Source organism: Scaptodrosophila lebanonensis, unplaced genomic scaffold, assembly GCF_003285725.1.
Source record: "Scaptodrosophila lebanonensis strain 11010-0011.00,11010-0021.00 unplaced genomic scaffold, SlebRS2 tig00000072-arrow-pilon, whole genome shotgun sequence".
NCBI classification, from domain to species: Eukaryota; Metazoa; Arthropoda; class Insecta; order Diptera; family Drosophilidae; genus Scaptodrosophila; species Scaptodrosophila lebanonensis.
This window is the reverse complement of record NW_022060558.1, coordinates 2,027,716-2,092,137: the sequence shown is the minus strand read 5'-3', so window position 1 is coordinate 2,092,137 and position 64,422 is coordinate 2,027,716. Positions and strand designations below refer to the sequence as shown.

At 38.6% G+C, this 64,422-nt stretch overlaps 1 protein-coding gene across 1 annotated transcript; it reads right to left on the bottom strand.

The window, feature by feature from the left end:
* Nucleotides 1–3,917: 3,917 nt before the first annotated feature.
* Nucleotides 3,918–60,763, bottom strand: LOC115625086 (acetylcholine receptor subunit alpha-like 1). Its single transcript, XM_030519982.1, has 8 exons — nt 60,572–60,763; nt 39,292–39,336; nt 36,878–36,987; nt 12,590–12,770; nt 9,438–9,898; nt 8,595–8,806; nt 5,272–5,573; nt 3,918–4,477 (listed from the first exon to the last, which is right to left on the bottom strand). Exons 1-8 carry the CDS (start codon nt 60,761–60,763, stop codon nt 4,271–4,273), a joined length of 1,710 nt encoding a protein of 569 aa, XP_030375842.1. The 3' UTR covers nt 3,918–4,270.
* Between the last annotated feature and the right edge of the window lie 3,659 nt (nt 60,764–64,422).

Below are 64,422 nucleotides of genomic sequence, written 5' to 3'. Positions count from 1 at the left end.
TTTTGCTATTTAAATACTGGTTTTAGCTTATTTAAATTTGATTCGGTTACGGTGTGCTGTTGGTTTTGTATTCAACTGTTGTTGTTGATAGTGTTGTTGTTGTTGTTGATAGTGTTGTTGTTGTTGTTGATTTTGTGTGCACCAGCAACGTGTGAATCCTTTTCGTTTGTGCAATTTGCACAATTTGTTATTAACACTTGACGGCGTGGCACCGACAACGACGCATGCCGCATATTGCATATGTCTGGGCTAAAGTGCTTGACTTCCGTCTTCGCTCTTCTATCGCACACTCATTCATTCTCACACATACATGTACACGCAAACATACACGCAAACACACACGCTGACACACAGGCATGCACATGCAATGTCGCCGCCAGCTGTTGTATGCACAAATTTGCTTTAATTTACACAGACAAATTTATACAAATAGCTGGCACATAACAATGCAAACAGTGGTACGTACGCTGTAGGAAACGGAGAAGTCAAATGAATTATCTATCACGATCCATCTTGACAGACTAGGTGACCAGGAGAGGTACCAAACACACTATATGTACTATATTCATTTAGAAGAACTTATCATTGCAATAAACGAATAAGAAAGTCTCAACACAACTGTTTTTCAGCAGAAACGGAAATATACAAGTATGTCCATTATTGTTAACAGTTGCTTTATTCAATGATTCTGTTTAGAGAGGGGAAGAACTAAGAAAGCTTCCTTAAGCCATTGTGCGGTCTAGAATAGAAGAATAAGGAAGTGACTGCTTCTTGAAAGTATAAAACCAGAAAACTCTGAAGTTAAACAAAACATTAGCATTTCTCTTTACAAATAATTAAGTAAATATTATTCTACAATTAAAAAAAAAAAAATGTTTCCATGCATAAATTGTGTCGGATAAATCGTTTCTGAACCACTGCACCTGTACTTGCACTTCCTCTCTCATTCTCTTTCCGGCTTTCTCTCTTTGTGCATCCGTCTCACGCACAGGCTCACTCACTCGTTGGCTTGTAAAACTATTTTAATTAATTCGCATTCACAAATGTTGAATATTTTCGATTAGGAATTTTAATTAAACTTTTGCCACCTCGCACGCACTGATCCCCAAGCGTTTCAGCCTCTTCCCACCAAACTACAACAGTGGCAACAATAATAAGCACAACACTACATACATACTTATATTTCGGTAGAGTGCAAAAATCTTGGCAACCCCTCAGCTGGATCCACAGGGCTGGCTGAGACGGGGAGCCACCGCCATCGCGCGGTATTTCTCGCCCAATAGTTGTTGCTGGGACTTGTCGGTAGTTTTTGTTTGCCTTTGGCTCACTGGCGGTCCCAAAAAGTTGTGCGAATTTGCATGTTTTTCGCTTTTTATTAACTGAAAGCGGGCACATACTCACAAATACTATATATGTATGCACATACAAATTGCATGCATTCCACATTTAATTTGTTTCGTGCCTTCAGCGCTACAGCCCTGCCTGTGGTCGCCTAGTTTTTGTTGTTTTCGCGTTGCAAAAGTTATTAAAATCAATTAAAAATAAAAAGAGCGAGAACACACAAAAAGCCTTGAGTAGAAGTACGAAAACGGGGCTGGAAATTGAATAGTGTCTTTTCTCAATTATGTTAATAGTAGAAATGTTTAATTGCTTTGACTTTGACAGTCAGCGAATATAATTAGTTTTGCTGAAACTTAATTAATTAAGAAGGTTTCAAATGACAACTGTTTTGAGAGTCGTATGAAATTCGTTATCAGATGCTGGCAATTACTGAGAACAATCAAAAAATAAAAATATTGTGCACATCACAAGTGACTTGCACTTTTATTTTAGCCTAATTATATTATATGCCCACTTAAATGGAATGAAAATATGGAATGCAATTTTCATTATTGAATTAATCAGAATTCGATAGTTAAGTAGATGTCAGCTTTCCCGAAAACAGGTGAAGAGCTAAATAAAGTAACTCATTACATTTTCCAAGCTAACAGTTATGTTGACTACTTAATTAAGAGTATTTTCTCTTTACAGGAGTTAATCGGAGATTTTATCAGTGACCAGCAGTGGGAATTGGGGAAATATTCTTTCTACTACTTCTCTTACATAAACAAACAATAATTATGCAAAGAGTAAGAATAAGCTATAAGAGAATTAGAAAACACCAATAAGAATATGCATAAGCTCACTAAAGAGCATCATGACTAACGACTCTAAGCTTGTAAATAGTCTCGTTTCCGTTCTAATGTTAAACACGAATTTGGAGTTTGGGGCCACGGCATAGTCATTTTTCCATATTTCACACTTAGTAATCAATCAGCTCCTTTCTACTGTCTCACATATTACATTTCTCATAACATTTGTATGAAATGCTAAGCTTAAGCTATACATCCAGATTAGTCCCCTTAAACGTAATATGTATGTCTGTTTAAGTAAATGAGAACCCAGATACCATCAAGGGCGTAGGCAGGTGAAAAATTTTGCATATAAAGTTGACCACACGTTCATTATTATGATGCACTATTTCGCCTTAAAGCTGCCCTTTCGTAAAAGCGAAGGGTAGCTTGAAATAGACATAATCAAAATATCTACATACCAAATAATTTTCTTTAAAGCCCATAAATAACACTAATTTAAATGTCATCCACCAGACGCATTCAGACACACACACTCGCATACAAAGTGGCATTATGTGTCAACAATTTGGCACCCAATGAAATCTGTAATTGTTCGGCAATGAAATAAATACAAAATTTGTTTTCGCACATTGTATGGTTGAGCTTTGCGGTGCCAGCACGTATAAATGCTAATAAAAATGTTGCGAGATTTTTAGCAAATTCGATGCATTTAATTGGACAAATTACACAAACGAAACATTGGCCATTTAATATTATTGGCTAAGAAATTTGTGTGATTTTTGTTTCAAGTGGTTATTGTTTGTTACTTGTAGTGTTTTCAATTGGAACTTTTTTGGGATTTCGTGGGAATTATCTAATTGTATACTATGTATATAAATGTATACATACAAGTATATGCTTATTATTATTATATTTCTGGTGTGTTTGTGTGTGTGTGTGAGTGTTTATATATATTTGGTTTATTTTTAGTAAAAATGTGTGGGTTTTTTTTGGAGATTTGTTTTAAAAATTTGATGTATGTTTATCAACATTTAACTAAATTTATTTCAGAATTTCGCGCTTTCTTTGTCCAAGGTGCGTTACCGCAATTTTTCTTGGCATCCTTATTTAATATTCATTTACTTAATACTTGCTTTAGCTTAAACTAATTACGACTTAGGTGCTAATTTAATTTACCACATAATTAAGTTACTTATTCGTACACATAGACATAACTAATGCTAAAATAGTTTGAATGCTGCGCAAGATGCAATTTGTGTCTGTCTTTGCGTTGCATTTTGCCTAAAACTGATGTGAAAAATATATGTATATGCACAAATAAAAAGCAATTAAAATTGATTTCGTTCGCATTATTGCAATAAACGAACGCACACGCTTACACTCACACTCAGAGCACACATACTCGTACACATGAACACATGCAGTCATTTTTTTGAATTTAAAATGCCATTTAAAACACTTTTTGTGTATTTGTGTTTTCTTCGAAATTTTACAACTAAAAATCAACAAGGAACTTTTTGGCGCTCAAAAATACAATATAATGTTACAAAAACTACACACGCTTTATACAACACTGGCCGCATTCTATTTCCCTGCAGCCATGTACGCCATTTTCGACATCATACTCGTTAGCTTATATGCAAAAACTTACTCACTAACTTGCTGCTGGCAAAATCAGGCCTTGCCAGAAACTCGTACATACTCGCACATAATGTACATATACAACGTACATACATACATACATATGTAATTCATTAGTTGGCTTTCTCGAATACTCCAACACTTCCAACTCATGTCTTTCATTATGTTACATACATATTTTGATCAACTGCTCCAAAAACGTGCACTTTCGCATTTGTTTATTTCGCAATGTTCGCTTCGCTACGTACTCACAATGGACTCCATGATGCAATAGCCGTGGTCGTCTCGTTTACGTTTCCGTTTCCGTTTGAGGCGTTGCCAACACTACTGCCATTGCTAATGTCTGTGGTAGTGTTGGTGTTGTATAACGCCGACGACATGCTCATGGTGTTACTCACTGTATATTATCCACGATCATCGTCACGTGCGGCGAACAGGGTTCGCAGCGAGCTGATGATTAAGTTCCACCAGCCAGCTGCGAACCCAAGTGGTCGCTATAAGGAGTTCTCGCTGCCCATCTTAAGCAGTTCGAATTTCTTTTTGGCAATTTTCGAATATAGTATATCAATCGGCTGCGACTGATCGTACAAACTGGGCGCTTGCAAAATAATAAGCGCTGTGCCGACCACGCAAGCGATTGCGAAAATCCAAAGAAACAAACGATCCAACACCATTGCTACGTACTTCCAATCCTCCTCGACCTGTAAATGAAAACAAGAAAATTGTTGTTAAAAAAATGTTTCCAAATTAGTTTAGTGGACTTTTCTAATCGATAATCTACGTTGCCAATATCTTTAGAAAATCTCATAAAATCAATTGGCAAATCTGTTTCAATTTTGTGGTCGGCGCAAACAATTTAAGCCAAAAGTTGGAAGCAAACATTGCTGATTCAATCCGATGGCAACATCGCCACCATGATTGGCAAACATACACATTCACATCACACAGAGCCACACGTAAACTGTTCCAACCACATGCAGCGAACCATTTGTGCACAAACAACTCAATCACTCAACTCAACGTGACGATGATGCAGTTGTTGGTAAAGCTAAAGCTAAATCTGAAGCTGAAGCTGCTGATGCGCCATGTTTGCAGGAGGGGAATTGCCTTCCCGGCCCCTTACATCACCTTCAACTCAACTCTCAATGCCATCACTATTTTCGTTTACAATTTTTGATTAGAGAAAACCCCAGCAACGAGCTTTCAATGTGAGCTGACGGGTTGGCTAATGCGGGTTATCAAGAGCAGACGCACGCAAACAGGACGGACATAGTCAGACAGGCTGGTTGGCTGAAAGAGTGAAAGGCTGGCTGGGTGGAAACGGAAGGCCGAGGAAGGCAAACAAAGATTGCAGCTGATTTGAGCAATGTCAGAAATTGAAACATTTTCCCACGCATTTCCTACGTCTGCGCTTTGCTGGTGGGGGCTTTTTGGCGAAATTGCATTTCCAATGGAAAATTAATTACATTTTTCACTTTCCATGCTAATTACTTACGCTCTCAAACTTGTCCTTGTTCTTCACATGCTGTGCTATGAAACGTGAGCCTTCAATGGTTTTCTCCATTTCCCGCGCATATGGCTTCTCAAATGTGGGACTGAGATCGGCAGCAGCGGCGGCTGCTGCGGCAGCTGCAGGACAACAGCCCGGACTTAGGTCACCATTGAGACCCGATGGACTGAAGAGATCATCGTCGGCGCCCGGTAGTGGCAGTGAGGAGGGAAGCGGTGGTTCACTAAAGCAATGAGCGGCTATTCCGCCAGCTGCGGCCAAATCAAAGCGATGCGAGGCAGGAAGTGCTGCAATTATAGAGATCAGGGGAAGCAATTAGAATTAGGATGTCAATCTATTGAATCTCACAATTTGTAAGCAATTGTTTAATTTAATATGTGCAGACTTAATAAAAAATACGAAAACATTTATTACAGTCCCTGTACTCTAAAGAATAGAGTGAATATTTAATCTACTTTTCTCACATATGTATAGTACATGACTTTTTTGTATTTGCAATAATAAGTTTCAGAATTAAACCAAAAATTTAAATAGTTTCAATATTAAATGCTAAAGTCGTGTTTTTCTTCGTGAATGTAAAAGTTGTATTTTTTCATGGACTTGTTGGTAATAATTTTCTGTTCATTTTATTTGTTTATTTGAATATTATAGTGCGGGGGCTCAAATAAAATTCTCCAACACATACTATATGTTATTGTAATACTGAATGATTTATTTTGCAGATGAGGTATCTATATATATTTTTTTTTTTTGTCAGAACCACCAAACGAATCGTTCTACATATATTCGACTGTATCACCGGGAGGATTTCTAAACATTTGGTGGGATTCTAGTATTTTCTCGGATGCTTGCTTACCTACCCTGTTAGCAACTTTTATTCCAAAATCACAACGAAGAAGGATGTTATAATCGGTTAATCTGACAGTAGCTGTGATTTAAATGCACATAAACATAAGTATATGTCTGTATTTTGGTAACTCTAACATTGCACTTGCTTTCTTTTATTATGTTTTAAAAATTTTCAAAGCTAGAGTTGGAAAACTAATGTGGGAAGTCGCACATATGTTACTCACTTATTTTATAAACTTTAGAAAAGTTTCAAATTTAAAAACCTATGTCTAAAGGATTTATTATAATGTTGTACTGAATTGCTTTTCTTCAATGTATTTGTTATATGCAGTTGTGTGGTGAAAGACGAATATATAATTCTAACTAAGCAATTTAGAATCGTGAATGAAAATAGAACAATATTAGCTTGTTTGTAAAGGGAGAAGGTTTAAGATACATATTCACAAAGAATTTAACCATCTCATACTGGTGGAGCAAGGATTTATATTATTTTGTCTAATTACAGATATTGTTGAAGCTATGGCCCATCAGAAATACAAGTATGCACCCTTACCAACGTTAGGCAAATAAAGTTGTTAACAAGTTGTATTTTACTGCTCAACTGTGCTGTTCATTTGTGTGAAAATGCAATTTGTAACTTTTTTATTGTGACTTGTCTTTGACCCAAAGACGATGGTAACCCAAGGCATGCCCCAAAGGAAGTGCCGGCGTTGGCAACAACTGCTGCAGAAACAATAAGGCAACTCAATGAATAGTTTTCTGCATTTTCGTTTCCTTTCTCTTTTTTTTTATTTGACTGGACATTTGCTTTTGCAACGTTTTTATGCGCATGAAGAGTAACTACAAGAAGACAAGCGGAAGAAAGGAAAAATAAAATGCTTAATTTTTATTCAGATTTTTTTCTATTGTCCTGAACACAAGTTTGAGGGGGCGCTGCGAGACTCCAATGCTCCAATCAGACAGACCGGGCCAGTCGCGCGTACTTCAACGACAGGCTTCTCAAAGTTAAATTTGGATTTATTTTCCTCCTTCAGCAATTGAATTGTAGCTGTTTGAGTGGCTTTGCTTGTCGTGTGCGTAATGTGGGGAGATTAGAAAAGTTGCAGGCATTTCGAGAGATTTAAGGTGTGCTTAAAGCTGTTTAAAAACACTGACATTTCAGGTGAGTTGGTAAAGAGAGAAGAGTCAATCGAAATCGTGTTAGTTATAATTCATGGAACTTGGCTTACAATTCAATTGGATTGTAATCGACTGCTACTTTTCGATTAAGACTGCTACATTGTAAAATTAAAGAATAATCAATCATTGGGAATCTTCCATGGAAAGCCATTTAAAGCATTAGCATTATAGTCATTTATAAAATGCATATATATATATTCTACCAATTAATCGCTCATATATATGAGTTTTTATTTTTGTATACAAAGTTTCGATAGTTGCAAGATTATAAAAATATGTTTAAATAATATACGATTATAAATATTATATATGCAGATAAGATAAGAATCTATTTTATTCATTTTTTATTCACCCAATGAGCTTTATTAAGGAGTTTATTAAGCTTCAGAAATGTTTGTATAGTAATGACATAATTTAAGGGATAGAATTCAATTTGTTTATATTTCAGACAAAAAGGCGAGTTTAGGCATTTGTTAAGCTACTTCATAAATAAAATTAATCAACTTTCAGAAAGTCGTCACAGCGACAAAGCAATATTTTAGGACTTAAAACAGTTAATAACACTTGGTTCCTGTGGCACGGATGGGAGGGCGGCGGTTATTGTCGCTGTTGGCTCTCAAACTTTTCAGTTGCTGCCGCTGTTGCAAAATGCAAGTTGGCTTGCTGTCTGCTTCTGCCGCTTCACTGCCTGTTAATTGCCATAAATTATTTGCAAACTCGCCCCTGGCAGCGTGTATAAAATGCATATAATTTTAATGTTGTTGCGCATATTTAAAACGGAATATAAACTAGCATATATATAGTATGCGTATTTGTATATATGGATATTTTGAAAACTTATATATATATGTAGTAGCAGTCAGTAGTCGGCTAATGCGCCCGCTAAAGCAAGTTGAAAACATGCATAAATTACTGCTGCAACAATAATAACACCAGCAACAGCAGTAGCAGCAACAGCGACAGCAGGAGAGCCCCCCAAAGCCGAACTTTTGCAGCAGTCGTTGCAGAAACTTTCTAAAGTACATCGCCAAAAGAAAAAAAGAAAATGGTTTAAAAATAGAATGCAACAACAAAGCAATGAAACTTTGCTTGTTTTGTGCAGATTTCTGTTGACTATAACTAAGATGCATACAATTGGAACTGTGCGCCTTTTGTATAGAATTCTGTAAATCGGATTTCGAAGGGACGTGAGCGCGTGCCCTTGCTTTTCGCAAATTGTTTTTGATTTCATTAGATGTGGCAAGGCAAGTTGGTATGGCAACTGGTTGGAAGGGACTTACCTGGTATGCCATAGTCACCACTGAAGCGCTTTGTGTCATAGTTGACAAACTTGTCCACATCTGGTGGCAAATGGAACACGTCGGTGAGCACTTCAGGCGGCTGGTCGTCTTCGGGCTCCTCCTTTTTGGGCCGCTCTATGCAGAGCAGCTTCGGCAGGATTTGAATGAAGATGCGTTGTACCCACGGTGCCATGCGATGCGTGACAGGTGATCTGCGAAGCAATACATTTCAAATCACATTTATTGCTTTGGGCAGCCATTCAGAGTGCAAAGTTAGACTCCTCCAATTTGAAATACCATACTATATTGATATAAATACCGCTTAACATAAGTCTATATATTTTAATTTAAAAAGAATTTCCTTTAAGAGTTGCAAACTTTAACAGCTTTTATAAATGAATAAATAAAAATTAAGAAATCCAAATACAAAACAAAGAAACCCGTTTCCATGTTTGTATAAGGTTTTAGGTTTCAAAAGTTGTTTCTTTAGGTCAAAAATTTTAAATTATTTTTGCATTAAGTAAATCAAGTTGCTCAGTATAAGTCTTAGCTGCACGCTTTGTCTATTTTTAATTTATTTGTGGTGTGTTTATCTCTTGAAATTTGTATTTTTTCGATCATGTTTGCTTGACACAACTTTGGTAATATTAGGCATTTTTATTGTTAAGCTCCTGCTACTGTTATTTAAACGAGTTAAAATATATTTCAAATAATACACACAGTTTTGGTGTCCCTCTATGAAATACTATAGCTATTGGAACTATTGGTCTTATTTCTTGAGCGAGATAATGATTGTGAGGACCTTATAAAACCTGAAGACTATATTGAACTATTTGAACTTACCGAAAGTTGACGTTGAGCACAGCAATGGTGACCACAACCGACAGCGTTACAAGCATCATGGTAAAAAGCAGATACTTGCCCAATAGCGGCACCGTCAGCGATGTGGGCGGTATAATTTCGGCGAGAAGCAGAAAAAACACAGTCAACGAGAGCAAAATGCTAATACAGAGAGAGATCTTTTCGCCCGAATCGCTGGGCAAATAGAAAACGAGCACGGACAGAAACGAAATTCCCACGCAGGGTATGATCAGATTGACGGTGTAGAAGAGTGTCTTTCGTCGCAGCGTCAGATTGAAGACAATATCGAGATACGGCTCCTCGCAACAGCTGTAGAATTTCTCGTTTCGCACAGCAGGTACGCGCATGATATCCCATTCGACGGAGATATAGTAGTCCTGCAAATCGATGCCCACCTCAATGTTGTCCGAGTCGGCGGTCTGCTTCAAATGCCGCAAGTCAACCTGAAAGATAAAGATAGAGTGGGGATGGAGTGTGTAAGTTATTGGCTTTTGGCATTGATAGTCAAAGGAGTCACGTCCCTGGCAGTCAGACAGTTTTAGGTTCGTTTTATGGCAAATAGCGGCAACAGCTGCTGCACAGTTTGTTTTAAAGTTTTTGATTTATTGCACGCTGTCTTACTGCTTCTGCAAAACGTTTGTAACAACACCTGCTTGCTGGCTGTCAAGACAAATACACGCATTCAGTTGTACATTTTCCTACATCTATACAATTGAACCCACTCATATCGCTATTTGTGTTGATTTGTTGGCTCATTTCATTTGCTTACGCGCTCACCTTCACCCACTCCCACTTCTTCAGGTTCATCAGCGTGAACATCATTTGCCCTGATGTTCGACGTTGTTGTGGCAGCTGAACGAATTTGCTATGAAAATGGCAAGTGATGGGAAATCGCACCTTTGACAAATGCTGACACTCGTCAATTGGCAAAAGAATGGTTATTTCTATTGCCATTTCATGTGCTCCAGCTTAAATTGGCGTCAGTGTTCGTTTTCTTTCACGTACTCGCGAATGTAAATGACATTCACGTTCTAGCTTTTATTTCATTTCCATTTCACTTCACTAGCTGCATTTTGCCATGTTCAACTTCTACTTGTGTTGTTGTATTGTGTGTTGAGAATTTATAATGAAATATGAGTATTCGCCGTTAACTAATATTCGACTTCTACTGGTAACAACAACCTCATCAACGCAGGGGCCCGTTCACGAATAAAACAGTTTAATCCAACTCACATGAAAAATTTCTTAAGCATTGCCAGGCTCTAGTTGAGTTTTTCAAAATGCATTGTATTTTGTTGCATATTATTGATATTTAGATTCACAAACTGAGCGTTTTCACACATAGAGTAATCCTATTACTATATACTTCTTATCGAGCTGTAATGTTCTTTTGAGAACATTGGTGGAACCAACTGGAACAGGACGAGTTATATTGAGCTTAGTGAATTATTCAGAATGGTTTTTATCCTTTAGCTGTTGCAGCGACCTTCTTAAGAAGTTCATCTTATGCACTTTCTCTTAATATGTTTAAGCAAATAGATTTAGTAAAGTGATAACTTGCTGTCAATGAACAAGATACAGGTACAGTGACAAATATTATTTTAAATGTACTGAAATGCAAGCTTGGTAAGTAATTTTAGCTTTATCTATTGCTTCATATATTGAATCCAATTTTCTCAGAGCAGAGTATTAAAAAGAAAGGCTATGCAACACAGGCTGTGCCACCATTATTACCTCGTTCTATATTTACGCTTATATTGTCGAATGGTCAAGGAAAGCAAAGAAATCAGCCGACAACAATTTTCATATATGGACAAAAGCAAACGGGCCAGCGTTATGTGCATGACGCGTATGTAGTATGTACTATATACACATATTACATACAAACTTTGATTCCCACATATGTGCGTTCTCATGTGTGTGCTTCAGAGTGCATGAAGTCGAAATCAATGAAGCATGTTGAACCTTTCGAAGCGTAAATGTGCCTTGTTTCCAAAGAAAAACAAAATTTATACGTTTATATAAGTAAATGATAAAATGTCTTGTCATTTTTTTTCATGCCATTGTAGACGGCAGCGGCAGGAGCCACATAATGAACACAACTTGACTTCATGAGCCATCTAGCGGCTGCTGACGCAACAGTTGTGCAGGAGGCAGCCCGCCATTTTGAATTTGTGCGTTCGCTCCATTTTGTCTTGTTTTTTGTTTTGTTTGGGGATTGACAAACGAGCCCAAAAAGTTTTGAAGGGCGCGGCTGCTTCATTAAACGCAGCTGCTGGCTGTTATCTCTTATACAGCTGCACAGACGTTGCATGTGTGCGTGTGTGAGTGTGGGTGTGTGTGTGTGTGTAAGACATGTGATTTATCACACAAAGGAAGCGAGCAAACGTGTCAAGTGTACAAAAATACAATAAACATTAACAACAGTATTGAAATAAATATAACTGCCAAGGCGCGGCAACAAAACAACAACAACAACCACATAAGAGAGGACTACAACAACAACAATATCTGAAGTTTGCCACGCCCCCAGCGCAGCTTCATTGCAGAAAGTTTGATTGCCAAAAACTCACAATCAATTGCTAGCTTGAATTGTTTTTACTTTTCTCAGTTGTTTTATGTCTTTTTCCAGACCCCAACCACGCCCATACCAAACGGCCCACTGTCATTTTTTATGTATTACATGTTTAAATAGTAATTTTTTCGCACACGCACACACATGGAGATGCTACAGAGGGGCAGGAAAAGAAGCCAGGAAGGAATGTTGCACGTGCAGACTTCACTGTCCACACCCCCCTTTCCGATGCCCCTCAACTGCGCTGTCATTGGATTTTGTGATTTAATGCTTTTATAATCGAGTAAAGTAGCGTTTGATTAGCAGTCAGTCAATCAGCCAACCACTGAGTCCTTTAGTATTGATGGATGGCTCGGTACTTGGTTGGCTGGTTGACTAGCTGTGTGGGACAGCCGCGTAATCTGAGCGGCGTTCCTACCAGCAGGCGCAGCAACAGAAGCACGAGCAGCTGAGGCGTGTCACTGATTGACAGACGGCTCGTGGTTTGCTACTCGAAAGGCCCCCGATAAGTCCTCAGTACAGGAGTCAGAATGTGGTTACATGTTGTTGTTATACTTACCATATATCCATCGTATGTCCACGAACCGAATTTCATGAAGCATGTTTGCTCATCGAATGGAAAATATTCCACATCAATTTCGCAAAAGGATTTATAAATGGCAGGAGGTTTCCAGACCACTTTGCCCGTATGATGCAGAATTGCTTTAGTCATTATTGTCACTTCATAGTTGCCATCAGCGCTGAAAAGTAAACAAATAATCAGCATTCAATATAATTAGGTTCAACATCAATAAAAATATAAAGAGTTGATGAACTCTTGTGACACATAAAGGATTCAAAAGTTGAATTATATATAGAGTATGTTGTTATGGATGGAAATGAACAGGGCGGTATTTTATGAATTCTTTTGAATTTCTTTTCAGTTTTTGTAAGGCAGTTCTACCAAAAGTTGTTTTTTGCGAGCCCCTACTATAATAATATAATATAATTTTTGATTTCCTTAACAACACTAATGACTCACATAAAGAAGTCTACTACTAGCGTACACGAGCTGTGTTTTCATAGATTTTTTTGTCTCTTAGTCTCTTTCTCTCAGAGCTTTGTAGATTTCATATTTCTTTGCTTATGTTTCATTATTTATATCTAAATGATCCAAGATAACCAAGATCGCATAGTTTGAAACTTATTTAATATATGTCTAAGGAAATAATTTCTGCTAGAGCTTTAAAGCTTAACTACAATATCCTTATACTTTTAAACTAACCACATATTTTTTTACACCCATGAAAACCCACTGTAAGCGATACTTATGAGCACACACACACTTGGATAGGCCACCAAAACCACATTACCATTACCGGCGGCCATATTAGCCAACAACCATAAATCTCAGCTCAACATTACGTTTGTGCGTCTCTCTTTCTTTCTGCCTCGCTCTGCCTATCTCAGCACGGAAACGCTCAGCTATTCATGCTTTTCTGAGACCCACAAAGGCATAGAAATCGTACAATATTCCCAAAGTGCTTGGTGCTCTGGCTTTGTTTTCTTTAATTAAATGAATGTTGTTGACAACTTTATTATCAGCTGAACTTTGTGAACTCGGCAAGCGCCCACGCTCCTACTCTCACTCCCATTTTATCCCAGTGGCCACACCCATAGCTTCTGCCCAAAGTGGCAGCCACAACCACTTTAATTCTATTATTGTATGTTACTGACTGCTCCTATTTCTGCTTCAGCTACAGCTTCAGCTTCATCTTCAGCTCCTTTCAGGCTTTCATATAGTATACATGACTCTTTTTCAACTGCTGTTGGCTTTTAGTTTTTAGCATGACGCTGACGACAACTGCGTTGAAATCAAAAGAAGTGAAATAAAATTTCATTATCTTTCATTAGATTTATAAAAATAAAAATGGCGTGCAGGAAACAGCAGCAAGGGGCAAAGCATCGCACATAGAAACAGAGTCAGCAAAAAGTTGTGCTCGCGATTGGCCGGTTTAGTCCTGCGTCCTGCGGTCGTCATTGGGTTCGGGTCGGCAGTGGTTTTATACCTACAACGTACGAAACTTTTAGCCAGATACAAAGATGGCGCACTGCGAGTACGAAAGTACTGAGATTAACGCGCTGATAGCCGCGACAGGCGCCGCTGGCATGACCACGACGACGATGGCAACGAGAACTCTACAGACGACACTCATACGCCGCATTGGCCAGTCAGCTTGTACATCGTTTGTGCACTGAGAAATTGTATGATCCACACTCAAGAATTGAGTTCATGTTACGGTCGTGCCTCAATAAAGGCCTATCCAAGCGAAGTACGTACTTACTGAGCTTAGCTACATATTTATTGAAATACACAAATCTGTCTTATCTGACCACGATTCAACATGAAAAGGCTAAGTAAACAAGTAAACATCGTTGATACAAAATTCTACAGAAAAACTATATTCAACGCAGTTCATTCGTCTTGTATTATTACGTCAAATGCCAAATGAGCATTTGTATAATAAGAAATGGAAAATTTAGTGGCCTAAGATCTTTGGATTATCTGAGAGCTTAAACTTTTAAAACTGGAAACGAAACAATAATTACATATGTGTGGTAATATTTAGTAGCACACGTTTTTCTAAGTGTACGCATGTGGGTATATGTGTGTGTGTGTGACAATTCGAGTCGCCCCGCAGGATTACCGTAAAGATAATGGCTGCAATTGTGGTGACCACCGAGCTTTGGTTTGGTTTTTTTTTTGCTCTGGTTATAAACTTTTGTGCTGTTTTCTCTTTTGCCCGCTGCTGTGGAATGCCGTCGGCCATTTTAAATGGTTTTTAGCCATTAATGGTTTGCTCGTAGTTGCCGTCATCGCCATCTCTGTTTTTGTTGTAATAACATTTTAAAATGCTTTGCTCTTGGATTTAGATTTAGTATATGTACATAAGTATGTAAGTGTACAAGTATAGAAGAATGTATAGATGTATGCATGTATTTGAGTGTCTGGTAGCGCCGATGGCGTCGACCGAAGGACGTTTCGCTACTAATGGACTGCAAACCAAGGCAAGGCATTTAAAGGCGAAGGGAGGCGAGAAAAGGCGGAAAAGATGTGAATGTAAATGGCAGTGGGCCGCACAAAGTAAAGTACGAGTAGAAAAAGAGGAACAACATTAGAAGCAATTTTTGCATTTTAAAATGAATTCGTAATTAGAAACTAAAATGTATTTTTAATTAGTTCAGTAATTTTTTATAGTTAGATCTGAAGCATTTGGTGCGCTTGTACACTTTGCCTGCGCACGCCAATTTTGAGTACGGACATAAAATGATGAGTTTAAAAGTAGTTAAAATGCTAAAGCCTGGCATAAAGCCACAAAATTGGCAGTTGCCTTAATGCGTTCTGTACTGTGTATGTGTGGGTGTGTGTACTTGAAAAAAAATTGTAGCTCAGCAAATGGTGCCAGTGGCAAGTTGGCTGAAGTTTGAAGGAAAGGCATTCAACCAGACTAACTGAATGAGATGGAAGTAATTTGAGTATGTTAGAAAGATAAAATTGCAGTGCCTGAAGGCATGATTTCTTCGAAATACAACGAACGAAAAGCCATAGCACTTTACGTACAAGTATACACACTTATTTTTAGTGTATAATGCTTATAATGAAGTGATTCACACAGTTCGAATTCCCAGCTTCACTAATTGTCTGCTTATATCTTTTCGACATTAGAGGAGGCGATGGTATAAGAATCACGGCAGCTGGAAAAACTTAATATATAGATTAAAAAAAATCTGTCTAAAAAAACACAAGAGCGCTTAAATCTAATACACTATTAAAAGTGTTTGCGGAACTTCATGGATTACTTGATTTATCAGTACTAAGGCTGTTGCTAAACAACTAATTTTATATATATGTAATTTCGTAGTATAATTCATATAATATGTTTAACTTAAACGCAATTAGTGAGCACTGCATTGTCTAAACAGCCTAACTAGTTGTATTACGCTTCTAATCCACATGTGTACGTACATTGAAATATGGCACTCGAAAGTCAAACCTCCATTACGATGCTAGCAGCTTCAGAGCGACTTTAATGTCTTGGATCAACATTTAAATTAATTGCTGGAATTAAGCAGCATCAGCAACACACATGTAGTGGTATAACGATAGCGGAGACATTGTATACCCTGAGTTCAAAGATTATACGACTATATTGATTTAAAACGTGAAGATGTTGCGTTGTTGAAGATTAAATGCCTTCCAGATAATATATAGAATTTATTTTATTTATCTTTTGTATACCCTGGTAATCCGTTCTAGCAATTTCTTCTGGTTATTGTTATACTCGACGAAATAAGTTTTATCTATCAAAAGTTAAGTTTAGTTAGTGAAATAAATTTATAAAAATGTTTAATTCATTAATTAATAAATTTTTTTTTTTTTTTTTTTTTGAGTATATAAAAGTTTGCACCCATTCCCGAAAGTTTATGAAAAACACACTAAATTTGATAGTTATTTAAAATTATTCTACTAATAGGAACCAAATTTTTGTATTGTCAACAATTCGGAACGATTTGATGCTTTCTGGCTGAATTGATATCATTTTAGATTTTTATTTCCTTACCTAACGAAACCTGCCTCTACAATCAATCAGAAACTATAAAGCAAAGGGTATCCCAAAGTTGAGCATGATCAAGTGTAGTATTTTCTCAAATTTCATGCTTGTTGTTGTTGTTATTGCTGGAAAAAACTTTTGACAGAGAGAAACAAAAGTAGCTGCCTGACATTTGAAGGGCTTACATACGGTTTTTGTTGAATTTTATGTTTCAGTTTTGAACCCCCACAACCCTGGTAGCTGTCAAAGTGACTAGTCGACTTTTTATTGTGCGCTCCGTGAAAAATTGTAATAAATTCCTCTTTTTCAATTATTTCGCGTATAGTGCGTTAAAAAAAAAAAAAAACCACCCGGAAACCTAGTTTCACCTTGGCTTTTTGGCAATCGTTTAGTATCCTTATTTTCTTGGATTCCAATCAACAATTAATCTGCTGTATGGGGCTGCTCTGCTGACGTATACACGTCATCGGAGCAGAGACAGCCCAGAATTTTTCTTCTTTGCTTGTTTTGCAAGTCATCTTATCTCACGTAAATGAATGCTGATGAAGACTCGGCCGCTCTCGGAGCAGCTGAGGAAGTAGTCAATAAGCTGCCGAAGTACGTGGAGATGAGAAAAATTTCTGGTAAATCACCTTCGGAGCTGAGAGCAAAAATAACCAAGGACTTGCATATGTCAATGGGAAAACCATACTTAAAGCCGTCAATCTCAACCAGTAACTGGATTGCCTCAACCACTTGTACATCGACTACAAGTACCCTAACATTTTCTGTGGTGAACTCTCAATCAATGTATACTACAGTAGCGACATCAAATGGCAGTTTGTGCTCCACACCCGCCGTTGTGAGTACACCGGCTTCAATGACAAACTTAGTTGCAAATCCAACTCTGGACAAATTTTGCTCGTTTCAAATGCCAGTACCCGGTATTAATAGGAAGCGGAAAGGAGCCGTCGAGTCACTAAAATCGGCTCAAAAAAATAAGCCAACTCCTGTCAATACAACCCAGGGACAACGAACTGCGTCCTCCTCTCCGCCAGCGCTTCAAAATAATAGATTTGCAGCCCTTTCGGAAGAAGCTGATTCCATTATGGAAATGGAAGAGCCAGATTCCGAAGATCCATCGAGCCAGCAAAATGAAGCCAGCCGTTTCCAGCAGGGAAGTAGTATTCCTAAGCCTCCTGCTATATGTGTGCCACAAGTCAACAAATTGGATAAGCTGGAGGTGGCGCTCAATTCTGCTGTCTCCCCTAACGATTACGACATACGCACATCGAAATCTGGGATCTCGCGTATTTATACGAAGAATTCGAATGCGTTTCGTGCAATAATCAAATTATTGTCCAATCAAAATTGTCAATTCTGGCACCACCAGTTGAAGGAGAACAAACCCTGCAGATTGGTGCTCAGAGATATTCATCCCAATGTACCCAGGCAATTAATAGAGCGCACCTTTACCGACAAGGGCTTTACAGTTTTGAATATATATTGCCCCAGAAAACCGGACTGGCGTAACATTCAAATTAATGAGGAGGATGGTGAGGACATAAATAATGTTAAAACAAGACAAAATATGTTTTACGTTAACCTCCAGAACGCACCCAACGTTGCTGAGGCACTAAAAATAACTCAAATTGGTAGACACAGGGTTACAATATCAAAGGCCAAACAGAGTAAAGAGCTGGTACAATGCTTCAGATGCCAAGATTTCGGGCACACGAGGAACTATTGCCTTAAAAAGCCGGTTTGCGGTAAATGCTCGGGGGACCATGATACTGGCTCAAAATCATGTAACCTGAATGATAATGGGGAATTTATATGCGCTAATTGCGGCGAAGACCACATGTCGAGCTTCAGAGGCTGCAAGGTAAGAATTGATCTAGCCAAAAAACTTAAGCCAGCTGTGAGGTTGCCGAAAGATGGACTAGTTATCGGTAGCAATAGGAGTTACCCAAATAACCAAGGCACTAAAGTACAGTTTATCTCAAACTCTACTGTTAAGAGTGGCTTCTCTTATGCTGATGCAGCTAGGCCAATTGGAGAAAAACGTACCAGCGCGCCAACAAACCAAAACTCGCCCCGATCACACAGTTCCGCCGAAGATTGGCATCTAAACAACAAATTTAGTATGCTGGAAAAGGCGATTTTAGATCTAAACGCAAGAATGGATCAAATGTATAAGCTCATACAGGAAAATATGGATTCCAATAGAGCCTTCCGTGACTTGGTACAAAAACTAATATCCAAATGTTAAATCCGCTGTTAAAAATCGGATTATGGAACGCACGGGGCCTGGTCAAAAACAATGATGAACTCAGGCTTTTCCTAAGTTCAAACTCGATCGATATCATGTTAATAACCGAAACGCATATGCGTCCTGGCTTGAACGCATATTTGCCAGGATACGACCAGTACTACGCTAATCATCCTAGTGGCACCGCTAAAAGTGGTTCTGCAGTCATCATTAGATCAAGTATCGCTCATTCACAGAATGAGCCAATTCTAAAAACAAGCATCCAAGCGGCCAGCGTAACTATACCGACGAATGGTGGAAGCATCAAAGTCTCCTCCCTATATCTTCCTCCCAATGAAGCTTGGTGCAGGGCCGACTTTGATCTATTGCTTGCAACCTTAGGAGATAAGTTTATTGTAGGCGGTGATTTTAATGCAAAACACCAATGGTGGGGTAATTCCAGATCTTGCAGGCGAGGAAGGTGTTTGCAAGAGGCCATAGCTAGTACTACTTGCCAAGTTCTTGCTACTGGAGAGCCAACTTTCTACTCTTACAACACACGACTTAACCCCTCTGCACTAGACTTCTTTATTGTCAACAGGATTGCCCTAAACAGACTCACCGTTGAAACAAAATATGAGCTCGCATCGGATCACCTTCCAGTAGTAGCGACGCTACATCATGCACCGCAATATAATCCCAAGAGGGAATATATTCTACCACCTGGCTCCCGTATTGATGTTTTTAAAGCCGATCTCGAAAGAAGAATTAACCTGAACGTCGAAATTAACAGCCCAGAGGATATCGAAGACGCGATATCAATCCTCATGAAGAACATTTCACTGGCTGCGTCTTCTGCTGCACCGAAAACTTTACGCTTGCCAACCCAACATAGTCAAGCTAGTCTACCACCAACGGCTGCTGCGCTCTTAAGCCTGAAAAGAAGAGTCAGGAAAGAATATGCAAGAACTGGAGATACTCGCATTCATCAAATCTACAAAAGACTGTCCAATCGACTGCAAAAAGAGCTTGCTAAAATCAGACAAGGCAGAATTGATGACATATTGGAAAGTGCTGGTCCAGATGCATCATTTAATTACTCGCTCTGGAAGCTTACGAGGCGATTTAAGAGGCTGGTCATCCCTAAGACTCCAATTAAGGATCCTACAGGTGGATGGAGCTACTCCAGTCAGCAGAAAGCTGAAATCTTTGCAAACAGCCTAGAGGAAAGATTTAAGCCTTTTGACTTTACAACAGCAGATAGGCGAAGGGTAGTCGAGCTTAGGCTGGAGATGCCATTCCAAATGGCCTTGCCTGCAAGCCCAGTTACACTTCAAGAAGTGGTACAGCAGATAAAAAATCTAAAGGTAAAAAAAGCGCCTGGAGAAGACCTTTTAGACAACAGGACGCTGAAACTGCTCCCCACAAGGGCTCTGCTGTATATTGTCTTGCTCATGAATAACATACTCAGGCTGAGGCACTTTCCAAACTGCTGGAAAATGGCGCTAATTACGATGATTCCAAAGCCAGAGAAACAGCATACTGAAGTAGATGGATATAGGCCGATTAGTCTGCTACCTGCCCTCGGGAAGATGATGGAACGCGTGATTCTGGACCGGATTCTCCAGCTCGAAGCCGTGACGCGCAGAATTCCAAAATGGCAATTTGGTTTTCGAAGAAGTCACGGAACACCGGAACAGCTCCACCGTGTGGTCAACTTCGCCCTGGAAGCCATGGAGCAAAAGATGTACTCAGTGGCTGTGTTTATGGATATTAAACAAGCTTTTGATAGAGTGTGGCATGATGGTCTCCTCTGCAAATTGAAAGGCATGCTAACTCCTCAATTGTTTCAACTCATCGAAAGCTTTCTAAGGGACAGAAGCTTCAGAGTTGCTGTTGATGGAGTGAAATCCACGAGGCGCTCAATTTGTGCAGGGGTGCCCCAAGGCAGTGTTCTCGGTCCTACCCTGTATACATTATTTACTGCTGATATGCCTGCACCGCAAGAGATCATTGGAGTAGACGAGGATGACGCACTAATAGCTACTTACGCAGACGACACTGCGGTGCTTACCAGAAGCAGAGATATCGATGTAGCTTCGGAAGCCTTACAGCAGTATGTAAGTAGTTTCGAGAAGTGGGCTCTGAATTGGAACATTGGTATCAACGCCAGCAAGTGTGCGAATGTCACATTTACAACAAGGCCGTCGTCATGCGGAGATATCACAATGTTGGGGTCCACGCTCAGTCATACAAATTCGCACAAATATCTTGGTGTAATTCTGGACAGAAGACTCAACTTCAGCAAGCATACAACAATGGTGAAGCGATCGGTCATGGCGAAAGCCGGAAAGATGGCATGGCTGCTTGCACCATGCAACAAGCTGTCCCTGCACAGTAAGGTGACAGTATACAAGTCCATATTAAGTCCAATATGGAAGTATGCGCTACCAATTTATGGCATTGCCGCTGCTTCAAACCTAAACAAAATAAGAGTTGCGCAAGCTAAAATACTTAGAAAAATATGCAACGCTCCCTGGTATATGCGCACTAGGGACATCGAAAGAGACTTATGTGTCCCCAAGGTTGGCGATGTCATTCAAATGCACGCAAGCAATTACGAGAAGCGACTCGGCAGTCACCCCAACGCACTAGCGAGGCGGCTCCTGTCCAAACCTAAGAAGAGAAGACTGAAGAAGTGCCATCCAAAGGATCTCCCCACAAGAGCCCTTGTATAAAATACATAGTATATATCATAAAATATAATCATTTTTCATGTAAAACATTGTAAATATTGTATATATGTACATAGATATAAGTGCGTCCTATAGATGCTTACTATAGACAACTTTTGTATTCCCTAACTTTCAACTAGCTTAAGCTGCCATATTGGTAGTAGAAAACTAGTTTAATAAATTGTATATATGTAAAAAAAAAAAAAAAAAAAAGTTTTGAACCCCGAGAAGTAAAATTGCGAACACTAATTACGGGTATACTCGGTAGAGCAACGAGTGAAATGAAATGCATGTTGGTATATTTAGTCTATTTTTTTGTCCAACCTTTTCGTGTTGTTGTTGCTACTGCCGTTTTTGCTTTGGTCTCCCAGGGCGATGCTTGCTGGTTGTTGATAATTTGCACTTTTGAGTGCTGATTGTACAAATTGCAATTAAAAATTGACGCACACACATACAAATACATACATTCATGGGCAATGAGAAGGACTGAGATGAGAGTATGCAATAGCGCAATGCAAATGCATAATGTAAATGTAACCGTGTTGAAAGCCAAGCGTGCCACAAACAATTAGAAAAACAAGCTAGCTACCAGCACGTGTAATAAATTACAACTTTTCACGCTTGTTACAATTGCCACACACACACACACTGAAACACATGCATATGTACAATTATTTTGTAGGCTACCATGGCCAAATGCCTCACTGAATGCCAATAAAACGCGTCTGCGTTTGAATGTGTGTGTGTGTATGTGTAAGTGTGCGTGCAACCAGCAAAGCCAACGCGCGCGGTTAAGTGCCTCCCGCACACGCAGGTATTTGTGGTCGGTAGCCTACTGTTTTAGCTGCTTTTGTTGCTGTTGCTGGCAGCCACTTTTGATATATGCGCTGGCACAATTTCTCACATTTACAAAGCTGGCAAACTATTTATTTGCTGCTATTTCTCGCTTAGCAGACAATTAAGCATTTTTCATTGCATACAAATGGGCGCACACATTGCACGCATGAGCATGGGTTTGCGCGTGTGTGTGCCCACCATTTTCATTTTTTTTGGGTCAAATTCTTTTAATGTCCCTGCGAATGTTTGGCCAGCAAGCTTTTCCGAACTGCTGTAGTCAAAAATCCACGCATGGGGCTGCGTAAAGGCACAATGCACCATTCAGGCATATCCCCATTTTCTTATGTATACGAGTACGTATAGCGTGGTATGGAAATGTATGTATTTAGTACTAAAATGGAAATGTATGTACGTGCACATGTAGTTAATATTTGTGGTGTAGTATTTGTCGATGAATATAGAAATAAATATTTCTAAGGCATAGTTCAAGTGACGTTCCATTTTGAAGTTAGCAGGAATTTAATTTATATGGTTGCAAAAAATTCAAATTTTTAATAATTGTATACTAACAAACATCTTATGGATTTAATACTCATCGTGGCATATAGTTGTATGTGTTAGTCTACGAACTTTTCAGCCCACCTAATATATACGGTCATTTTGGGATCAAATTTGGATTGTTTCTACTTATTTTTAATTAATGGCAGCTGTTTTGCAACCTGCGATTTATTTCTCACACCTCTAACAATCGTAATTGATATAATCTTGAAACTGCATTCATGTATCAATTTATATAAGAGAATTTCCAAATGTTAGGACTAAATCATTTTTTCAAAATGTATTTCTGGAAGCGGGGCTGTTTATGGATTTTTTATGTAACAATAATTTTTTTTGTTAGGCGTTTGTTGGTTTTGTTGTTAATTGAATGTGTTGTCGGAATTTCAACTGCTGCGATTGAAATACGGCTGGGGCAGCTACATCTGCATATTCTACATCGTCTTCTCTTGCGTAAAAAAGCTTAATAAATTATAGCTGTGGGTGCCACTGCAACCACCACTGTCTCCCTCTCTTCTCTTCGCTGCCAAACACAGTTGTGACAATAAACGGTTTTTTTTGTTGTTGTTGGATTCCAGCGCGAAATGCGCTTTTGTGTTGCATACTTTTGTGCGCACATGTTTTTGCCGCTTCCCAATGATGCTGGCGAATGCAGAGCAGTGTGTTAAAATGTATTTGCATTTAAAATTACAGTGCGCTCACAACAACACACTCAGATATACGCACACATACACAATTGGCACATACACAGACAGCATTTTCAATGGATTTTCAGTGCAATTGCTTGTTGTACTTTGTAACGACGCTGGCGGCGAATATCGTAAATTAAATTGCATTCCCTTAGTCAAGCAGTTCATTGGCTATTTATGTTTACGCACTGCTTGTTTAGTTACGGTTTGAATTGGCGATTCGTCTTAGCGCCAACTGCCTATGATCGCATTTTTTATTATTCTTGCCTTAGCAGACGAAACAAACAAATTTTCCATAATTGTTTTTATATATGTACAAAAAAAAATTATTTTCTGCAGCCGCACGGCTATCGGCCACCTATGGGTTATTTTCAGTATTGCTCAGTGGCAATATTTGCTAGTTGTCAGTGGCCCTTTCTTCAACCTTGACCTGTCAAAGGGAGATTGTCAGAAGAGGGGGTGAAGCAATTTCCGCAAAGAAAAGTTTTCTTGCGTAGCCTCGGCATCCGGATACTTTCTTTTCGCTTGAAGATCGCATGGGAGCAGGTTGTGCCCAATATACTCTGGCTGGCAAATATATGGTCATACATATAGTATAACCTATAGTCCGTTTCAAATTCGGCTGGGCCAAAGCGTTAAGCCTGCTGCAACAAATTTGGAGAATTTGCAGTAATCTTTCACTTCAATTGTGTTAGCAAAAGGAATTCTGCCTGGTGCCACTTCCGGATATCGGGTAAATTTTACTTTTTCCGTTTATTCGCATATAAAATGCAAAAGCTAATGCTATTTCTTCATTGTACATTGTTTTCGTGCAGAATTGGCACTTAATAAAAAGTCCAATCCCCATAAAGGGCATTAACCTTTGCTTATCGCTTTGATGGGCACTTGCTAGAGCGACGACTAGGAAAAGGGAAGTGCACGGGAGAAGGAGGCGTGCTAGAAACGAGATCGGCGCTTCGCTCAGGCCACTGGAACGGCGAAAAGAATCACCGCCTCAGTTGCGTGGATCATATCCGATATGACGGTCGTCGGCTTAAGCTAGGGCACCTGTTTTTTTTGTTGCGTTTCCGTGCACCGAAAAGGTGGCGAAGCCCCAGGTGGCTTTAGTGAAGAGGGCCTGCGTAAAAAAAAAAAAAAAAAAAATTATAAAAACTATATATATGTAAAACTATACACAAATGTGGGCCCTGCAAAAACAACAAAAAAAGTGCAACCGAGAGAACTAGGCATTTATTTTTTTTCTATTCTTTCGTCTTATATTCTTTTTTTTTGGGTCGTATACGGCCTTATACTTAAATTGATCTATATCCGATGTGAGCAAAGCAGCACGGCCGGGTGTGTAGAGAGGGAAAAAAAAGAAATAAGTGAAAACCAAAGAGAAAAAAAAGAAAAGAGAAGGCAACAAAAAAAAAAAGGCAAAACAACAAATAAAAACCCCTTTGACTATACGTTTCGAAATAAAATTTTATTAAGCATGGCGACAAGTGAAGGTATGAAAAGTGCATGTTTTTAAAACCAAAATTTCAACATAAAATTTTACAAACAAATTAAAAATCATAATTAATGTGCATGTAAGCAGCAACGAGCCTATGCAGAGCGCCTCAACGGAAAGATCTTTCGACGTTGGACGACAACTGTAAGTAGAACCGTTTGAATTTTATTTACTTTCATGCAGAAGAGCACGCGTACAAAAACAAAAAAAAAAAATAAATAAAACACCTGTTCATATGCGTCATATGTCTGCCTGCTGGCCATGTAAAGTCTAATTTCCGCATTATTATTATTTTTTTTTAAATCACCGTAATAACGTTATACTTGATTGCGGTCATTACTTACTTAAATTTATGGCCAATCTTTACAAAAAAAAAAAAAAGCGATGCAAGAATTTATAACACTTTAAATATCAACACTTTCTCTTACATCAAATTTTTTTCCTATTATATTACGATCCATTTCAATTATTAACCATCTCTTACAGCCAAGCCGTTGCTTTACTCACCTTGCTCAATTTATATTTACACTAGTATTTTAAGGCAGTCATATGTTTACCTATTCTGCTACTGGCTACGAATCCAGTGATAATTAGCTTTAGATTTCTATTATCGGTTAATGTACGGTCACTTTTTTTTGGAATTCCTTGAAAATTATGATTTTAGTTTTTAATAAAAAGTTTATAATGTTCGCTTAAATTCCGCCTAACATTGATTTCCGCTAGCCACAGCATGTAGAGGTTCAAAGGGGTCATTTGCATAATTGTTTTTGGATATAAATGACCAAGGATGGGTGGGCCAATACTTCCTCAACACCATCAGGGGAATACCAGAGGTGTGTTCACTTGTGTTACGTGGTCTGCCAACCCGCGATCCTTTTGTTAGTCATATTCATGTATATCTTTACCGGTTTTTTTTTGGCTTCCCCACAGCACGCTTTAACTTTAAATAATAAGCTTAATGAAAGGCCGTATGATTGGAGAGACCTCGAACACCACCCACTAGCCGACGAGCCCGAGCCGGAACATATAGCGTGCGCTCTCCAACATACACACACCATCTCGCCTACTCTACTGGGATATGTCCTATACCCGTTACAGTTATAATTTCATTTATTATTTTGGCGCCCAACGTGTGGAGCCCAACTTTTAGTTGTCAATTTTATTTCGTATTTTTGGCTTTCAAATGTTAGGCTTCACAAGAACATAAATATGACTGATACACTTTTTATTCTTTTCTGCAGTAAAATCTTTAGTCTTTTCCAACAATAGCTTCTCGTACGTTAGTCGCAATTAAATTTCTTTTTCCCTTTTGTAGTTTAGCTACATTTTTGTTTATCGTTATCGCTATGTTTTCTTTTAATTGCAACTATCGTAAGGAAAAATAAATCTCTTTTAACGTCATTTAGGTATATTTAGCAGTTAGACGCATTGGACTGCAGGGGATTGGTTCTCTACAGAGGGTACGCCTGACCACGGCTACTGTTTAAATTGCAATGACACTGTATATCTATAACCATTTCTTCTGTCCTTTCTTGTGTACCGCTTTGGTGACTGTCAGACGCATAGGAATACTGGTGAATAGTTTCTTTGAAATGTCAGCAGGCCACGGCTGATAGGAATTAAAGCGATACCAATTCCTTTTTCTATTTTTATTATATGAGTTTCTGCAATTAGACGCATAGGAATTCAGTACGATCGGCTTTAAGAGCTGACTACTGACCACGGATAATGTAGGCATTCAAATAGTAAAAAAGTTCAATATCATTGGTTTCTAAAGACTTTTTGTTTGCGTTATGGGGTGCTTAGGAATACAGGCTGGGTTAATTTTCTGTAATTGCCGCCTGGCCACGGCTCATAATGAAGACAAGGTCACGTAGGTTTGGCATCAGAATAACACCGTCATACCGGCCAAGCGTTGGCTTGCGTTGAGTTTGGCGTTGTTGTTCTTACGACAAACACCAGTGTTCTTTCCTCTTACCCCGCTTTGGGAAGCAGACACATACGTACACAGGCTGATAAACACTGATAAGAATCTCTACATATGCTGTTGGTTAAGCGTGAAATCATAGACTTTTGGTTTTTGATCGTTACCGTTTCGCTATATTTATTTTTTTAGGTTTAATTTTTAGTTTTTCGCTTTTGGGTTTGTTGTACCTATATCTTAAGCTGCAGCAATAGTTTTGTTGACGTGCAGACAACAACAACATTTCTTTTTTGGTTTTGTTGACATTTTAGTTTCGCTGTTTTGATTTGGGATTTTGTTTTGCATTTATTCTTGCAAGTGTTTTGCTTGCATATGCATTGAAGTATTAATAGTAGCTTCGAGATGCCACTAAATCGGTCTACAGAAACCAGTGCCGAATCGGCAACTGACCTTTGCTTTTTATGCAAGGGCAACTTACAGGATTTGGAAACACATAGGGTGACTTGTGGACACATATTCCATAAGGCATGCATTACAACGCATTTCCATGCCTCAAATTTATGTCCCGTTTGCAGAGAGGTTTGCATAAGTAAGCCTTTGGCAAAGCCAACAACTTCGGCTTACAACACAAGGGCACAATCTCGACAACAAGGTTCGGCTAGCACGTCCAGTGAGGCAAGGCGAACTAGTGTTAGTCCAAGCCCACCTAATACCGTCAACCTCAGTACTGTTGGTAATTCAAGCCTTTCTCCTGAGGTCGGAGCAGCGATTGCAGAAGCTGTTAAAGCAATGCAGACTGGATTAATGCTGGAGTTAACTGGTCAGATAGGGAGATTACTACAAGAAAATCTTGCAGCTCAATTGTCAGCTGCACCAGCGGCAGCCACACCAGCGGCCCCTGCAGCAACGGCAGAATCAAGAAACATATCGTTAGAAATACCAGATCAGACCGCTTCTTTGCAACAACTATTGGGCATTGGCTCTAACAATGCCATTAACATACCATCAACGGCACCTCCTAATGCATCGCCTCGTTCGATCAATTCTAGCTTGTTGAGTAGACCCGATAAAGTTGGCCAAATCATTACTAGCTGGAAACTTAGATTTTCTGGTGAACGCAGTAGTTTGTCTATTGATAATTTCTTATACCGGGTTGAGGCTTTGACTCATCAAACTTTGGAAGGAAATTTCGATTTATTATGCGGAAATGCTAGTACGCTGTTTGAGGGAAAAGCTAGCGATTTCTTCTGGCGTTTTCACAAGTCCAGTGGACATATACGTTGGCCAGAGTTATGCGCGGCCTTACGCAAACAATTTAGGGACACTCGCACCGACGTGGATATCCGCGAATTAATACGCGATAGGAAGCAGCGCGAGAAAGAAAGCTTTGATGCATTTTATGATGCGATTGTGCTGCTGACTGACCGTTTGCAAACTCCACTGTCGGAGCAAACGTTAGTTGAGGTTTTGAGGCGCAACTTGAAACCAGAAATTCAGCATGAAATTTTGAATCTGCAGATCAACTCTGTTGAGCAGTTGCGGGAAATTTGTCGCAGGCGCGAATGCTTTTTGGAAAGCATTAATCGCACGCAGACTTATCGTAAAGCACTTCCGTTCAGAACTAACGTAGCTGAAGTAGTCAATGGAGGTAATTGGGAAGAGGCTTCTGAGTTTGGGGAAGACGAAGTTCCTTTAGATATAGAAGCGTTAGCATTAGTCTGTTGGAACTGTAGGAAGGAGGGTCACCGCTATCAGGACTGTATTGCCAAAAGAAAAGTGTTTTGTTATGGTTGTGGAGTGGCAAATACCTACAAGCCATCATGTCAGCGATGCTCAAAAAACGCGAAAGCGAGCACCCAAGGCAGTCGACCGCCTCAGATCGCTCACCATTCTCGGTCGACAAACACGGAGTTGTAGACCAGTATCATAATAAAATAAACTCAACTATTGTTGAAAATATACCGGACGTACCACATTTTGAGACTATGCCTGACATTACGTCATGCTGGCCTCACCGAATTCAGATTTTAAAAGAATCCGCCAACTTTCCAACGTATCTTCATCCTGGTAAACGTTCGCGCAACACAGCTAGACTTAAATCTTTTTGGCATGCAGCGAAAGTTATCTCGGCTATTGGCAAAAATGCTAAGGACCAACGTCCGTATGCAGATATTAAAATATTAGGTCGAGTTGTTTCAGGCTTATTAGATACAGGAGCATCAATGAGCTGTATTAGTGGACAATTGGCCCAGGAAGTTATACGTAGCAAGATAGGACTCAAAAAGATTCTTGGCAACGCTTGCACTGCGGACGGCAGTAGTCAAACAATTTTGGGACGAGTGACATTACCAATTGAATACAATGATAAGAAAAAGAACATTGTATTCCATATAATACCTTCTCTTAGTCAAGACTTATACTTGGGCATAGACTTTTGGAACAGTTTTGGGTTACTTCCATCTAATTTGCAATTGGCAGAAGTAGATAGGGGTACACACAATTTGACTTTGGCTCAGCAATCGGAATTGCAGAATGTTATAGCGCAGTTTCCATCGTTTGCCGTAGCTGGTTTAGGTAAAACACATTTAGTATCTCACTCTATAGATGTGGGCAACGCCAAGGCAATAAAGCAAAGACATTTTCCAGTATCGCCAGCGGTTGAAAAACTTTTATATGCTGAGGTCGATCGATTGTTGAAGCTAAATGTCATTGAGGAGTCAGACAGTGCCTGGTCCTCGCCTGTGGTGTTGGTCCAAAAGCCTGGCAAAGTGCGGCTCTGCTTAGACAGTAGAAAGGTGAATGCAGTTACGCAAAAGGATGCATATCCTTTACCACAAATTGATGGCATACTAAGCAGGCTACCAAAGGCAATGTTCATAACGAGTTTGGATTTAAAAGATGCTTTTTGGCAAATCCCACTCGATACCGCATCTCGCGACAAAACCGCTTTTACCATACCAGGTAGACCTTTATATCATTTTAAGGTCATGCCATTCGGGCTCTGCAATGCTCCTCAAACCATGTCCCGCTTGATGGACAAGGTAATACCAGCGGCTCTGAGGAATGAGGTGTTTATATATCTGGATGATTTATTAGTGGTTTCAGATAGTTTTCAGGCGCATATGCATGTTTTGCGCAAAGTAGCTTCTTGCATACAGGCAGCCGGCTTGACAATAAATTGCGAAAAAAGCAATTTCTGTATGCGTAGCGTAAAATACTTAGGCCACATAATCGGAGAGGGAGTAATACGCACAGACCCTAGCAAAGTGTCAGCGATTGTAGATTTTCCTTTACCTCAGAATTTAAGGGCGTTAAGGCGTTTCCTTGGTATGGCCGGATGGTATAGAAAGTTTATAAACAACTTTGCTGGAGTCACTGCTCCACTAACAGATTTGCTGAAGCAAAAGCGTAAATTTACTATGTCTGTCGAAGGAGAAAAAGCGTTTGAAACTTTAAAATCAATGCTTAGTTCTGCTCCACTTTTGATCAGTCCCGATTTTTCCAAACCTTTTTACTTACATTGCGATGCAAGCAAGACAGGAGTAGGTGGGGTTCTTGTACAAAAGTCAGAAGCAGGAGACGAAATGCCGATTGCATTCGTATCTAAGAAATTAAACAAGGCCCAAAGAAATTATTCTGTCACCGAGCAGGAATGTTTGGCAGCCATCGTATGTATCAAACGATTTCGTCCGTATGTTGAAGGGCATGAATTTACAGTCATTACCGATCATGCCTCTTTAAAATGGCTTATGTCGCAAACCGATTTACATTCCCGTTTAGCGCGTTGGTCGTTAAAACTGCAGGGTTTTCGATTTAATATTGAGCATCGAAAAGGCAAATTAAATATTGTGCCAGATGCGCTGTCACGCGTAAACGAGGACGAATTAGCAGCAATTGACTATAATAAGGGCCTAATTGTAAATTTGGACTCAGAACATTTTAAGTCAGCTGATTATCTGGATATGGTCGAGTCAGTTAAAGCCAACAATGACCAGTTTCCGGACTTGAAGGTGGTTGACAATATGCTGTATAGGCGCACCGTGCATACAACGGGTGATCAGCTACACGACAATTATGCTTGGAAATTGTGGATACCTAAGAACTTGGTCGAGGAAGTACTCCGCAATGCCCATGACAATCCGTTAGCATCACATGGCGGGATCCATAAAACGTTGGAACGAGTCCGGCGTTACTATTTTTGGCCTGGTCTTGTTGATGATGTCAAGACGTACGTAAATGCTTGCGAAACTTGCAAGATGACAAAAGCACCGAATTTTCCGATGCGACCACCTTTGGGCAAACCTGCGGAGTCTGAGAGATTTTTCCAACGTTTATACGTTGACTTTTTAGGTCCATATCCTCGGTCACGCAGCGGAAATATTGCCATCTTCATTGTTTTAGATCATTACTCTAAATTTGTTTTTCTGAAGGCAGTAAGGAAATTGAATGCAGAAACGGTTGTTAAGTACATGCAGCAAGAATTGTTTCATACATTTGGGGTGCCCGAAACTATAGTATCGGATAATGGTTCCCAGTTTAAATCTGAAGCATTTCAAAAATTCTTGCGGGAAAACAAAATTTTCCATTCACTTACAGCGGTGCATTCGCCTCAGGCAAATGCTTCTGAGCGCGTGAATCGCTCAGTTATAGCAGCCATCCGTTCGTATATTCGTCCAGATCAAAAAGACTGGGATGAAAGTTTGAGCAGTATCTGCTGCGCTTTACGGTCTGCTGTCCACTCTGGCCTCGGCACAACACCTTATTACATGGTCTTTGGTCAGCATATGATTACTTCAGGTTCAACGTACAAGTTGCTTAAAACGTTGCGCCTTATTGAGGATAGAGCGGTTGTTTTCTCAAGAGAGGATTCGCTCGATATTGTGCGCAGTAAGGCGCTTGAGACAATGAAGAAACAGCAGCAGAAGAACGAAAAAATCTATAATTTGCGGTCGCGTGAGGTTTCTTATTCAGTTGGACAAGAAATCTTCCTTAGAAATTTTAAACAGAGTAATTTTCCAGCCGGATACAATGCAAAGTTAGGACCAGCTTTTGTGAAAGCGAGAGTTCGACGTAAACTTGGAAATTCTTATTACGAGGTCGAAAATTTGCAAGGGAAAATACTGGGTCGTTATCATGCGAAAGACTTGCGTCAGTAAGAATTTGTTTTCTTGCAGCGTCTGGTGTTTTCAATCTTGCGTTTGCTTTGAAACCCAAGATTGAATTTAGCAGGGGGGAATTTGTAACGACGCTGGCGGCGAATATCGTAAATTAAATTGCATTCCCTTAGTCAAGCAGTTCATTGGCTATTTATGTTTACGCACTGCTTGTTTAGTTACGGTTTGAATTGGCGATTCGTCTTAGCGCCAACTGCCTATGATCGCATTTTTTATTATTCTTGCCTTAGCAGACGAAACAAACAAATTTTCCATAATTGTTTTTATATATGTACAAAAAAAAATTATTTTCTGCAGCCGCACGGCTATCGGCCACCTATGGGTTATTTTCAGTATTGCTCAGTGGCAATATTTGCTAGTTGTCAGTGGCCCTTTCTTCAACCTTGACCTGTCAAAGGGAGATTGTCAGAAGAGGGGGTGAAGCAATTTCCGCAAAGAAAAGTTTTCTTGCGTAGCCTCGGCATCCGGATACTTTCTTTTCGCTTGAAGATCGCATGGGAGCAGGTTGTGCCCAATATACTCTGGCTGGCAAATATATGGTCATACATATAGTATAACCTATAGTCCGTTTCAAATTCGGCTGGGCCAAAGCGTTAAGCCTGCTGCAACAAATTTGGAGAATTTGCAGTAATCTTTCACTTCAATTGTGTTAGCAAAAGGAATTCTGCCTGGTGCCACTTCCGGATATCGGGTAAATTTTACTTTTTCCGTTTATTCGCATATAAAATGCAAAAGCTAATGCTATTTCTTCATTGTACATTGTTTTCGTGCAGAATTGGCACTTAATAAAAAGTCCAATCCCCATAAAGGGCATTAACCTTTGCTTATCGCTTTGATGGGCACTTGCTAGAGCGACGACTAGGAAAAGGGAAGTGCACGGGAGAAGGAGGCGTGCTAGAAACGAGATCGGCGCTTCGCTCAGGCCACTGGAACGGCGAAAAGAATCACCGCCTCAGTTGCGTGGATCATATCCGATATGACGGTCGTCGGCTTAAGCTAGGGCACCTGTTTTTTTTGTTGCGTTTCCGTGCACCGAAAAGGTGGCGAAGCCCCAGGTGGCTTTAGTGAAGAGGGCCTGCGTAAAAAAAAAAAAAAAAAAATTATAAAAACTATATATATGTAAAACTATACACAAATGTGGGCCCTGCAAAAACAACAAAAAAAGTGCAACCGAGAGAACTAGGCATTTATTTTTTTTCTATTCTTTCGTCTTATATTCTTTTTTTTTGGGTCGTATACGGCCTTATACTTAAATTGATCTATATCCGATGTGAGCAAAGCAGCACGGCCGGGTGTGTAGAGAGGGAAAAAAAAGAAATAAGTGAAAACCAAAGAGAAAAAAAAGAAAAGAGAAGGCAACAAAAAAAAAAGGCAAAACAACAAATAAAAACCCCTTTGACTATACGTTTCGAAATAAAATTTTATTAAGCATGGCGACAAGTGAAGGTATGAAAAGTGCATGTTTTTAAAACCAAAATTTCAACATAAAATTTTACAAACAAATTAAAAATCATAATTAATGTGCATGTAAGCAGCAACGAGCCTATGCAGAGCGCCTCAACGGAAAGATCTTTCGACGTTGGACGACAACTGTAAGTAGAACCGTTTGAATTTTATTTACTTTCATGCAGAAGAGCACGCGTACAAAAACAAAAAAAAAAAATAAATAAAACACCTGTTCATATGCGTCATATGTCTGCCTGCTGGCCATGTAAAGTCTAATTTCCGCATTATTATTATTTTTTTTTAAATCACCGTAATAACGTTATACTTGATTGCGGTCATTACTTACTTAAATTTATGGCCAATCTTTACAAAAAAAAAAAAAAGCGATGCAAGAATTTATAACACTTTAAATATCAACACTTTCTCTTACATCAAATTTTTTTCCTATTATATTACGATCCATTTCAATTATTAACCATCTCTTACAGCCAAGCCGTTGCTTTACTCACCTTGCTCAATTTATATTTACACTAGTATTTTAAGGCAGTCATATGTTTACCTATTCTGCTACTGGCTACGAATCCAGTGATAATTAGCTTTAGATTTCTATTATCGGTTAATGTACGGTCACTTTTTTTTGGAATTCCTTGAAAATTATGATTTTAGTTTTTAATAAAAAGTTTATAATGTTCGCTTAAATTCCGCCTAACATTGATTTCCGCTAGCCACAGCATGTAGAGGTTCAAAGGGGTCATTTGCATAATTGTTTTTGGATATAAATGACCAAGGATGGGTGGGCCAATACTTCCTCAACACCATCAGGGGAATACCAGAGGTGTGTTCACTTGTGTTACGTGGTCTGCCAACCCGCGATCCTTTTGTTAGTCATATTCATGTATATCTTTACCGGTTTTTTTTTGGCTTCCCCACAGCACGCTTTAACTTTAAATAATAAGCTTAATGAAAGGCCGTATGATTGGAGAGACCTCGAACACCACCCACTAGCCGACGAGCCCGAGCCGGAACATATAGCGTGCGCTCTCCAACATACACACACCATCTCGCCTACTCTACTGGGATATGTCCTATACCCGTTACAACTTCGAGCTTTATGCACTTACAATTTTTATTTACATTTGCATAAATTTCATTGGTGCTTCTCATATATTACATGTTTGTTTTATTGTTGTGCTTCTGCGTTCTTCTTTTTCCGGTACATGCTTCGCAAGTTAATGTTTTTTGAAATTAAGTTTTCTGCACATTTTCCATTTGTTATCAGAATTGAAAAGTAAACCTATCGTCAACTTTAAGGTGACCATTAAATGATAAGCAACAAACATGTAACTGCATAGCAGCTATTGGCTCTACTCAGCTTGCTTTTTGAACACCTTAGAGTTGTACCAGCCTCAAATTGCACTCTTGAATCGTTAATTTAGTTAAATTACTATCATGACGCTCACCATCTAAAACACTCATCAGGGATCGCTAAAGAGACTGGAATCAATGTCCTTATCGAAATACATTACCTACAGCTTCTACTTCAACTTTGTAATAATTGGGCTAAGCAGTGCTTAGTATCTGCACATACAAGTATAGCGCCCTATAGAAATGTTGCGTTACTCGTACTCTCATCTTGAGTATAACATGTATTTTAGATGCTTGACCAACAGGGTATTCACCTGGAGATCCTGTAGTGAGATTTAGTAATTAATTATGCACATACAGTTGGTAGTCAAATTTCAATAGGCAAGATTCAGATTGGAAAACTCGAAGCTTATGATATTCGGTAGATGTTTTTTAATCAGAGGGATACTTGTTTAACGGTGTGTACTAGTTTGTTCAAATTAATTAGAGCAGATTATTTGATATTGAAGAATTTAATACTAACTGTAATGCATACAACTAATGTGATATTTATCATTAAGCAAACGCGAAGTTTATATTGTAAATAAATATTATGGAGGAACTAGAGATTAGTATTTAGTTAAGACCATTTAAGTTTATTTCCCGATAGCCGTCTGGTTGGAAAATCAAACAAATTCCAAGAAGGAAAGATAGTGTTAAATTAGCTTAACTTACAAATATTTTTCAAAAAATTTCGCGGGCTTAAAAAAAGTCCCATTGAGGCTGCAGATATTCAAAAACGCTTTTCACTAGCACCACTTTGTACAAGACCTTTCATAACACTTTGTGTTAGCACCAAATCCAATTGAAATTGTCGAGTTAAGGCAATTAAGTGAAGCATGCACTTCAACTTAAAAATGACGCGTGCAAGGGCATGACTTCATTATAAGGCGCAGGAACTGTGAACGTATATATTTACAGTTGAAAGAAGTAGTTGCAGGCAACGGAGACGAGAATGTCGGTGCCCAAACGCCGTTTCCGATCCCATTCAGTATTGTCTTCTTTCTATGGCGTTGTTGTAGTTACAAGAGTCATGCTTTTGTCCTTATTGTTGGACTTGTTGTTGTTGGCGATGCCGTTGCCGTTCCCATTGCTGGCAAATGAAATTAAAGCTTTTCCAAGCAATAAATTACGAGTTTTTATGACGCTACAAAAGAACCCGCCAAAAAGTATGCTATACTCGTATATGTGTGTATGTATTGAGTGCCCGACTGAATCGTAAGAAAAAAGGGCAATATGGCAATATACAGAGCGTGTAAACTGAGACTGAGTCGCAAAACAAGTATGACAATGGCTGGGGAGTAAGCAGAGATTCGAGGCAGGCCATCGACAGCAGTAAAGTTAAGTGTTGGCCAAGCCAAGTCGCAATGGTCCTGCAAGAAAGCGCGTGTGTGTGTGAGTGTGCGTTTTACTGGCCACACTCCAACCGACTGGCTGCACACAAAGCAAATTATAATAATTACACCAAGCGTAGCCAAACAAAATGTTCAATTTGATACATGCAGACAAAGTTGGACGTCACGATGGCGTAGGCTGGCAGCCGAAGCGCCATTTTATGCTAAGCACCACCCCCCTCATGACCATACAGCCACTGCTCGGGCTTATGTTACATTGGCATAAAAATACGTTAATCACAAGCTGATAAATTGCCAGCATAACTGCGCTGGGCTTTGATTTATGCCCCGCTGCGGCTGCGCCCCGTTGGGCAATTATGCAAATGATGGTTTTGCTCCTCCCAAGCTCTCCAAGTGGCCATCTATTGTACTTACTTGTTATATAGCACAATATCCGGCAGCCATATATGCTCAGAGGGCACATGCAGCGTGTCCACGCCGCCATAATCATCGGGATTCCATTTCAATTTGTAGTCATTCCATTCCTGCAAAATACACAAATTTATGCAAATATTTTTAACCAAAATAGTTTAACAATTATGTATATTCTATTATGCAATAAGTTTAAAAATTATCAGGACAACTATAGAATATTATAATTGGCATAAGCAAAAACCATTTAGCTCTACTACATATTCTCGTGGAATTTGCATATGAATTTAATATTTGTGGTCGATAGTAATAACATTAACAATTACATTGCCCGAAGGTTCGTTTAATGTTGGTTTTGTTGTTGTTGATGCTGCTGTAGCTATTATAATTACGTTTATTTGCTTTTCATTTCATTAATTATTCATTAATTTATTGGCCGCTAAGCTGTTGGCATTCAATTAAATTTTCATAATCAAACGGGCGTGTGCAGTTAGTAATATTTTTATTTTTAATTCTCCATAAATGAATTTGCATTAAATGCCATACTCAACATTTATACTTGTAAGTATAGAATTTATGTAAGTAATTATGAACAACTATGTTACTGCAATTAGTTCAAGATATCCTTTTTGCCAAATAAAAATGGATTTCCTATTTTTATAAGTAACATAACATTTGCATTACATTTGCATGTGCATTTTTAAGTAATGTTTATTACTTTCCATCAATACGTGGAGCTGATTTTTTTTGGGTTTGTGCACTCTTTATCCTTTTTAATTTTTTATTAACTATACAACAAGTTCATTTATGGTGTTAAAAAAATATAATTAAAAAGTTGCCATCTTTGATTCGTCAGTCAATGCTTTTAAATCTTCACATAATTGTGGATATGGCCAATGAAATCGTAACTAAACAATATAAAAAAAATGAAGCGTGAAAACTATTAATTAAATTCCTTATTCTTCTTTACCTAGACACTACAGGAATAGTTAGCCTCAAGTAAATGAGCAGTGAAGAGGCAAATAAAGGTTTGAACAAACGAACAAAATTCGCCACACCGTACAAGATGCTCATGGGCCGCTCTTTGCAAAGTTTCCGCACTTTAATTTTTAATTTGTCTTTAATTTTCAAACATCATTTTTTATCATGTCAGCCATGGTTACAATTCGCGACGTACAAGTGATGCAACATTCTGCAGACATTCTAGAATCCGACGACTTTGACTCAATTAGCCATTTTTTTTATTTTACAATTATTCATTGTGTCTAATAGTTTAAATTCTCTTAAAGTGGTTTTAAATGTTATATTTGGCTTTAGATAATAGTTCTGCTTGATTATTCCTTTCTTTTTTATTAATTTGTTTGATTGAAATACTTTTGGAGTATTTTATTCATTTGTTAGCTGTGCTGTGTGTTGGCAGAGCATTTAAAATGTATTAAATTTTGTTAGCAATTAACCAGCCAACGTTTAATTATATAATTTTATATAAATTTGATGCTCATTTATTTAACATATTTCGTCGATATTCGCAATTTTTTTTGGCACGCGCTTTTATTTTTATTAAATATACATATTGGACATTTAATTACGGTTGACAGATGCAGGCACACGATGCAAACTGAGCTGAATGGCAATAAACACACACATGTACATATAATAATTTACGCACATATTTATGTGTTTGTATGTGTGCTTGTGATTTTGCGTGTGCACGCATTTGCCGTTTTATTGACACACTGTTGCATATTTATGGGCGTTCCACGAAACCAAACCAAACACAAACACAACTTGCAGCAACAACAATAGCAACATTAGCTTGGTATGCTTAATAGTGCAAAATACACATTAATTTTCTATATTCAATGGTAGCATATGAATAATTTACATTTAATTCCTAGTCAGGCTAAGACAATAGTCGACTGTTCACAGAACTTCAAAATGAAATTGCTAAGAATTTAGCATAAGCTGCAAATACTATATTGACTGCCAAAGTATTTGAAGAGTTTGAAAGCAGCTTTACAGAGTGAAAAAGTTTAGGGCTGGACCCTCGGGACACCAAAATGCAAATTGATATTTTTATCTTCTCTTCGTCTGAGCTTGCTGGAAAGTTTGTCGATTAGTGCAAATCCATTGCACATGCAACTGCAGCTGATGTTGACCATCATTCACTTATCCAAAGCCAAGAGCCATTGCATTAGTAACAGGAATTTGGAATCGGGAGGGCTCAAAATATTTGACATTTGCAGGCAGCCACGCGAGCGTAGCCTTTTAACGCCAAATGGCAAAATCATGTTCAGCGGAAGGCTGCGCGATTGAGGTCAACATCTTGCTGACAAATAATTCAATATACAAGTATAGTACATACTCGTACAAGTATTTGTGGATAGCAAATTACACTACAAATATGCTGCACTTACCTGCTCTACCCACACATTTGTTGTCATAATTTGATTTTTAAGATTCTGTAAAGAAGGAGAAAATAGATAAATGTTTTTAGAAATGCATTCTTTATTTAAACGGTGGATTATAATTTTTTTTAAATTGCAATAATTCTACAATAATTATTATTATATAACTCTTTTTGAGCAAATTGACTTATTGAGAACATTTTTGAAATAACTAATTGCAAAATTCTGTTCTTATATTCATTAGAATAATATACTACATGCAAAGAATGTGTGGGTGTAAGTGGTTTAGTGATTAAGTTGTTAACTCTTTGCTTTCTTTCGAAGATTGCTTCCCAAATCAATTGTGTTGGGATAAAACCTTTCTTAGCTACATCTTCAACTCCATGTACTCTTTACAAAATGTATGAAATGTTTATAATAAAAGCCAGAATAAATACGTTTTTGTATATTGCTAGAAATTTAAATAAATTAACACAAAATTAGCAAATATCGGGAAAATGTATTTTGTGCCATTGTATTTTGTGAATCCATTGAAAGTCCTGTTCCTCTCCTAGGTACTTTTACATTTGCGAAATAGGTTTTCGAATACTTCATTATTTCTTGAGTATACATATACTTTTTCTATTCAATACATAACTTTAGCACTATTTTATTCTACCATTTGAATTTGGCTCAATTCTTATCAGATTAACGTAAAGCTGAGTAATCCAGTTGGAGCCAACCACTTTATCTTATCAATATGAGTGCAGTGCAGTACGCTTTGGCAATTTAAAGTTGGAGCGTAATTCGATTTTCTGAGTAAATCAAACAAGAATTTGAGAACTAAGCACTGTAAGTTGATTGTAGGAAGGCTGAGGGGTTTGTGCACTTGCGACAAATTGAAAATCGAGTGCGTGCTGTCATATTGGCAATCGGGAATGGAGCTGGTTGCACCGACATTGCTTATTTTTAGCGACAAACACTTAACGAACTGATGCTGCAACTTCAGCTGCAAGTACTTTGGTAACTTTACTTCTATTAGTGATGTTCTTTGTGTCGACTTACGAGCCCGATTGGGTATGATTGAACAGATGGCAAGTTTTGAGTAAAAAGGAGCTGTTGCTTAAACTTGAAGTTAGCTCCTTCAACAAGTTGCAGTCGTACGAATTTGAAAACATCATCGATTCTTCAACTTACAGGGATGTATGTGCTCAGATGCAATTAAAACTTATAGCAGCTAACAAGCACAGAGTTTAGGGCTTGTGATTAGCAGAGAAATTGGTTAGAACTTCAACGAACTCTAACCAGCAGGCTGCGGGTTCGAGTTCATATTTTGGGAGCACTTGATAAGTGAACTGATCAATTTAACGAACACTACTTAGAAATGGGTTCGATGATTTTATATATACCGCCTATTGAAATAATTTGTAGAATATTCCAAGTCATATGGACACAGTACCAAAAGTCAAACCGGTATACTAAATACTTTTGTATAAGTATACCATTACCAATAATTGTCGAACAAATAATCAGCTTTAAAAGGCCTATACTTGGGAAATATTTGTTGAATAATATTGGCAACAGATTGTCTTTATATTGTTTTTAGATCGTCGAATTGAATAGCTTTCTTTTCTTAGCTTATAATTGAAGTTATTCAGATATTTTCTGTATTATAAGCCCTTTACGTTGATTCATCATAAGAAACTTGATGATTTAATTGTCAATACACAACCTCTATGTAATTGAAAGGAATTTGCATTTTCAATAGACTTTCAAGTATATCGCAGAAAGAGGGAATGGAGCAGAAAATATAAAATAAATATTCGTTTCTGTAAGCTCAATCAATAAGTAAAGTTCCAATACAAGTATGCCGCTCTACTTTATGCTGAAGAGGATACACACACATACAAATAAATATGCATACAAATGCTTTTACTCTCAAAAAAACCTTCATCCTTCTTGCTTTCCAATTTTATTTACCTCTCCTCTGGGTGCACGCACAACTTATTACAATACTTTTATTGCAGCTTCCTTTCATCTCACATATCCCTCTAATGCCGCATCCACAAGCAGAAGCAACTCATTAAGTATAAATGTGTATGTAGGTATGTTTGTGTGTGTTCGCGCTATTCTGTGTCGTGCGCGGCACGTAAACTCAATAGAAAAAAATTAGAAAACGATAAAATTGCGGAATAAATCACTTAAGCGTTGAAAAATGTAATTAACGACAAAATGATAATGATGCGAGTAATGCGTTTCGCTTCCACCGTTTCCACAGCAAGCAGCAGGCCAACAGACCAGCAGGCAGCTAAGCCAACCAGTGTAACGGGTATAGGACATATCCCAGTAGAGTAGGCGAGATGGTGTGTGTATGTTGGAGAGCGCACGCTATATGTTCCGGCTCGGGCTCGTCGGCTAGTGGGTGGTGTTCGATGTCTCTCCAATCATACGGCCTTTCATTAAGCTTATTATTTAAAGTTAAAGCGTGCTGTGGGGAAGCCAAAAAAAAAAAACCGGTAAAGATATACATGAATATGACTAACAAAAGGATCGCTGGTTGGCAGACCACGTAACACAAGTGAACACACATCTGGTATTCCTCTGCTGGTGTTGAGGAAGTATTGGCCCACCCATCCTTGGTCATTTATATCCAAAAACAATTATGCAAATGACCCCTTTGAACCTCTACATGCTGTGGCTAGCGGAAATCAATGTTAGGCGGAATTTAAGCGAACATTATAAACTTTTTATTAAAAACTAAAATCATAATTTTCAAGGAATTCCAAAAAAAAAAGTGACCGTACATTAACCGATAATAGAAATCTAAAGCTAATTATCACTGGATTCGTAGCCAGTAGCAGAATAGGTAAACATATGACTGCCTTAAAATACTAGTGTAAATATAAATTGAGCAAGGTGAGTAAAGCAACGGCTTGGCTGTAAGAGATGGTTAATAATTGAAATGGATCGTAATATAATAAAAAAAAATATGATGTAAGAGAAAGTGTTGATATTTAAAGTGTTATAAATTCTTGCATCGCTTTTTTTTTTTTTATTTGTAAAGATTGGCCATAAATTTAAGTAAGTAATGACCGCAAACGAGTATAACGTTATTACGGTGATTTAAAAAAATAATAATAATGCGGAAATTAGACTTTACATGGCCAGCAGGCAGACATATGACGCATATGAACAGGTGTTTTATTTATTTTTTTTGTTTTTGTACGCGTGCTCTTCTGCATGAAAGTAAATAAAATTCAAACGGTTCTACTTACAGTTGTCGTCCAACGTCGAAAGATCTTTCCGTTGAGGCGCTCTGCATAGGCTCGTTGCTGCTTACATGCACATTAATTATGATTTTTAATTTGTTTGTAAAATTTTATGTTGAAATTTTGGTTTTAAAAACATGCACTTTTCATACCTTCACTTGTCGCCATGCTTATTAAAATTTTATTTCGAAACGTATAGTCAAAGGGGTTTTTATTTGTTGTTTTGCCTTTTTTTTTGTTGCCTTCTCTTTTCTTTTTTTTCTCTTTGGTTTTCACTTATTTCTTTTTTTTCCCTCTCTACACACCCGGCCGTGCTGCTTTGCTCACATCGGATATAGATCAATTTAAGTATAAGGCCGTATACGACCCAAAAAAAAGAATATAAGACGAAAGAATAGAAAAAAAATAAATGCCTAGTTCTCTCGGTTGCACTTTTTTTGTTGTTTTTGCAGGGCCCACATTTGTGTATAGTTTTACATATATATAGTTTTTATAATTTTTTTTTTTACGCAGGCACTCTTCACTAAAGCCACCTGGGGCTTCGCCACCTTTTCGGTGCACGGAAACGCAACAAAAAAAAACAGGTGCCCTAGCTTAAGCCGACGACCGTCATATCGGATATGATCCACGCAACTGAGGCGGTGATTCTTTTCGCCGTTCCAGTGGCCTGAGCGAAGCGCCGATCTCGTTTCTAGCACGCCTCCTTCTCCCGTGCACTTCCCTTTTCCTAGTCGTCGCTCTAGCAAGTGCCCATCAAAGCGATAAGCAAAGGTTAATGCCCTTTATGGGGATTGGACTTTTTATTAAGTGCCAATTCTGCACGAAAACAATGTACAATGAAGAAATAGCATTAGCTTTTGCATTTTATATGCGAATAAACGGAAAAAGTAAAATTTACCCGATATCCGGAAGTGGCACCAGGCAGAATTCCTTTTGCTAACACAATTGAAGTGAAAAATTACTGCAAATTCTCCAAATTTGTTGCAGCAGGCTTAACGCTTTGGCCCAGCCGAATTTGAAACGGACTATAGGTTATACTATATGTATGACCATATATTTGCCAGCCAGAGTATATTGGGCACAACCTGCTCCCATGCGATCTTCAAGCGAAAAGAAAGTATCCGGATGCCGAGGCTACGCAAGAAAACTTTTCTTTGCGGAAATTGCTTCACCCCCTCTTCTGACAATCTCCCTTTGACAGGTCAAGGTTGAAGAAAGGGCCACTGACAACTAGCAAATATTGCCACTGAGCAATACTGAAAATAACCCATAGGTGGCCGATAGCCGTGCGGCTGCAGAAAATAATTTTTTTTTGTACATATATAAAAACAATTATGGAAAATTTGTTTGTTTCGTCTGCTAAGGCAAGAATAATAAAAATGCGATCATAGGCAGTTGGCGCTAAGACGAATCGCCAATTCAAACCGTAACTAAACAAGCAGTGCGTAAACATAAATAGCCAATGAACTGCTTGACTAAGGGAATGCAATTTAATTTACGATATTCGCCGCCAGCGTCGTTACAAATTCCCCCCTGCTAAATTCAATCTTGGGTTTCAAAGCAAACGCAAGATTGAAAACACCAGACGCTGCAAGAAAACAAATTCTTACTGACGCAAGTCTTTCGCATGATAACGACCCAGTATTTTCCCTTGCAAATTTTCGACCTCGTAATAAGAATTTCCAAGTTTACGTCGAACTCTCGCTTTCACAAAAGCTGGTCCTAACTTTGCATTGTATCCGGCTGGAAAATTACTCTGTTTAAAATTTCTAAGGAAGATTTCTTGTCCAACTGAATAAGAAACCTCACGCGACCGCAAATTATAGATTTTTTCGTTCTTCTGCTGCTGTTTCTTCATTGTCTCAAGCGCCTTACTGCGCACAATATCGAGCGAATCCTCTCTTGAGAAAACAACCGCTCTATCCTCAATAAGACGCAACGTTTTAAGCAACTTGTACGTTGAACCTGAAGTAATCATATGCTGACCAAAGACCATGTAATAAGGTGTTGTGCCGAGGCCAGAGTGGACAGCAGACCGTAAAGCGCAGCAGATACTGCTCAAACTTTCATCCCAGTCTTTTTGATCTGGACGAATATACGAACGGATGGCTGCTATAACTGAGCGATTCACGCGCTCAGAAGCATTTGCCTGAGGCGAATGCACCGCTGTAAGTGAATGGAAAATTTTGTTTTCCCGCAAGAATTTTTGAAATGCTTCAGATTTAAACTGGGAACCATTATCCGATACTATAGTTTCGGGCACCCCAAATGTATGAAACAATTCTTGCTGCATGTACTTAACAACCGTTTCTGCATTCAATTTCCTTACTGCCTTCAGAAAAACAAATTTAGAGTAATGATCTAAAACAATGAAGATGGCAATATTTCCGCTGCGTGACCGAGGATATGGACCTAAAAAGTCAACGTATAAACGTTGGAAAAATCTCTCAGACTCCGCAGGTTTGCCCAAAGGTGGTCGCATCGGAAAATTCGGTGCTTTTGTCATCTTGCAAGTTTCGCAAGCATTTACGTACGTCTTGACATCATCAACAAGACCAGGCCAAAAATAGTAACGCCGGACTCGTTCCAACGTTTTATGGATCCCGCCATGTGATGCTAACGGATTGTCATGGGCATTGCGGAGTACTTCCTCGACCAAGTTCTTAGGTATCCACAATTTCCAAGCATAATTGTCGTGTAGCTGATCACCCGTTGTATGCACGGTGCGCCTATACAGCATATTGTCAACCACCTTCAAGTCCGGAAACTGGTCATTGTTGGCTTTAACTGACTCGACCATATCCAGATAATCAGCTGACTTAAAATGTTCTGAGTCCAAATTTACAATTAGGCCCTTATTATAGTCAATTGCTGCTAATTCGTCCTCGTTTACGCGTGACAGCGCATCTGGCACAATATTTAATTTGCCTTTTCGATGCTCAATATTAAATCGAAAACCCTGCAGTTTTAACGACCAACGCGCTAAACGGGAATGTAAATCGGTTTGCGACATAAGCCATTTTAAAGAGGCATGATCGGTAATGACTGTAAATTCATGCCCTTCCACATACGGACGAAATCGTTTGATACATACGATGGCTGCCAAACATTCCTGCTCGGTGACAGAATAATTTCTTTGGGCCTTGTTTAATTTCTTAGATACGAATGCAATCGGCATTTCGTCTCCTGCTTCTGACTTTTGTACAAGAACCCCACCTACTCCTGTCTTGCTTGCATCGCAATGTATGTAAAAAGGTTTGGAAAAATCGGGACTGATCAAAAGTGGAGCAGAACTAAGCATTGATTTTAAAGTTTCAAACGCTTTTTCTCCTTCGACAGACATAGTAAATTTACGCTTTTGCTTCAGCAAATCTGTTAGTGGAGCAGTGACTCCAGCAAAGTTGTTTATAAACTTTCTATACCATCCGGCCATACCAAGGAAACGCCTTAACGCCCTTAAATTCTGAGGTAAAGGAAAATCTACAATCGCTGACACTTTGCTAGGGTCTGTGCGTATTACTCCCTCTCCGATTATGTGGCCTAAGTATTTTACGCTACGCATACAGAAATTGCTTTTTTCGCAATTTATTGTCAAGCCGGCTGCCTGTATGCAAGAAGCTACTTTGCGCAAAACATGCATATGCGCCTGAAAACTATCTGAAACCACTAATAAATCATCCAGATATATAAACACCTCATTCCTCAGAGCCGCTGGTATTACCTTGTCCATCAAGCGGGACATGGTTTGAGGAGCATTGCAGAGCCCGAATGGCATGACCTTAAAATGATATAAAGGTCTACCTGGTATGGTAAAAGCGGTTTTGTCGCGAGATGCGGTATCGAGTGGGATTTGCCAAAAAGCATCTTTTAAATCCAAACTCGTTATGAACATTGCCTTTGGTAGCCTGCTTAGTATGCCATCAATTTGTGGTAAAGGATATGCATCCTTTTGCGTAACTGCATTCACCTTTCTACTGTCTAAGCAGAGCCGCACTTTGCCAGGCTTTTGGACCAACACCACAGGCGAGGACCAGGCACTGTCTGACTCCTCAATGACATTTAGCTTCAACAATCGATCGACCTCAGCATATAAAAGTTTTTCAACCGCTGGCGATACTGGAAAATGTCTTTGCTTTATTGCCTTGGCGTTGCCCACATCTATAGAGTGAGATACTAAATGTGTTTTACCTAAACCAGCTACGGCAAACGATGGAAACTGCGCTATAACATTCTGCAATTCCGATTGCTGAGCCAAAGTCAAATTGTGTGTACCCCTATCTACTTCTGCCAATTGCAAATTAGATGGAAGTAACCCAAAACTGTTCCAAAAGTCTATGCCCAAGTATAAGTCTTGACTAAGAGAAGGTATTATATGGAATACAATGTTCTTTTTCTTATCATTGTATTCAATTGGTAATGTCACTCGTCCCAAAATTGTTTGACTACTGCCGTCCGCAGTGCAAGCGTTGCCAAGAATCTTTTTGAGTCCTATCTTGCTACGTATAACTTCCTGGGCCAATTGTCCACTAATACAGCTCATTGATGCTCCTGTATCTAATAAGCCTGAAACAACTCGACCTAATATTTTAATATCTGCATACGGACGTTGGTCCTTAGCATTTTTGCCAATAGCCGAGATAACTTTCGCTGCATGCCAAAAAGATTTAAGTCTAGCTGTGTTGCGCGAACGTTTACCAGGATGAAGATACGTTGGAAAGTTGGCGGATTCTTTTAAAATCTGAATTCGGTGAGGCCAGCATGACGTAATGTCAGGCATAGTCTCAAAATGTGGTACGTCCGGTATATTTTCAACAATAGTTGAGTTTATTTTATTATGATACTGGTCTACAACTCCGTGTTTGTCGACCGAGAATGGTGAGCGATCTGAGGCGGTCGACTGCCTTGGGTGCTCGCTTTCGCGTTTTTTGAGCATCGCTGACATGATGGCTTGTAGGTATTTGCCACTCCACAACCATAACAAAACACTTTTCTTTTGGCAATACAGTCCTGATAGCGGTGACCCTCCTTCCTACAGTTCCAACAGACTAATGCTAACGCTTCTATATCTAAAGGAACTTCGTCTTCACCAAACTCAGAAGCCTCTTCCCAATTACCTCCATTGACTACTTCAGCTACGTTAGTTCTGAACGGAAGTGCTTTACGATAAGTCTGCGTGCGATTAATGCTTTCCAAAAAGCATTCGCGCCTGCGACAAATTTCCCGCAACTGCTCAACAGAGTTGATCTGCAGATTCAAAATTTCATGCTGAATTTCTGGTTTCAAGTTGCGCCTCAAAACCTCAACTAACGTTTGCTCCGACAGTGGAGTTTGCAAACGGTCAGTCAGCAGCACAATCGCATCATAAAATGCATCAAAGCTTTCTTTCTCGCGCTGCTTCCTATCGCGTATTAATTCGCGGATATCCACGTCGGTGCGAGTGTCCCTAAATTGTTTGCGTAAGGCCGCGCATAACTCTGGCCAACGTATATGTCCACTGGACTTGTGAAAACGCCAGAAGAAATCGCTAGCTTTTCCCTCAAACAGCGTACTAGCATTTCCGCATAATAAATCGAAATTTCCTTCCAAAGTTTGATGAGTCAAAGCCTCAACCCGGTATAAGAAATTATCAATAGACAAACTACTGCGTTCACCAGACAATCTAAGTTTCCAGCTAGTAATGATTTGGCCAACTTTATCGGGTCTACTCAACAAGCTAGAATTGATCGAACGAGGCGATGCATTAGGAGGTGCCGTTGATGGTATGTTAATGGCATTGTTAGAGCCAATGCCCAATAGTTGTTGCAAAGAAGCGGTCTGATCTGGTATTTCTAACGATATGTTTCTTGATTCTGCCGTTGCTGCAGGGGCCGCTTGTGTGGCTGCCGCTGGTGCAGCTGACAATTGAGCTGCAAGATTTTCTTGTAGTAATCTCCCTATCTGACCAGTTAACTCCAGCATTAATCCAGTCTGCATTGCTTTAACAGCTTCTGCAATCGCTGCTCCGACCTCAGGAGAAAGGCTTGAATTACCAACAGTACTGAGGTTGACGGTATTAGGTGGGCTTGGACTAACACTAGTTCGCCTTGCCTCACTGGACGTGCTAGCCGAACCTTGTTGTCGAGATTGTGCCCTTGTGTTGTAAGCCGAAGTTGTTGGCTTGGCCAAAGGCTTACTTATGCAAACCTCTCTGCAAACGGGACATAAATTTGAGGCATGGACATGCGTTGTAATGCATGCCTTATGGAATATGTGTCCACAAGTCACCCTATATGTTTCCAAATCCTGTAAGTTGCCCTTGCATAAAAAGCAAAGGTCAGTTGCCGATTCGGCACTGGTTTCTGTAGACCGATTTAGTGGCATCTCGAAGCTACTATTAATACTTCAATGCATATGCAAGCAAAACACTTGCAAGAATAAATGCAAAACAAAATCCCAAAACAAAACAGAGAAACTAAAATGTCAACAAAACCAAAAAAGAAATGTTGTTGTTGTCTGCACGTCAATAAAACTATTGCTGCAGCTTAAGATATAGGTACAACAAACCCAAAAGCGAAAAACTAAAAATTAAACCTAAACAATAAATATAGCGAAACGGTAACGATCAAAAACCAAAAGTCTATGATTTCACGCTTAACCAACAGCATATGTAGAGATTCTTATCAGTGTTTATCAGCCTGTGTACGTAAGTGTCTGCTTCCCAAAGCGGGGTAAGAGGAAAGAACACTGGTGTTTGTCGTAAGAACAACAACGCCAAACTCAACGCAAGCCAACGCTTGGCCGGTATGACGGTGTTATTCTGATGCCAAACCTACGTGACCTTGTCTTCATTATGAGCCGTGGCCAGGCGGCAATTACAGAAAATTAACCCAGCCTGTATTCCTAAGCACCCCATAACGCAAACAAAAAGTCTTTAGAAACCAATGATATTGAACTTTTTTACTATTTGAATGCCTACATTATCCGTGGTCAGTAGTCAGCTCTTAAAGCCGATCGTACTGAATTCCTATGCGTCTAATTGCAGAAACTCATATAATAAAAATAGAAAAAGGAATTGGTATCGCTTTAATTCCTATCAGCCGTGGCCTGCTGACATTTCAAAGAAACTATTCACCAGTATTCCTATGCGTCTGACAGTCACCAAAGCGGTACACAAGAAAGGACAGAAGAAATGGTTATAGATATACAGTGTCATTGCAATTTAAACAGTAGCCGTGGTCAGGCGTACCCTCTGTAGAGAACCAATCCCCTGCAGTCCAATGCGTCTAACTGCTAAATATACCTAAATGACGTTAAAAGAGATTTATTTTTCCTTACGATAGTTGCAATTAAAAGAAAACATAGCGATAACGATAAACAAAAATGTAGCTAAACTACAAAAGGGAAAAAGAAATTTAATTGCGACTAACGTACGAGAAGCTATTGTTGGAAAAGACTAAAGATTTTACTGCAGAAAAGAATAAAAAGTGTATCAGTCATATTTATGTTCTTGTGAAGCCTAACATTTGAAAGCCAAAAATACGAAATAAAATTGACAACTAAAAGTTGGGCTCCACACGTTGGGCGCCAAAATAATAAATGAAATTATAACTGTAACGGGTATAGGACATATCCCAGTAGAGTAGGCGAGATGGTGTGTGTATGTTGGAGAGCGCACGCTATATGTTCCGGCTCGGGCTCGTCGGCTAGTGGGTGGTGTTCGATGTCTCTCCAATCATACGGCCTTTCATTAAGCTTATTATTTAAAGTTAAAGCGTGCTGTGGGGAAGCCAAAAAAAAAAAAACCGGTAAAGATATACATGAATATGACTAACAAAAGGATCGCTGGTTGGCAGACCACGTAACACAAGTGAACACACATCTGGTATTCCTCTGCTGGTGTTGAGGAAGTATTGGCCCACCCATCCTTGGTCATTTATATCCAAAAACAATTATGCAAATGACCCCTTTGAACCTCTACATGCTGTGGCTAGCGGAAATCAATGTTAGGCGGAATTTAAGCGAACATTATAAACTTTTTATTAAAAACTAAAATCATAATTTTCAAGGAATTCCAAAAAAAAAAGTGACCGTACATTAACCGATAATAGAAATCTAAAGCTAATTATCACTGGATTCGTAGCCAGTAGCAGAATAGGTAAACATATGACTGCCTTAAAATACTAGTGTAAATATAAATTGAGCAAGGTGAGTAAAGCAACGGCTTGGCTGTAAGAGATGGTTAATAATTGAAATGGATCGTAATATAATAAAAAAAAATATGATGTAAGAGAAAGTGTTGATATTTAAAGTGTTATGAATTCTTGCATCGCTTTTTTTTTTTTTATTTGTAAAGATTGGCCATAAATTTAAGTAAGTAATGACCGCAAACGAGTATAACGTTATTACGGTGATTTAAAAAAATAATAATAATGCGGAAATTAGACTTTACATGGCCAGCAGGCAGACATATGACGCATATGAACAGGTGTTTTATTTATTTTTTTTGTTTTTGTACGCGTGCTCTTCTGCATGAAAGTAAATAAAATTCAAACGGTTCTACTTACAGTTGTCGTCCAACGTCGAAAGATCTTTCCGTTGAGGCGCTCTGCATAGGCTCGTTGCTGCTTACATGCACATTAATTATGATTTTTAATTTGTTTGTAAAATTTTATGTTGAAATTTTGGTTTTAAAAACATGCACTTTTCATACCTTCACTTGTCGCCATGCTTATTAAAATTTTATTTCGAAACGTATAGTCAAAGGGGTTTTTATTTGTTGTTTTGCCTTTTTTTTTGTTGCCTTCTCTTTTCTTTTTTTTCTCTTTGGTTTTCACTTATTTCTTTTTTTTCCCTCTCTACACACCCGGCCGTGCTGCTTTGCTCACATCGGATATAGATCAATTTAAGTATAAGGCCGTATACGACCCAAAAAAAAGAATATAAGACGAAAGAATAGAAAAAAAATAAATGCCTAGTTCTCTCGGTTGCACTTTTTTTGTTGTTTTTGCAGGGCCCACATTTGTGTATAGTTTTACATATATATAGTTTTTATAATTTTTTTTTTTACGCAGGCACTCTTCACTAAAGCCACCTGGGGCTTCGCCACCTTTTCGGTGCACGGAAACGCAACAAAAAAAAACAGGTGCCCTAGCTTAAGCCGACGACCGTTATATCGGATATGATCCACGCAACTGAGGCGGTGATTCTTTTCGCCGTTCCAGTGGCCTGAGCGAAGCGCCGATCTCGTTTCTAGCACGCCTCCTTCTCCCGTGCACTTCCCTTTTCCTAGTCGTCGCTCTAGCAAGTGCCCATCAAAGCGATAAGCAAAGGTTAATGCCCTTTATGGGGATTGGACTTTTTATTAAGTGCCAATTCTGCACGAAAACAATGTACAATGAAGAAATAGCATTAGCTTTTGCATTTTATATGCGAATAAACGGAAAAAGTAAAATTTACCCGATATCCGGAAGTGGCACCAGGCAGAATTCCTTTTGCTAACACAATTGAAGTGAAAAATTACTGCAAATTCTCCAAATTTGTTGCAGCAGGCTTAACGCTTTGGCCCAGCCGAATTTGAAACGGACTATAGGTTATACTATATGTATGACCATATATTTGCCAGCCAGAGTATATTGGGCACAACCTGCTCCCATGCGATCTTCAAGCGAAAAGAAAGTATCCGGATGCCGAGGCTACGCAAGAAAACTTTTCTTTGCGGAAATTGCTTCACCCCCTCTTCTGACAATCTCCCTTTGACAGGTCAAGGTTGAAGAAAGGGCCACTGACAACTAGCAAATATTGCCACTGAGCAATACTGAAAATAACCCATAGGTGGCCGATAGCCGTGCGGCTGCAGAAAATAATTTTTTTTTGTACATATATAAAAACAATTATGGAAAATTTGTTTGTTTCGTCTGCTAAGGCAAGAATAATAAAAATGCGATCATAGGCAGTTGGCGCTAAGACGAATCGCCAATTCAAACCGTAACTAAACAAGCAGTGCGTAAACATAAATAGCCAATGAACTGCTTGACTAAGGGAATGCAATTTAATTTACGATATTCGCCGCCAGCGTCGTTACACCAGACAGCCATAGGACCCACCGCCCTTCTCTCCTTCTTTTATTAGGCAGCTAGACAGGCGCTCAAAATGTCTGGGAACGCATTGTTAATAGATTTTGCCGGCGGTTTACCACAACCCGCACCAGGACACACACACACACAGCAACATACCAGTATATACCAACGATTACGCACGCCCATGATGCATGTCCCCCTCGACCTATTCTATTAATCACCCGCTCAGCGGAGCCAACTGTGCGCGGGGGGGACTGTCCCCCCAGCTACCGTCTGGGAAGATCATTAAGCGAAGGCGTCGCGGAAAACCGGCAATAAAACGACAAAGCGAAGACAAGCGAGTGCACAAAGACGGCGCATAAGGGAAGAGATAAAATGGCAGAAACGGCAAAAAGACGCGAGTAAGCGTTGCGCGCATCCTTTATTCTTTATGCGTCGCGTCCGTTGCAATAGGACGATGCTTCCTTGCCAGCCTGCTGCCTCCTGCCCGCCCTCCCTGTCTGTATGTCTGTCGGTCTGTCTGTCGGTCTGTCTGTGGGTGTGTCTGTCCGTCGATCTGTCTACGTAGTCAAGTCGCTGGCAGTTCGCACCTAACTGGGTTTTGTACTTGTAATTGGTGTAGTTGCTATTGCCTTTGCTGTTGCTGTTGTTGTTGTTGTCGCTGCTGTTGCGGCTGTGGCTGTGGCTGCCACTTGCTTATTCACACTTACAGCTACAACTGCCGGTTGCATTACCCAAAACAGGAAGCAGGATATACAGCATTTAAATTGCTTAAGCCAAAGCTTTAAGCGATTCTGCCCTAGCGTATAAATTTGCAGCTGCTGCACCGAACGGGATTTGCATTTTATGCAGCGACGGTATAGGGATAGGGGAATAGGGGTGCAGTGCTGGCTTTGGACTCTGGCTCTGCATCTGTCACCTTCCCATACGGCTAAGACTCTGGCTGTGTGTCGTGTGTCCGGTAGCGTCAGCTTGTTTACAATTTAAATCGAATTTCCTGTGTGCAGTAAATAAAGTTTGCACAAAAATTGTCCGGCAAATGTTGTTGGCTGTCCTCATTAAGGGTTGGGACATAGTTCTTAGGTAAGCAGTAAATCAATTTTGTTGGAAGATGTGCAAGTTTTAAGCAAACGAAACTGCTCCGGTCAGGCTAATTATAAGAGCGTCAAAACTATCGTCCTATGTTGACAGAAGATAATTGCTCATCAGGGTTTATTTTTTCCCGGAGTAAGTTAACTGTTTTTCTAATTCAATTGTGCTTGAATAGACCAAACCACATGGACTTACAATAAACTTAAAGTAAAGCACATCAAAGTATTTAAATGCGTAGTTCGTTCATTGTGCTGCTTGGAAATTATTATGAAATACTTGTACAAGTAAGTTAATGTTTTTCTGCGTTAATAGCTAAAATTATTGCTTTGAACTTCTTATCAATTTAAACCAGATACATTTAATTCGTCAATTTTTATTAAAAACATCTTACAGCGTCTGTTGTAATAAGCGTTCAAGAGCATTGTTTTTTTATTTACATTTTCCTTCCACTAACGGGCACTGCGCTCCATGCGCCCAACGTGCAAGAAAAACAGCAGCTTGTTTTTCTCGTAATAATATGGATTTTGATCTGCATTTAAATCTGGATTATACTCATACCCACAGGGTATGGAATATGCCTCAGAATCGACACTAATTTCTTCTTGTGTACCTGGGATTGGTGGCGCAATATAGTTATGAATCCTATTGCCTAAAGTTGCAATGCTGCAGTTGCTCATATCTGCCCCATTATGCAAAGTTTTACGATGCTTCGACGGAGTGGCATGTCCCATATTCCCTTCATGGCTGCGTTTTCTTTGTTTGAGAATCCCAGACATTTCGATTTAAAACCTCAGGGAGCTCTTAAAATGTGTTTTTTTTCTTGCAGTTCAGGAAAATAATGAACTGAAATTATTTTAATTTTGCCAAATAAGCTTACTAAGTCGATTTTCAAAGGATATTTTGTTTTTCCATTAAAAAAAATACTAATGAGTGTGTTTCACGTTTCCACAAATAGAGTAACTATGTGTGAGAGAAAGTTACGAATATTTATAGCCTGTACCCAAAGGGTGAAAGGCTATACTAGTTTTGTGCGCATGTATGTAACACACAGAAGGAGGCGTGGCAGACCCCACAAAGTATATATATTCTTGATCAGGATGAGAAGCCGAGTCGATATAGCCTTGTCCGTCCGTCCGTCTGTCCGTCTGTCCGTCTGTCTGTCCGTCTGTCCGTATGAACGCAAGGATCTCAGAAAGTATAAGAGCTAGAATAACCAAACTTGGTTTCCATATTCTCCTAAGACCGAGAAAGTACGAGTTTGAGTTTATTTTCGATGCACCCCCCCACTCCCCCGCAATTCGTGTTTTTTCTTATAACTTCCGTAATTCTCGGAATTTTGAAATCAATTTTGGTAAGTACATCCAGTTAGTACTAATGTGTTCGTGTGCCAAATTTCATCATGATAGGTCAATTCTGAAGAAAGTTATAGCCATAAGTAAAATCGCTGCTCATGCGCTGCCTGCAGCTCTGTCGGCAGCGCTGCCCGCAGCTGTTGTTGTTGTTGCTGCTTTGGTTCAACTTTGTGCTGCATACATACACGCATATAAACACGCATAGGTACGTGATGTAAATGTATGCTGTTAAAACTAAACATAAACATATATTCTAATTTAATTTAATTAATTAATTCATTAATTTTGTTTAATAATTTAATTTTTTTTTAAATTTTTTTTTTTTTAATTTTTCTTTTTTGTGGAGAGTACAGGCTATTTTACTGTCGGGCTTGCTCGACTGTAGCGTTCTATCTTGTTTATTTTTGAATCATTCAACCGGATTGTGTGGTTTTTAAAGGAAGAATTGGCTAATAATGCTTTCATTACTGAACGTTCAAACTTACATCCAATAAAAGTCGTCGTTGTTACACAGTCCTTTATTGATTGCCCATTTTACAGCAATTTGTCTTTTCATGAGCAATCAGTTGCATCTGTCCCGTACATTTCAAGTGAGCAATTGAATTTTCCATTATCTGCAAAATTCGAAAATTCTTTTCATAGTGTCCTAATTACCATTCTACATTCTACTTCCTAACCATATTTTGCATAAATTTCCACTCTTCATTGTTTGGCATATTGTTAGTGGCAATTAAAACCTGAAATCGGAGCACTTGTTCATGCTTCTTAGCCAGCACTTTGATTACATATTTCAGTTAAGAATTCAACCGCATGTGTCATATCGTTGACCAGGAGAGAAAGCTCGCATGGCTGTCAGGTACATCGTACATTCAAGTAATAAGACATGAGGTAGGAGTCAGCAAATGGAAAATCCTAAATTAAAAATTCTATGGCAAATGTTGTGCAAACGCATCCAGCTGGTCTCGTGTTGCCGACCGAATTGCAATTTTCACTTCTGGCTTAGGAAGCTGGCAAAAAGAAAGTAATACATACATACGAGCACTAGCCGGGAAGAGGAAAACCCAGCAGTGATTTCTGCTCTGAGAATTTACAGCATTTTGGTCTGTGCCATTGTACTATATGCCAATAAGGTGGGCGGGCTGTGGTGGGATTGTAGAGGTGGCAGAGTCTCTGCAGGTTTAGCTGGACGACACGTGAATGGTAGAAGGAACAAACACACAACATTCACAAAGTTTGTACTAGACTAGCGCAATAAAAGACATTCTGCGAATATTTCAAACCAAGGCACACAGCGCGTATGTGTGATTTTTCTGTGCACTCGCACACTGACAAACACAAACGGGAGCTATACGCCTTGGCAGAGCGATTTTGCTATAAGAACCTTATGCCGAATGCTGGTTGTCCAACCAAATGGCTGCAACTGTTGTTTCCACATGCCCTCGCTTGACTTGCCCTTTAGTTGTCCTGGTTCTTAGCGCCTGATTTATAACAGCACAAAGAGCACAGACGAACAGACAAAAGCGCAAAAAATAAAAGTGATGTTGTGAAAACGATGAAGATTAGATGCTCTACCTTAACTTTATATAACTTTATACATATATAATAATATAGTTTTTGAAAAACCAAAACAAATTAAATGCAATTCAAAGGTAATTTGATTTTGCCTTGAGAAAAGAGGCGAAAAACTTTGTTAAGACAAAGTCTACTACAACAAGAAATGCTTTAGAAATACTGTCAGATGTCGTATGAAGTATACTTCTTAGATTTCAGTTGAATATGAATAACATATGTGCTGCTAGTTATATTATTTTCATCTAAGCCATAAGCCTAACTTATATTATTTATACGTTATTTATTATTTAGTATTTATGAAGGAGATTTCGTCAAATTATAAGGAAATAGGAAAAAGAAAAAAGGGCACATTTTACAAAATGTGCAGCAATTATTAAAAGCCGCCATCAATTGGAATATAAAAAATTGTTAAAATTAATCCCACGGATATATAAGTGCCAGTGACAATTAGAAATTAATTTCAAGCGCAAGATCAAATATATATTTTGCGATAGCTAACATCCTATTTAATTAATGTTCACATTCATGTAACTCAAAATGTAAAACACATTTAATTGATTTGGGCGCCAGAACGGTTGCCTATTGCTTAATTTTAACTCCGATTAGAGTGGCTTGAAAATGTTTCTCCAGTATATGGTATTATTCATCTGAATAGCACGTAAGAGTTTAAAGAAGTCAGTCTGATTTGATAATTACGGTGTTTGAAGGCTTCATGCATAACTGTCATAGAAACTGATGGACTCTTTGAAGTAAGGGAGTGCAATAAAAAGTTTTCGAATGCTGTTCGGCACCAGTTCCATGGGCACCAGCACGTAACTGTTAGCCGGTTTTCCATTTCCGGTTGTCATGTGCAGCCAAAGCGGGTAGAAGATTTTTTCTACCACTTCAGCTTGCACTTTAAGCCTTGCTGTTGCTCTTAGACTTGCAGACCACAACAGTTTTTGATGTGTGAGTGTGCGTGTGTGTGTGTTTGTGCTTGTGGATCTGTATTCGTACCACAACAATTGATAAATTGCTTAATTTGAACTGAGCCTTTGATTGAGCCATGAGTCCGAGCAAGGCAACTGCAATTGCTGTTAATCAACAGACAAATGGAACAAATGAAGAAAACTTCGATTTCCAATAGCGAATTTCACAAAGCTCATTGATTTATAATGCAAACAACCATCAAGGCCAAAGAGCATTCGGAGCAGAAGGGAGTGACAATGCTAGAAGTAGGATTTAAGACAATCATCTGGATAGACAGCAATTTAATTGTGGAGTGGGTATCCAGCTAGCGATGCGTCTCTTGCTGTTGTTTTAGTTGTAGCTGCCTTGTCAGCTTAGTCTTGTCAACTTTGTGCTAAGCTCTTAGCGCCCCAATGTAAACAGTTATTAATTACAATGCAGCGGAGCTCTTGTTTTTGCCACCATCGTACGTAAGCCGGCCCCCGCCCTCTCCTCAATCTACGGCCATGCAATCGCTTTTGCAAATTAATCTGTTGTTGTGATTGTCACTTGATAAGCAGGCAAACAGCGTGGTTAAACAAATGACATCGCCATCATTAACAACAACATTAACGGGAAAAATAACGCAACAGCAACAAGAACAGCAATTAAGTCGTGCGAAGCAGTTTTGATAAATTAACAAGTGTTTTTGTCCAACTATTGCCAAAGCTAAGTGAGAGATTAGATTTTGAGGCACTGAATTAGAAATAAAACAGGTAAAGCAGCTCATTCAATATTAACAGGCGATTTAATTTTGGTGTAAAGGCTAAAAGGACAAGTCTTTATTATAAAGGATGTATTCTCTTATAGACGTCTTAGAACTACCAATTACTGGCATTATTCCAAAAATCAGCTTCAAGCTATGCCAATTGACGAATTCACTTAAATGAATACAATTAGAAATCGCGCAAGTTTTTGATTACAAACTATATTTGCTTCTTAATTTATCTTTAATTTTGCTATGTACATACCTTTAATTTTTGTTTTTCCTAATAAACGAATTAAAGCATTAAAAAATAAAACACTACCGTATCTTCGTCCTCTCTAGAATATTATTATTCAGCTATTATTTTTCGAAATTTATTTTCCAGAGTTAAGTAAAGCCTGATCATCCAAATCAACTCTACTAGTATTGCACCATAAGTAAATCTTCAATAATATTGAGTTGAATTGGGCATCATGCTCTAGAGAACATCACTTGAATTCGCGAAAATCATAAGATCATATTCGAACTCTGGGGATTGTATTAAAAAAGAAAAATGCGAATTTAAAAATAGCTTTTCTTCAAAATGACGTAGTAATTCATTTTCAAGTAGCTATAATTTATTTGTTGTATTTCTCTTAAAATTAGAAAATTGGAATTCAAATAAGAGATAACGTAACATATAACGATATTGTAACATATATTGTATAATTATAAATAAAATTATTATATAAATTATTTTGTAATATATATTGTTTTTTTTTTGTGATTATCCCTCCCCTTCCCCCGCTACAGAATTTCATCACTACTGTCTACATATCAAAAGCAAACTGCACAGTAATTTATATATAAATATCTACTTTTGTTTCAAATTTCATCCAAATCGGACTATTCCAAGATAAGTTATTAGCGAGACAATTTCACTCTAGTACTACGTCTACTACTATATCTCAGTGGTATTGGATTGCTCAGGGACAGATTGGGGAATGGAGTAGTACATCTTTAGTAGGTAGCAGGAACAGTAGCTGCTGCCCTTGTGGCCTGCAATTCTTAATATGCCTTTTGTCCTGGTCGTTAGCTGTATGTACATTGTTGCAAGTCACCAGGAAAGGATATTCTGAACTTAACTCGACAAATTTTGCCGACGTCGCCATTGTATTAATCGACGCCAAGTTACAAAAGGTGCAGGGAAAATAATGCAAGTCCTAAGACAGAACTTTGCGCAAGCTTAATCCTGCCGACATGTGTTGCTTGCTGATATGGATAGCGTTTATCCTATTTGCAAGGTATAGTCAGTTCGCCTGTTATGTGTCCGGTTGTTTCTTAATCCGCCATTGTCCATGCCATTTTTGACAGCATGTGAATGCAGATCGCTTTAGTAGCTTAGAAGTAAATATATGAAAAAGAGGATTTTGTAGTGGCAAGTAGAGTGGATCAACTGTTAAAGCGACGTTTTGTTGGAAATTGTTAGGTAATCAGCGCCGACTTTTAACTACCATGTGTAAGCAATATGGACAAGAGAGAACGCTACAGTCGAGCAACACAAACATATTAGTATATATGTATACATATTTTTGCATTTTTATCGACCTTTCTTAGCATCGATAAAGAGCAATTGTTCTTATATAAAAGAAGATGGAGGAAGGAATGTATAATTGCATCCTGCTTCATAAAATAAATGGGCGTGAAACGGATCGACAGTTCATCTGGGCTCATAAATAGCTTTTCCCAGACAAACTTCCGGCACTGAGCTATATGCGCCCATAGAAGAAGCAAAAATAAGAAGAAGAGCTTCCTTGATGATGCAACTTGTGGGCATAGTATTGGAGTGAACTTTTTTCGTTAATAACTTTTTTTTACAATTGACCGATTTGAATGAGATTTAAAATAAAAGTAGACATTTATTTAGAGACTGTTTATCACAAATTTGGTTTACGTAACATTTCAAATGTTTTCTTCTGTCTGTTACATACTTTGCGAGTATATTAGCCCTTTTTATCCTACGGGTCCAGGGTATAAAGATTTAATAAACGAGCATATTTATCAAAAACATTCCAAAATAGGATTCTTTTGTTTGTTAATAGAACATTTAATTTCACCTTTCACTTTGCTTACAAGAGGTATCTGTAAAATTTATTTGAATTATTATGCAAGTTGTAAAACTTGCATTTATGGCTTTAGAGATATGAGACTTAGTTTTATCACTTTTGTGTTGATGCTTTATAGTAATCAAGCAATTGAGCACTCGAAATTGTGAAATACTCGTATTAGGGTACTTACCACATCGATTAACTGCGATAAACGTAGACCCATTTTGACCGTTAGACGATCGGAGTTGTTGCCCACGGGTCGTATAAGACGATTATAGTTGCTCAGCAGATCGTCGTAGAGACGTTTTGCATCTGGGTTGGCCAGGCCGCCGGTGGCAAAATGTAACGCTATGAATACAGCCGCAAATAGCACGCTCCCCATCTTAGGCCAGGTCCAACCCTGTAAATGGATGAGAAAACAGAGAGGGATGGAGAGAATGTTAGAAGAAGTGCATTTTAGATTAAGTCCAGATAAATTCTTATTCTATTCCACATTAGCATTATTTGCTCATAAAGCATAAAACTTTTTGGCATGCTTATTTATTTGTAAGTATTTTATAGCACTCTTCTGGGCACCAGGAAGATTTGTGTGTGTATGGGTGTGTGAGTGTGCAAGTGTTATGTGTCATAAATTTTGCAGAAGTGTCAAAAGTCTTAGAGCGTTTTGCAGCTTCCAGTTTTGCAGCGTGCACAATATTCTGCTCCTAAAAACCCTTGGCAATGCCACGGCCATAAACACCATTTAATCTCTGGCTCAAAAACTCTAGTATGCGTCGCTGTGCATGTGTATACTCTTGTGTATGTGTGTGTGCATCTTTGTCTACAGCATATCTTATGGCTTCACAGTCTACGCCTGTCTGCGCTTTTGTGCATGCACTTTATGCTGCTTAACATTTTTGTTATTGTTCAATTGTTTGGGGACATATACGAGCATGTAGGGTCCCATCCGCGCACATTCCCTACGCACTTACACACATACACACATATATCACACATTATACATATTTGAGTTGCCGGGCAAATGGAGAAACTGTAAACGTTGGTTTTTCGTCTGAAATGCGTTTGCTAGGAAAAATACTTTTTCTGGTGCATAATTCCTGGGTCTGGCGTTGCATTTTACGCAAATTTGCATTATTAAAGTGACACGCACAACTGTCGCAAGCTCCATTACTACAATGTGCCACACACTTTCTGCACAAAGAGGCAATTATAATACTTGCAAGTTATTTCTACAATAAGCTTCAGTTGTTTTTGTTGACTTTGTTACTTTGGGTTTAAATTTGTTTTGAGCAATTATTGAAGTGTAGTTTGCAGCTTTTTGCTAATTGGGCTTTCTTTGAAATAATAACAATAACAACAACGTATGTATACATGTGCAAACGTTTTACATATTTATTTGTATTTTTCAGTAGAAAACACACTGAATCAAGTATATGGTTTCACAATTTAATGTTTTTTAGGATTAAATCAAATTCTTGTTTTCAGAAGGACTTTTCCAATGCATGAGTTGTTCTATGAGGCCAGGACAATTTTATACAAAATTATGCATTTTATTACTTCAGTTAATAAAACCTAAATATATTCGAATAGCAATTAAATAGGCCCATCGAATAATCACAAAATAATAAAGTAATTCAAATAAAATTCGCTAGACTAAATAAAAAGCAAATAAAATTGAATTGATAAATACTTTTGAAAGACATAAATTCAGCGTCTCAGGAACCCTTAAATGCAGAGTCAATAAAATGAGATGGCTTCCACATAGGGCAAATCTGCAAGCCAAAACTGCTCGCTACGTGAGAACTGCAAACATTTAAAGGACCTCGGGGTAGTCAAAGCTGATGACGTCCTCAACGAGCAAACTACGGACTCACGCAAATCATGCAAAAAAAATTACGAGGAAATATCTGATTGACTTTTGAGCGATTTATGTAAATAATTCTATAAGTTTAATTTAAGTTTTTCTAAACAATACCTGTATAATCAAAAAAAAAGTTTCATTTCTGATTTAAAGAACAACCTAGATCACATTTGTTAGTGCACTGTTTTTTTTTTTCAAAACAAAACGGGATAAAAGCTTCTGTTATAGTAGAACGATCTTTGACAAATTTGCATATCATTGAAGCCAATTCAAAAATAGCTGAGTAATATAATATATATAGATGACACTTTCTTCACTAAACGCGAGAAATATCGACTTTGTTACTATACTTCCAGGATATACTCGTTCTTGCATAGTAGCTTGTCGCAAAAAAGTATAAGTTACATTTAAAAACTCTCAGTTTAGCACATCGATATGAAAACACAAAAGATACACAAAACTATAAACTACATTTAAAAATTCTCAGTTAAGCACAAAAATATGAAAACTTGGCTTTGGTATAAAAAGATGAGTATAATATATTTTTTGAAAAAGGATGTGATGTGCCAGAGTTGTTGCTTCTGTTGAATATTAAATGAATTTTTGTTGCTTATTGCTCAATAAATTATTGATCGTAATCTGCTGTTTCATAGCCTTCTGAATTTATTTTCTTTTATTTTATTGCTTGGATTTGACAAAATCTTTGTCTCTGTAAAAGCCGCTGCCAAATGTTGTTAAATTTCGTTCATTGTCTTGCTAAATACATTGCCAGATTTGTCTCCAGCGTACACATTTGGTTAGCTTAGCAAAAACTTTTGGGTGGCTTCTTAAATTGTGAACCTCTAAGAAAGTTGGAGGTTAGACAAAAACAACACATAATGACAAGCCACTGGCACAACATATCTTTGATTTTGTTTTTTTTTCCTCTTCTTCTTATGCCGGCATCGTGCGAAAACTTTTTCGCAAAGGACTTACGTGTTAAAGTATAGGGTGCTTTTAGCTACCAACACTTTGTTAAGTCTGTCGTAATTTTGAAATATTTCGACTTTTTGGAATGGGGTAAATTTTTTTGAAGGAGAATGTAGGACTAGGAATTGCTTGCAATGAAACGTGTCAGCTAAAAACTTGTATTCTCCAGAATATAGTGGCGAAAAATGTGAAACAAGCTGCAAGTCTTGTGTGCAACATTAAAAAATTAGATCTAAAAAAAAAATAGCAATTATGACATTAAAAATAATGAGAGAGTAAGTAGTTATCTTTGTTTGTTTTGAAGCTATAAAATATTCGCCCTACCTTATTATTTGCTTTCAATATTTGTTTATATATTTATATATATATATTTAACATGGTAGGTCTAGACATACTATTATTTCCTACTACAAACTTTCAATGCGATAGTACTTTGACGGAGGACGTCCTGGGTTAGATTTGTCACAACATATTGGTCATAGGACTGGCTAGGAATTCATCAACGTATATCACACACAATCAGAATCTGACATTCGTTCATGTTAATGAACTAAAATATAAAGATTATATCCAGTATGCACTTAAAGAAAGATTAAGGAAATTATAGCCATAAATGTAATCTTGAGTCGTACTTCTCCCAAAGAGTCTTTACTGTAGGATGTAACACAAGCATCTCACATCATCTGATCATTTAATCGATGGTGGATACCCCAAGACAGCGTTCTGGGACCAATTCTCTGTCTTGTACATAGCGGACATCCCTACACCGCAATTCTTAGTCGTTCTAAGTAGATTCCCAGTAAGGGGAATGGCGCAACAAGCTAGCCAACTAAAAGCTGGGGAGAGATGGCTTGTAGACTGCGGCACAGAAGGAATTGAACATAAATGCAAGCAAGTTACGTTTACACTAAAAAAACCAAGTTGACCGTTCTGAAAAAGGCACACATTCCACAAGCCAAAAAAATGTAAAGAAAACTTAAGACAAGCCTCCTCCACTGGCTTATAAACGCTCGCTCCCCGCTTTGCCTGAACTATAAGGTCCTCCTGCATAGCTTCGTGTTTAAGCAAGTCTGAACATAGGGCTCCGAGCTATGGGGCAAAGCAATCAGCACCGACACCAACATTATACAGAGAGCATAGTCAAAAAACTTAAGAACCATCACAGGGCTACAGTGGTTACTCCAGAACGAGAGCATTTACAGAGAACTCCA

Bases quoted from the DNA above. Each gene is read 5' to 3' on its own strand.
- LOC115625086 (XM_030519982.1), bottom strand. From the start codon at position 60,763: ATGGGGAGCGTGCTATTTGCGGCTGTATTCATAGCGTTACATTTTGCC. The intron at 9,899-12,589 runs GTAAGTATAACA...TTTATCTTTCAG, and splicing joins GGACATACGATGGATATATG to GTTGACTTGCGGCATTTGAA. The intron at 8,807-9,437 runs GTAAGTTCAAAT...ATTGCTTCGCAG, and splicing joins GTGCTCAACGTCAACTTTCG to ATCACCTGTCACGCATCGCA.